This window comes from Amblyomma mixtum, chromosome 1, assembly GCF_055824585.1.
Source record: "Amblyomma mixtum isolate Tamu chromosome 1, ASM5582458v1, whole genome shotgun sequence".
NCBI classification, from domain to species: Eukaryota; Metazoa; Arthropoda; class Arachnida; order Ixodida; family Ixodidae; genus Amblyomma; species Amblyomma mixtum.
The window spans coordinates 106,381,037-106,437,927 of record NC_143012.1 but is presented as its reverse complement, the minus strand read 5'-3'; the positions used below and the strand labels follow the sequence as shown (position 1 = coordinate 106,437,927).

At 48.3% G+C, this 56,891-nt stretch overlaps 1 protein-coding gene across 1 annotated transcript; it reads left to right on the top strand.

Moving 5' to 3' along the window:
• Positions 1–319: 319 nt before the first annotated feature.
• Positions 320–36,512, top strand: LOC149367446 (uncharacterized). The gene is made up of 3 exons (XM_089555652.1): positions 320–567; positions 14,159–14,312; positions 34,417–36,512. The coding sequence occupies exons 1-3, from the start codon at positions 533–535 to the stop codon at positions 34,510–34,512; spliced, it is 285 nt and encodes a 94-aa protein (XP_089411778.1). The 5' UTR covers positions 320–532; the 3' UTR covers positions 34,513–36,512.
• Positions 36,513–56,891: the final 20,379 nt, after the last annotated feature.

The following is a 56,891-nucleotide window of genomic DNA, read 5'->3' as shown; positions in this document are numbered from 1 at the left end:
AGAGCTGCCGTTATGTTTTGGCGTCGCCATGTGCTCTCTACGATACACGGCCGGTTTGTCCAGGCAAACGCCTTTTCATAATGGGCAGTTTATCTTTTGGCTGCGCCAGAAAAAAGAAAACAAACAAACGCAGCCGAAAAAAGAAACACATTGGCTCCGCGCATGATGCGGCCGCGTCCCATTGCAGGCTCTCTCTTCGTTTCGCCCGTAGACACGCGTACACAGGCGGTCACGTAACCGGTTTTTCCTTCTCGGCCGCCGCGAATTTTCGGCCACACTGGCTCATGACCGAGACCCGCTCGCCGAAGTCTCCGTGTTTTACGCCACCACTGCGGCAGCAGACAAGAGCAGCAGAAACCTACCGGAAACACGCGCCGCCGACGCCACCTGCGGCAAAACTCGCCAGCCACGCCTCGAAGCGAAAAGCAAGAGAGAGAATGGCGCCGCCCCGCTGCTGCTGCTGCTGCGTGGCCCTCCTCGTCCTCTGAGCTGTGCGGGGCTCGCGTTTGTTTCGACTCGATCGACGCTACCCATGGAGCTCTACGTGTTCTGCCTGGTGTGCGTGCTGTGAGTAGCTTCCCGATGAGTGTTTTGCAGCAGTGTCCAGGTGCGGGAGTCCGTCTTATGTCCATGCTGTGTGAGCTCAAGTGCAACGCGTGTCTCGCAGAGAGAGGCACAGTGGCGCCTGTTTCGTTGTGCCTTCAGCGGCCGCTAACCCCTCCGCTGGCTGATCGGGGCTGCTTTAACGCTCCCACTGATTGTGCACACGGTTCATACCGTGAGTGATTCCGAACATTTCCGTCCTGAGCTGTTCGATGCATTGCTCTGCGGGGAGGAAGACCTGTGTGGTGTAACCGGTGGTCGTGATTTTTTTGAAAAACTTAATATAAATATTTGAAAGTGTTAACGGAAATTGGCCAAACATATTAATATGTCGTTTTACGGGCCGAAGCTACACCGGGAGTATACATGAGGCACATGTTTTGCTGAAAGACAACGGAGCGGTTGCGGCCGCCTGTTCCTATTCCGCCTGTACCCTGTACGCACTCTTGGAAAATGTCGCCAATGCGAGTGGTTCTCCACCCGTTGTTTGAAAAAGGCATTGACCCTGTCCTTGGTATCCTGGCGCGGGGCCCGCTTCTTTCGATTCATCGGCGGATTTAGGAAGTTTTATGGAGTGAGCTCAACGTCTGGCGACCACAGCGATGCAAAAACTATCTGTCCTTGGCGGTGATCATTTCGCGCCTAGGCGAGCGACACTGAGATTGTTGAAAGCATCGAGTTTACGGCCTCACGATGGTAAAGTGCTGAGTAAAATTCGAAAGAAAATTACTCGCTCCGTAAATTCAGCTTTTGAAAATTCAAAACATCCCGAGCTCAGAAAACAGCATCTAAGCACGCAGTTGATTCGAACACGATTAAGAGTCGATATGCCGATGAGGATTCCTTGGCTTCTTTGAAGCATCCCTCATCCGATGTCTGCCTGATTAGACTCTGTACGATTCGGTATGGCTCATAGGAGCGCCGCCATTGAAGCCCAGTTATAGCGGATATTTTCATGCGTTCTTGGTATTTTTCCTGTATTTTTCCTTGCCAATTTCTTTCGCCTTTAAGGGCTACAGACAGGAAACTTGGAACGCAAACAAACGATAGGATTTATTTCGTGGCCGTAAGGAGAGGCCTTCTAGCAAGGTTCAGTCGAAAGCGTTCAGTGGAAACCTATCTAATATGACTTTGAATGTTCTTCGCGCAATCGCTCGGCATTTACACTCGAATCGAGTCATCTGCCCCGATTCTTGTGAGGTCACTGAACCCACTGGTTTTCCACAGTGCTTACGCTGCCGACGCTGGCATCACCAGAACGTGGAAGCCCAGTGTGGCAGATCGACCTTCACGTCAAGGTGCATTCCAGAGCTGACGCCGACCGGAACTGCCGGCAGAATATTGTCAGTAATTAGTTATTCGCGCTACGTGTTTTCGGCTCATTTTCATGACTACCAGGCCTATTTGAACGCAAAAAAAAAAAACTGGCGTCTAAATTTTTTGTCTGCACACCTTTACGAGGTGCTATCTTTATTCACCATTTTTTTAAACCACAGATTCCACTGATATCAGCGCGTACTGACTTTGAATGCTGGCCACTTCGTTTACGCTTCTAAGGCACCATTCCTCCATCCGCTTCTTACTAACGTCAACATTCACGCTACCTTCGTTATTCCCGAACCGCCTGCCTCGACACTGTTGCAGTCGGGCACAGTAGGGTCTTTTTTTTGTGTGTGTGTGTGTGATTTACCACACACTGCATAATCCAACGTCTCGGGCGAGTTTTTTTTGTTTTGATGCTGCGCGTTCTAGAACACCCTCATCTTGTTTCGAAAAAGAGGTTTTGAATTATGATGGAGCGGTTGTTACGGGACTTGCCTTTCCCATTTTCTATACACGGTTCTTATTCTTTTCTTGTTTATGGGAATTTAACGTCCCAAAGCGACTCAGGCTATGAGGGACGCCGTAGTGAAGGGCTCCGGAAATTTAAACCACCTGGGGTTCTTAAACGTGCACTGACATCGCACAGTACACGGGCCTCTAGAATTCCGCCTCCATCGAAGTTCGGCCGCCGCGGCCGGGATCGAACACGCGTCTGTCGTCATTCTTTTCTGCGGGCCTTTTTTTGACCTCGCGTTGAAAGCTTTTTTCTCTCCGTTTTTTGCTCCTTTTCCTCCACTGTGAGTATTCATGTACCTGCCGGTCGGTTTTCGTCCATTTTCGTCAGCCATTTTACGCACTCCACGCTTCCCTCGCACTGCAAATCCCCTTGCCGTCAGGCCTGATATGCCATTCTCAAAATTAGTATTGCTATTAATTAACTCCAAATTGTTGTGAAGTACACCTCTTATGCCCCCATAGTGCTTCATTATCGCAGCACCTTTCTTGCCTTTCGCCGGCCCCTTGTGTGTGCGCAGCCACGTCTCGAGATATTCACTTGTTCACACTCAGACCAAGGCCACTCATACAAACAACGACTGGGAAAAATGCGCACAAAACTGGACATCAGGTGCGCTACTCTGAGTGAAGCGCAACGCGCTAAAATTGTCAGCAACAAGCACATCATCATGTTTAGCTTCTATTTTTGCGCATTTCTTTCAGGCAGGACCGAAATGTTCCGTGATTAGAGAATGGAAAACGTATTATGGAAGTTTGTTGCTGTGCCGCACTGCATACGGAAAGCGTCGATGTTTGCAGCAGTATTTCGAAAATTTAGCCTCTGTAACGCTGCGCTTATCAACGTTTTTGAAAACGTTGATGCTTATGAAGGGTGATTTGCAGACCATCGCGTATGCAATGGTCTCGTATGTAACCACCACGCGTATGTATCGCGTATGTAATTTACCACGTCTTTTCTGCGACAGCATCAATAGACAAAAAGCGAAGCGCACCGGCGGACTTGTTCAGTTTTCAAAGTTAAAATTTTTTCATGCCGAAGCCATACTTCACATGCGTATTGCAATATGGGATGGACATAGAACTTGTATACATATTTATTTATTTCATTTATTTGTTTGTATACACATACATGCAGTCATGGAGACCAAGCAGGGGGCAACATTCAAAAAGCAAGAAAATAATATCAAACACTATGCAAATCCAGCGTTCCGGAAACAAACAAAGGAAACCAAACAGAGTGCAATGATATCGCTAAGTTTACACATACGGTAAGAAACTCTTTCCGAATGCAGCGGCATCATGAGCCGAAAAGACATTTGCTGGCTGTGAGTTCCATGTTGTGATAGATTACTTTGTCTTAGAGGAGACGTGTTAAGCATTTTCCTGACGTATCCTGATATTTTGTTAGTTTTTCCTGCTACTTCATCAGTGCTGCTACCAACTACTACTACTGACAATAAACGCGAGGCCTAGGTATTTTTACTTAGTTATTCAGTTGTGACGACCCCACATAATGCGCAGGTCCACACGGGACGGAGAGGCAAAAAGACACCGTATGGCTCAGTTTAAACAAAATGATGTAATCAATAATTATACATGGTACATCAGAGGCTGGGGTGTCCGAGCTTACGTGGCGATGCCGTCATGGGGGCGATGGAGGGGCTCCGGAGTTGCGATCCGTCCGTTGCTGGCAGAAGCTGCGCGCCGTCCGGCTTCGGCGCTGAAGGACCCTTTTTGTGTACGATGTCGTCCTGAGCGTGCTTTTCGTCCGCACTGGCCAGCTATATCTGCTCCGCCGGCCACGCCCGATCTCCTGTCTTCCAGGCTGGATTGTTTCCTTCTTCCTCCTTTCCACGGCGGCGCCTGCGGCACCCCCGACCTCCCTCGTTGGGATGTCGTTTGTCTCCCGTCGGAAGCTTTCTTCTCTTGTCGGGTTGTCAGCCTCTCCTGTGTCCTTGTACGGCCAGGCAGCCTAATTGGGCTGGCTTTCCCTCCCGCCGGCGTCTTTGTACCATTGTACCCCTTCAGTGGCTTGCCGCCGCTGGGGGCTCCGTCAACGCGGCGCCGTCGAACGCGGACCGTTTAAGGGGAGAGAAGGGAGTAGGACGGAACGAGCTGCGTCCTTTGCCGGGGTGCCTCCGGGGTTCAGCACAGGGAAGATTCCGCCGAAGATATGGGCCCTGGTAGCTCACGCACGGAACGTCACACTCGCTCACCCTCCAGAAGAATGTTCTCCGAACATTGGAGTTCATGCAGCTCCCCTTCTTTTTCTGAATCGCCTCGCACAGTCCGTCCGACAAAACACTTTTCGCTGCACACAACACCACTGGACAGCACCATATGCCGCAGCTGTCATAACTGGCGTTTCCAGGGGCAGCACTGATCTTCTTTCACAGACAAACATGAAACTCAGCACCCAAGCCTCTCCTTGCTAGTCCAAACTGGACGAAATAAATTTACCACAGTTACAAAGGAGCTCCCACTTCCAGCACAATCACGGCACAGACAAAAAAATATAGATAACGAAAGGAAGTCGGGCATGTTCTGCATCCTGTGTAAAAGTGTTACTTAATGACAGAAAGGCTTAACTAGCAACTCCGATATCTTAACACATAAGCACATAGCAATGTTATGAGCTGCAGCATTACACAGTCTTAACCAGTCCCCAGCTCCGCTCTGTTTACGCCATTAGTCCGACTTAGCTTTCCGATTTCGAAGCGGATATCGGCGTTCATGAGTCGTACCAAGTAATTCTGTGACCCCTTGTCTGCTTTGAGACTCGCGAGGGCTCGTGGCAGGAGCCTCTCTTGGCGTTATTTGCGCGGCAACCTCGCGCGCTTCTTCCTCCAGCAATGCATGAAGTAAATCCGGTGGCATTCATGCCGTAACCTCTGGCGCTTGCCGAACAAATGCAGGAGAGGGCGTTTCTTGCGAACAATCTGCGCGCTCCGCTTCACTTCGGTCCCCATCAAAATCTGCGCTTTCCCCCTCCTCATTTCGTGAATACTGAACCGGTGCCGACTTGAGGCGATTTGCGTGTATCCTTATCAAGCGGCGGTTCACGTCTCGGACCCTGAAGTTTACCGGAGAAAGCTTCTCGACAACCTCGCACGGTCCTCTCCACCTCGTCTGGAACTTACGAGCCAACCCAATCTGTCTTTTGTCGTCCTGAGCGTGCTTTTCGTCCGCACTGGCCAGCTATATCTGCTCCGCTATATCTGTCTTCCAGGCTGGATTGTTTCCTTCTTCCTCCTTTCCACGGCGGCGCCTGCGGCACCCCCGACCTCCCTCGTTGGGATGTCGTTTGTCTCCCGTCGGCAGCTTTCTTCCTTGTCGGGTTGTCAGCCTCTCCTGTGTCCTTGTACGGCCAGGCAGCCTAATTGGGCTGGCTTTCCCTCCCGCCGGCGTCTTTGTACCATTGTACCCCTTCAGTGGCTTGCCGCCGCTGGGGGCTCCGTCAACGCGGCGCCGTCGAACGCGGACCGTTTAAGGGGAGACAAGGGAGTAGGACGGAACGAGCTGCGTCCTTTGCCGGGGTGCCTCCGGGGTTCAGCACAGGGAAGATTCCGCCGAAGATATGGGCCCTGGTAGCTCACGCACGGAACGTCACACAGTTCAGCGTATTTCTATGTAGTTTATATGAAAAGTCCAAGGGCTGACGTTTGCATATTACGAACATAACTGCTGTTTTTTCTGGGTCTAAGGACGTTTGTCATTCGAAAACCATTGATAAATCGCGCACAAACTTTGCCCGGGGTGTCTGGCGTCGACCTCCTCATTAGAGGTACGTCTTCAAAACTGCTCGCATCGCACCCGAGGCAAAGCCTGGCGGGTGTCTCCACAAATGTTTGCAAGGGGCTGTGGGCATATTTGTGACTTCAATGGTCTGAAGAGTGGACGAGGAAGGACATCGGGACGCGCCGTTCGTTCTGTCCACACTGAGCGCATTCAAGTTGGCAATAACTGCAGTACGAACTAGCACCGCTTCTGAGATTGCCGCTGGTACCGCAATTCCCAGTATGCAGTCTGCACCAGGTGTATAGCGCGCAAGGCTAAATTCAAGTTCATGGAATTTTTTTTTTCACTAGATTATCGGCATCCGTTACATGAAGTTGCGTTGGGATTTTGGCAGCATTGGGCGATATTGAGAAACACTTTATGGTCCCCACCAGTGGTTGGGCGCAAAGCCCAAATTTTTAAACTTTGGAAATTTGTAGTCGGCGGACTGTATATCAGAGTATCCGGTAAATCTTCTGGCTATCAGCCAGTGGCGGCGCGAATTAAGCCCGGGAACCGCTGTTCCACGACCGTTGGGCCTAGTTATTCGTGACATTATATCCTACCTTACTTGCAGCCTTGTTTCCGTGTCTGCCATATGTGAAAGAACACGTCAACACCACAGAGGCTGCAAGCCATTTGGTGATTTCACGGCAGGCGGCGCACATGAACGCATGCTTGTTTGCCGATGCAAGGACAGCAGCGCTAAATAACAACAGGCAAGTTGGAAGAGAGTGTGCGCTTAATAAGGCTTTATCAGGTTTCTACACACGCTTCACTACAACCGCTAAGACACGTGCAAGATTCGCCATACATGCTATGATAAAAAGCCCAAAAAGGAATTTTTAGAAAGAAAAACAGAAATTAAATAATCAGTGAAATAGCTAAGACATTGCTGCGTAGCAAATGGCACGTCTGTGATACTTCGGTTCACCATGCAATTCGATACCGAAGCATCTTTTTGCCGTGATTAACAATTTAGAGTGTCATGATACACGCTTTCTAACTGCTAACCATTGTGGCCAACATGTATACGTTCTTCTCTCTCGTCACAAAAACTGTCGACTGCCGTGACTTGCAATGCGAGTGGTAAATGATCAGCAGTAATACAAACCGCCTTGTTTTATACATTCTTCAATCTAGCAAGGTTTCTGAATGTGGGGTACACCATGCTGGGTCTCTGCAAGTTAGGTGGGAAAATTTAAGGCAGAAAGCTAGGCTAGTTGGTGTTTGGATTGAGAGGACATAGTAGTAGCGCTAAAAACAAAGACAAGGGACATCAAATGACCTCAGTCAGTTGATGTCTAGCGCCTGTGTTTTCTACGTCTGCCCTTGTCCCTGTATTTTAGCCCTACTACTATGTCCTCTAAAGGTGAGAAAATAATTTCTATTTTTAAACTAGTATGTTAACCGCCAGGGGAAATGAATGGCGAACAGCATGCCACTAACCTGGAAAGTTTACAGCAAATCTTATTTGGCATCAAGATACCTAGACATGTGTTCTGGTATCTTTATTGATGAAGCTACTTCCACCGGAGGAGGCCTAAGCAGGGGGTTCGTTTGTACGTCCGACTTTATTGTTTGCTCTGAATTTCGCTGGTTGTAAATAACAGCACATGACAAGGGAGAGAGGAAGCAGACAAGACCGGCGCTGAATAACAACTGGGGGTGATTAGAAAGGAACTCATAAAATTTACTCTTTCTTCACAACCAGTAGCGCATGTGCAACACCAAACGACGTACTGATACCTCAATCACATGAATCAGATATTTTAGATCACAATCATGAACAAACACAGAGGGGATGCTTACGCACGAGTCACGGTTCTTGTGAGTATGAAACACTTCACTGATTTCTCTTGTTATCTTTGTGTTGGTCACCGCATCACCATCAGCCTGACTACGCCCACTGCAGGTCAAAGTCCCCTCCCATGTCTCTCCAATTAACCCTATCCTCCGCCACCGCATCCCCGCAAACTTCTTAATCTCATCCGCCCACATAACTTTCTGCCGTCCCCTGCTACGTTTGCCTTCTCTTGGAGTCCACTCCGTTATCCTTAAGGACCAGCGGTTATCTTGCCTTCGCATTACATGCCCTGCCCAAGCCCATTTCTTCACCTTGATTTCGACTAGGATGTCATTAATTAAACCGCATTTGTTCCCTCACCCACTCCGCCCTCTTCCTGTCTCTTCGTGTTGCATCTATCATTTTTGTTTCCATAGCTCCATGCGTTACCACTGAGTTATCATATTTGCAGATGATATCACCTTATCGAACACAACTGGCAGTTATGGTCAGATGAGAGAGTACTGTGTGTCCTTGTTCTTCCAGTCTGACTCAAGGAAGAGTCCCAGAATCCTTATAGTTTGCATCTCCTTTAGAGGGAGCCCTTCCATCCAGATGTTAAGTGGAGACGGAGGTATACAATTTGTGGCTCGACGGCCTTTAGGTGTGTCTCCGGTTACAAATAATTTGCACTTGGTGGGCCAGTAGGTTAGCACTGCTTTATCCGCCACGTTTTCTATTATTTCTACAGCTTCCGCATCAGAAACAACAGAAACAAGCGTTCGAACTAGCGGTGGTGGATATGCAAGGCAGGCTGATAGTCTAGGGGCACCACTAAAACGGTATCCTCAAACGGCAGAGGAGGCGGCTATCGCCCTTGCCATCATTAACACCAAGACTGATACCATACTAAGCGACTATAAATTCGCCGCACGCGAATACGGCGAGGAGCAGAATTTCTCAGGCAGCAATCAACACATTGGGTCAAACAAAAAGCTTAGAACAGTTGAGGTGATATAGGTCCGGGCTCACTCAGAGAACTCTGGTAACGAAGCGGCACACATCAAAGCTCGAGTACTCGTCAGCCGAGCAGGGGGCGTTTCTCGAAGGACGGCCTAGAATCATATCACGACATTAATAATCATTTGAAACTAGGAAGCAGGATCTTTACCCTTCCAGACAAAACCTTGGATAAGGAGCAGGAGACCACCTGGAGGCGACTCTAGACGCGATCCTTCATAATTCCTGACTATCAGAAGTCTATCCCGGTGATTAGGACCCTGTATGTACTCTGTGTGGTGAAATACCCACTTACGATAGCATATTGTAGAACAATGATCTTTCATACAAGTACGTACTCTCAAGCAGTCGGAGCCCGTGTTGGTCAGCTGAGAATTGGGTGTTCAAACCCGGCCGTTGAAAACTGAGAAAAAACCAGTCACACAAGACGACGGACAAGAAGAGAGTACACACCACAACGACTGGCTCTTCTTGTCCGTCGTCTTGTGTGACTGGTTTTTTCTCAGTTTACAATGTACCAACTGGCCCGCATTTCAACCCTCCGGCCGTTGAATGGGCTACTCAGGTCGCTGTCAGCCGTGGACTGATAGACACCTAGCACGGACTGCCTTTTCGGACGAAATAAATGTTTTGCAATCCAGTCTTCCCTCGTTTAAACTTAAGTTTACTGTGAACAGTAAAAAAAAAGGGCTGTGAATTTGTTGAAAAGTGGCTCCGGTATTGAAAGGGACGGATCACGATGTTCAGAAAAGGGAAGAATCGTGTCCAGAAAGGTGCGTGGTATGCGCACGTGAAGAGAAAGCATGGGGAGTAACCGGTGACGTCGAGTTTTCCAGTGTTGTAAGCGTATGTTACAAACGTTACCACGGTGTCCCAGTTCTTATTGTCGGCCCCTACATACATGGACATGTTAGTGAGGGTGCGGTTGATGCGCTCCGTCAGGCCATTCGTTTGCGGATGATAGGGCGTCGTATGAGGGTAGCCACAGTTTCAGAGCCGTAGGAGTTCTTCCACAGCGTCTGCAGTGAACTGGCGCCCACGGTCGCTGATTACGACTCGAGGAGCTCCGTGGCGAAGGATCACCGAGTGTAGCAAAACGGACGAGACGTCTGTTGCTTTGGCGGACACGAGAGCAGCTGTCTCCACGTAACGAGTCAAGTAGTTTTCACCGGAACAGCGCGCACTAAGACACGGACAAGAAGGGAGACACGACACACACGAGCGCTGACTTTCAACTAGTGTTTATTGTTTGGAACGAGGCATATATACACAGTTCCAACAACCAACTTGCCCAAGCATCTGTTTTAACGAGTCAAGTAGTCCACGCAAACAATAATCTCGCGTTGCCCCGTGGGAGACTTCGGAGCGGTCTAAGCAAGTCAACCCCGATCTTCTCAAAAAGGGGTGTGAGGTGGTCTGACCGGTTTCAACAAGCCGGCGAGCGAGGCAGTGCGATGCTTAAAGCGTTGACACTGCAGACAGCCTGCAAACGTACTGCTGAGTTGTGTTGTGAAGTCCAGGCGAGTAAAAGCGCTGTGTGTGCGCTCCGTTGCGGCACTAGCTGTCTGCCTCCCGAGGTGGGACCAGGCCGCCCGTTTTTACTGGAGACGGCAGTTCCCACGGCCGACCTCCACCCCGGATTCGTCTGGAACTCGGGAACAGCCGGCCGCTTCGCCGCCGTCTGCAACGGGACCGCTCCTCGCGGGCGTGCGCGGCCGCTACCACGCCTTACCCTACGGCACATCCCCCCTTCTCGACTTGTGTCGCGATCGCCACCTCGACGAGCGGCAGTGACTCTGCACCTGTGCGCGATCGCGTGTGTGCGCCCCGTGTGTGGCATTAGTTGATCGGCTCCCGAGGTGGGACCAGGTTGCCCGTGCGCGCTAAGGACGGCAGTAAGCACGGCTGACCCCCACCCCGGATACCTCTGGACCACGGGTAGAGCCGACCGCTTCGCCACCGTCTACTACGAGGACGTTTTGCGCCGACGTGCGCAGGTGCCGCCATGCTCTGGCCTTGCTAAGCAGCGCCTGCGACTACCTTTGTGCCGGACTTTCCCGCCTAGTGCCCCACCACGAACCCGACCCGGTTCCACTCCCCTATTCTTTTATTACCCTTCCCAGCAAAGCCCGGTTGCGGTGACCCCCTCAGCGGAGGCAATTACCAGGCTGAGCTCTCCTCCCTTTCCTCCCCCCACACCCAGCGTAATCCTTTCCTGCGTAATCGTTTCCTCCCCGGGCCCCCACACCCAGACCTCGTCTCCAACTCTATAGCGAGGAGCTGGTCTATGTCGGCGGTCATAGTTGCGTTTTTGCGCCTGTTGCGCACGAGACGCTCTTTGCGTGCTTCCGACCTGATGCGCTGACAAGCTGCCTGTCGCGGTACAGGGGTCCCGATGTTGATAGGTGTTTCTAAGTTGCACGTTCCTGCAAGTTGAGGCTGTTGTCCGTAGACAATCTTATAAGGCCGATCGGGTGTCCACCGAGATGGCAGAGAATTACTGCGCCATTTCCTTTCCTCAAAATCTCTGCCTCTCCCGTAGCCGAGAGTAGAGTAAGCATGAAATGTTTACCGGCCTAATGTCATCTCGGTGGACACCCGAACCGCACCGTAATGGAAGGGAGGAACGCCACCACCCGTTCGGCGCGATGCCTTGCCCTTTGAACGCAGCGCTTCTCCCCCGGGCCCCTGTGCGCCTGCGCGGCCTTGCTTCGATGCGCGAAGCCCCTAAGAGATCACGTATGACAACGAAGTGTATCGTGGCATTTATGCGCTTTTTGCACGCGTTATTAGAAATCGGAAATTATAATTCCGTGCATTATCAAACGCACAGCGACTGATATCTTGATAAACATTGAGAAGGCACTGGCAGCAGTTATTTTTTTGTGACTCCTTTGGAGACCAACCGGCGCTTGCATGCCGGTCGCGTAGGAGGGCTTAGAGAGTCTCGTTAAATCTCGTTAAGTCTCGTACGGTGCCCGGATGTTCTCGTTTCAGAGCTCGGATGATGGCTCTCGGTCTCGGCGTGACGTCACCACACTGCCGACAACGGGGGCTAAAAGCATTTCATGCTTAAAAAATAGCATTGCTATTAACGCGGGCACACGATATGTTCGCTGCAGCGCGACCCATGCTAAACACACAATGCAGTGTTTTGAGGGAAGTGGCGACCGTTTCCACCAATTGAAAAGCGTGACATTTCTGTCGACAACGGCTGCTTACAACGATGAGACATTAAAGGCTTCCGCCTTAATAATTGTCTCACATATCTCGGTAGGCCGCCGCGGTGGCTCAGCGGTTATGGTGCTCGGCTGCTGTCCCGAAAGTCGCAGGTTCGATCCCGGCCGCGGCGGCTAGAATTTGCTCTAGAATTCTAGAGGAGAAATTCTAGAGGCCCGTGTACTGTGCCATGTCAGTGCACGTTCAAGAACCCCAGGTGGTCGAAATTTCCGGAGCCCTCCACTACGGCGTCTCTCATAGCCTTAGTCGCTTTGGGACGTTAAACCCCATAAACCAACCAAACCAAACCAAACATATCTCGGTGGACACTAACCATGCCGCGAGGAAGGTGGGTGTGAAAGAAAAAAGAGGGAAAGAGGTGCCGCACTGGAGGGCTTCGGGTTAAGGTCGCCGCTAGCCATTGTACGTGCCTCCGCAACCTGCTCTCGACGCAATAAATGTTTTACAATCCAATCCAATTTCGGCCTCCTGGGGACATCGCACAGTGCACCGGTGCCTTTTGTTTCGCCTCCATCGAAACGCAGCCGCTGTGGCCACCTTATTCTTCCTTTTTGTGCATGTTTTCTACGACTGCTACTTGGACCAGAATAGTGGCATTCCATTTTCTGAAGTAAATATGCAGCTTGTCAAGTGTAAGGAAAAATTCTAGGTTCTTCACCGGTGTTCTGCGCGAAGGAGCAGCGACAGCCGAGGAGCTACGCGTGACTGCACGGAATTACGCAGGCTGTACGCTTTCTCCAGCACTATTCAGAATTTATTAGTGCTAAACACATAGCAGTCTCAATGCAACTGAAATGTGGCACTAAAATTAGAGTAGACATTATGGAGGTCTTTCCGAGACGCCAAGCCCAACCCCGTGTTCGCTCCTTAGTTCTGCGTGAGCGTAGTAGCATGCTGTCAAAACTCGTTGCCGCAGGGGCAGTAGTGTCTTCAACGGCGTTCGCCATCCACTTATTATGCGAAGCATATTATTAGAGGTACTATCGCGCTCAATATGAGTTGCAACGCGCGGTCATCGACCGGGGCTCGTTCTGTGGTATGCCTCCTCCAAACAGTCGCTCGGAATTCTGGGAGAAACTGCTGTCGCAGTAAACAAAAGCACCACAGCTCAGGAAAAAGTTTCTCCCAGAATTCCGAGCGACTGTTTGGAGGAGGCACACCACAGAACGAGCCCCAGTCGATGACCGCGCGTTGCAACTCATATTGAGCGCGATAGTACACTACAGCCCTTCGCCGTGGTTACACGCCGTGCACACCACGTGGTACAGTAACGTCACACCACGTGACATACCACGTGACACATGACGTCACGACAGAGGAAGACGGGGGTCCACCTCGCGCCGTCGCTGTGGTTGCACGCCGTGCAGACCACGTGGTATGGTGACGTCACACCACGTGACACAATGACGTCACGACAGATCGCCGTCACGCGCTGGGAGAGGGAGAACGATGCCATCGCGCAGACGCCGGAATGTCCTCGAGCGGCATTCCCGCGCATTTCGAACGCGCGTTCACACTCGGTGTAGGTGAAACGCTCGCTCCACCGGGCAGGCGGACGCGGCTTCCGTGGCAATCCAGGAGCTCACCCAAAGCGCGTCTCGGGGTTAGTCGGCGTTCCGCTGTAGCCGTGCCGTTGGCTTCCCCCACGACGAAGGCTTCTAGGGGTTGTATTAAAATGACCAAGTATTCAACCAAGGAAAGCCATGTATTACCAAGCCATCTTTTTCCTTCTCTCACGTTGAGGTTGCGTCTGAGACAGCGGCGTGCCTTTCCTCAGTGTTGTTGTCCTTGCTTAAGCGCTCTTCGCGTGTCCCAGTTGTAGTGGCGCTAAGACAGACTTGGAGAGGAACGCCGTTTGCTTGCTCTGGTCAGCTGGCTCGTTTTTCGTTGCAGGGTGCTGTCGACGATCGTGGTGCAGGGAATCTACTGCGCCATGTACTGCTCGTACCCGCTGCCCGGAGGCTACGACCCCTGCCCCATGCTGGCCCGCTTCAGACGCAAGAGGCGCCGGCCCTCCCCCGCACGCTCCAACTCGGCCGAGGTCATGGTGCGTCAGCCTTCATGAACTGCTCTCCCGGTGTAGCCGTGTGGCTGACGTCTTTGAACCGATGCGGAACCAGGGACATACTGGTAGATATTCGTAGCGGCGGCAATGCTGCCCTAGTCCTACTCAAAGATATCCCAATAAGGAAGGCTGAAGCGATGGTACATCCTTTCATGCTGTAGGTGTTTGCAGCGCACACGAAACACGGACGGACAGAAAAGGGAACAAAACACAGCGCTGTTCCCTTTTCTGTCCGTCCGTGTTTCGTGTGCGTTGCAAGCCACAAAAGAGTGTTGTTGCAAGCCACAAAAGAGTGGGCTAAACAGTCTGGCTTTGCATATGTGTGGCATGTCAATGGGAAAATTTTGGTGCGTAGAAAGAGTGGCGATGGCGCTAAGGTTATCAAGAGCGTAAGTGACCTCTCCACACTTGGTAGCTAAATGCCTTTTCGTGTAGACGGAAACCCGTGATCCTTATCTTGAAATGGCGCACCTAGGGCATGTTACCTTAGAAGAACTCTTAAGAGAGCTTGGTGGTCAGACACATGGTTATCTTCGTTGCTTTCACTTAAATGCACAGTCTGTATTCAACAAGGTTGCTGAACTAGAATCCTTGTTAAAAAGGCTTGAGAATTGTTTTGATGTTCTGATGATAACAGAAACATGGCAAACAAGCAGTTCTGACACTTTTGATCTTCCTAATATGACAACTTTTTCTGTTAATAGAACCACTCGTCGCGGTGGTGGTGTCTGCGCTAGTAAGCTCTCTCTTACAACCTGCCTTGCTTTCAGAATTTTCTTGTGTCACAGATAATTTTGAGATTATTTGTCTGCAAATCAAAGACGTTGTAATTGCAACTTGTTATCGTCCTCCGGATGGCTCTCTCCTTGAATTTTTTGTTTTTTTAGATAATCTATTGTCATTTGTTAACCAAAGCAGATACAATGTGATACTTGCTGGTGATTTTAATGTTGATATGAGTAGCAATTGTACGAAGAAAACAGATTTTGAAAATGTATTGCTATCTAATGGTTGTATAAACCATATTGTTTCTCCCACACGTCTAACGTCGTCCACGCAAACAATTCTAGATTTAGTAATAACAAATTATGATGCTAACCTGGTCAGTTCCGGTGTTCTCACTTACCCTATTAGTGATCACCTGCCTGTGTTTTGTAGCATAAAATTTAGTACTCGGGGAAACTTCCACCATAAAGTGTCTAATCTTTTTCAGCCTGTTACACCTACCCTCTTAGAAGCTTTTTATCATGAGTTGGAAACAGTTTGCTGGGACAACATCCTTCAGGAAACAAATGCGAACGTAGCTTATGACGCCTTTTTGAGTTTGTTTCTTTCGGTATACCAACGTCACTTCGTATTCAAACGCCACACGGGTAATAAGAGATGTCGAAAACCGTGGGTGACAAAGTACCTATTGAAGAAGATTGAAAAGAAAGAACGCCTGTTTAAAACATTTATGCGAACTCGTACAGCATCTGATCTCGCTACGTTCAAAAAATTTCGTAATGACTTGACTAAGCAGCTAAGAAAAGCAAGAGAACTATACTATCAGAACATGTTCGGTTCCAACGTAAAGCAGACTGACTTAGTGTGGAATAACTTAAATGCACTGATGGGTCGGAGCGAGAAAAAACAGATAGTTGAAGAAATTTTTTACGAAGGACGGATATTAAAAGGAGAAGAAATAGTAAATATTGTAGCGTGCAACGCCAAAAAGAACACCCGCGCAGAGACGAAAAACCTGCGGCGGTCACCCAGTGGTTCGAGCGCGCGCGAGAGAGCCAACTAACTTCTTCCTCTTCTAGCGCATGCACTACTTCTGTCTCTTCTTCGAATGCATGTATCACTGCCCCCCTCTTCTGCAGCATCGACACGATGCGGCTAGGAGAGAAAAGTCAGCGAAAGGGTAGAACACAGCTGCAGTGGACCGCAGTTCAGTCAGGTAGCCGGTCGTGGTAAGGCTTCATGCGAACAACGTGTACGACTTCAGTTCGGTGCGACCGGCGCGATGAACAAGCTGTCGGGGCGGGAGCAACTGCATAAGTCACATCACTGATGCGGCGCACTACTTCGTAAGGGCCGAAGTATCGGCGCAGCAGCTTTTCAGAGAGCCCGCGGCGACGAACAGGTATCCAAATCCACACAAGGTCGCCGGGAGCATAACTGACGAAACGGCGTCCACAGTTGTACTTAGTGAAGGCAGCCTCCCTTTGACGGTGGATGCGCAGGCGGGCCAGTTGACGCGCTTCCTCAGCACGCTGAACGAAGGTATCTACGTCGATGTCAGCGTCAGAGTCGCAGTAAGGGTCGACGGGCAACATAGCATCCAACGGAGTGGTCACCTGGCGACCGAAGACAAGCTGAAAGGGGGTCAGTCGGGTTGTTTCCTGCAGGGCGGTGTTGTACGGAAACGTTACGTACGGCAGAATGGCGTCCCAAGTTCGATGCTCGACGTCAACGTACATTGATAGCATGTCGGCTAGTGTGCGGTTGAGTCGCTCTACCAACCCGTTTGTCTGCGGGTGATACGCCGTAGCACGCCGGTGGCTAGTGTGCGTCAGAGTCATCACGGACTGGGTTAAGCGGGCCGTGAAAGCAGTTCCCCGGTCAGTAACAACAACGGCGGGTGCTCCATGACGCAAGACAATGTTGTGGACGAAGAACTGCGCCACTTCAGCAGCAGTGCCTTTGGCAAGAGACGTGGTCTCAGCGTACCGTGTGAGGTAGTCAGTCGCAACGACTATCCAACGCTTTCCAGACGAAGGCTTCGGAAATGGGCCAAGGAGGTCCATGCCCACTTGATGGAAAGGGGTCTTCGGTGGATCGACGGGGTGAAGAAATCCGGCCGGTTTCAATGGAGGAGTCTTCCGACGTTGGCATTCACGGCATGTTTTGACGTAGGCCCGCACTGATGGGAGTAACCTGGGCCAATAATACTTTTGTCTAATCCGCGCGAGTGTACGGCTGACTCCAAGGTGGCCGGCGGATGGTGCATCATGACAGGCACTCAAGATCTCAGACCGCAGCTGTGATGGTACGACAAGTAGGAACACTTCTTCGCTGTTGGCAAAGTTGCGCTTGTAGAGAACACCAGACCGTAAAGTGAAGGTGTGCAGCCCTCGAAGAAAAACACGCGGAATGGGAGCTTCATTGCCTTCGAGGTAATCGATGAGCGGCGCCAACTCCGTGTCCGCCCTCTGAAGCTGCGCCATTTGGGTGGTACTAACAGAGCCCAGGAAAGGAAAATCATCGGTAGTTTCTTCGGTATTGATTGGGATAGGCGCGCGCGACAGACAATCCGCATCCTGATGCTTGCGGCCAGACTTGTAAACTACTGTCAAGTCGTATTCTTGCAAGCGTAAGCTCCATCTAGCCAAGCGTCCTGAGGGGTCTTTGAGGCTCGCCAGCCAGCATAAGGAGTGGTGGTCGCTTACCACACGGAAGGGTCGTCCGTAGAGGTACGGTCGGAACTTGCAGATGGCCCATATCACTGCAAGACATTCTTTCTCCGTCGTAGAATAATTGGTCTCGGAGCGCGTAAGTGTCCGACTAGCATAATTGATGACCCGTTCTGCACCGTCTTGCCACTGGATCAGTACTGCACCAAGGCCAACATTGCTGGCGAAAGTGTGGATGTCCGTGGCAGCATGCTCGTCGAAATGGCCGAGTATCGGAGTGCTTTGCAGACGGCTGCGAAGCTCGACAAATGCAGCCTCTTCGTCGGTCCCCCACAGGAAGGGCGTGTCGTCACGGGTCAGTGCGTTCAGCGGTTCCGCGATTTTCGAGAAATCTTGAATAAAGCGCCTATAATAGGAGCACAGGCCTAAAAACCGGCGAACGGCCTTCTTGTCAGTTGGGCGTGGAAAACCTGAGACGGCAGCAGTCTTGTCAACACCTTGTGCGCTGACAACGTGACCAAGAAAGCGAAGTTCCTCAAAGCCAAAATGGCATTTCTCGGCTTTGATGGTGAGTTGCGCGGATTTGAGCGCTTGTAGCACAATGCGCAACCGCTCCAAGTGTTGGTCAAAGGTGGGCGAAAATATAACGACATCGTCCAGGTACACCAGGCAGGACTGCCATTTCAAGCCGGAGAGTACAGTGTCCATCATGCGTTGGAAAGTGGCCGGTGCTGAGCACAGACCAAATGGGAGCACTTTAAACTCATAGAGGCCGTCATGCGTCACGAAAGCCGTCTTCTCCCGGTCTCTCTCGTCCACTTCGATTTGCCAGTACCCGCTTTTAAGATCCAATGACGAGAAGTATCTGGCGTTCCGCAATCGGTCGAGCGCGTCATCTATCCTGGGCAGCGGGTAAACGTCCTTTTTGGTCACGCTGTTAAGTTTCCTGTAGTCCACGCAGAAACGCAGAGTATTGTCCTTCTTTTTGACAAGAACCACAGGCGATGCCCACGGACTGGTGGACGGCTGAATGACATCGTCTGCAAGCATCTCGGCAACCTGATTCTGAATGGCTTCTCTCTCCACCGGGGAAACACGATATGGGCGCTGGCAGACGGGTCGCGTAGTCTCGTCAGTGATGATACGATGCTTGGCGAGTGGAGTTCGGCCGACCTTCGAGCACGTAGCGAAACAGTCCGCAAATTCTGCCAAGAGGGCCGACAGAAGATCCCTCTGAACCGACGGCAAGGCAGGATTTATTCTGACTGACTGAAGAACGTGATGTGGGCCAGCATACTCCGGAGAGGGTCCTCCCACGGTGCACAAACCTGGAACCTCAGCAACGTCGTGGAGGAAGGCAATAGCCATGCCTTTGGCCAGGTGCTGATATTCGTTGGCAAAGTTAGTCAGGAGGACGTGGGTGCGGCCGTCACGTAGTTGGACGAGACCTCTTGCAACGGCAAGTCCCCGCTTAAGCAGCAGTGGACTATGGCTGTCCGCTAGGCCCTCGTAGTCATGAAAGAGGTCGTTCCGCACGAGCACCAGAACACTGCACCGCGGCGGCACCGTGACGTCGTTCTCGACAATGCGCAGAGCGTTGCTGCAGGGATCGCGGGAGTCAAAGCGCGCCACGGCCTGTTTGGTCGAGAACGTGACACGTGCCTCCTGAAAGTCAATCACAGCGCCGTTCGACTGCAGGAAGTCGATCCCCAGAATCAAGTCTCTGGAACACTCGGGGAGTACGACAAATTCACCAACGTACGTAAAACCACTAATCCCAACTCTAGCCGTGCACTTGCCCACAGGGGAAATTAGGTGGCCACCAGCGGTGCGAATGGGGGTCCCCGTCCACGGTGTCAGAACCTTCTTAAGTTCTCCAGCGAAGGCACGGCTCATAACAGAGTAATCAGCACCGGTATCGAGCAGCGCGGTAATGTCAGTGCCATCAATTGTCACACGCAAATCGGATGCAGCGTATCTGATACTGTCGCTGCCTATCTCTGTCCGGGTATCGTCGGCTCGAGGGTTCCGCGATGGAGGATCTTGACACGTCCCGACGTCAGCGGCCTTGCCTCCAGAGGTCGCTGGTGTTAGTTTTCCCGACGCGGACTCAGCGAGCGACGGCCAGCAGAGCTACTCTGGCGGCCAGGGCTGGAAGAGCAATAACGGAGAGGCGAAGGGGAACGGGACTCGCGCCTTCCAGAGTAGGCAGGGTTCTGGCGTGCCCAGAGATGCTGTGCAATCTCATGCGGTCGTTCGCCGTTCTGAGGGCAGGGTGCGTCGGGATGGAAACCGCGAAGGCCCACTTGGCGGTACGGACAGGCGCGGTAGAGGTGACCAGGCTCCCCACAGTGGTAGCAGAGAGGCCTGCGGTCCGGTGTACGCCACAAATCCGACTTGCGAGGGCGTGGCCCAGCTGTAGCAGATGCGGTTGCAGAATACGTGGCGATGTTACTCACGGAGGTCGACGGGGTCACACCGTAGCCAGGCACGCTTGCGTGACATGTGCCGATGTTGCTCACGCCAGGCGTTGGGGCAATGGGACCGTAGCCTGTCGTGCGACGTACAACAGATGCGTACGTGGGTCGGTCATCGAACCGGGATGGCGCTTCGGGGACAGGAGGTGCCTGCGCAGCCTGTCGCACCTCGTCCCTGACAACTTCGGACAGCGCTGCCAGCGGCGCAGGTGCAACCTGAGGCAGATGGATCCGTTGCAGTTCCTCCCGGACAACGGAGCGAATTAGTTCACGCAAGGTGTCTGCACTGCCGCCGAGACACGACGAAAAGCCTTCGGGCACCATGCAGTTGATGTCCCGGTTGTACTGGCGGGCCCGTTGTTGCAGCGTCGTCTCCATCGTGGTCGCCTCGGTTAGAAATTCCGCCACCGTGCGGGGTGGGCTGCGCACGAGGCCCGCGAACAGCTCGTGCTTAACCCCACGCATGAGATGGCGCAGCTTCTTCTCCTCTGTCATGTTGGGGTCGGCGCGCTTGAAAAGACGGGCCATGTCTTCGGTGTACATGCGCACGCTTTCGTTCGTGCGCTGATTTCGGGAGTGCAGCGCAGCTTCAGCCTTCTCCCGGCGGTCAGCGTTGGGGAACGTAGCCAGGAGACTCCGGCAAAACGTCTCCCAGGTGGGAAGTGTAGCCTCGTGGTTTTCAAACCACGTCCGAGCAGACTCTTCCAGGGCAAAGTAGACGTTATTCAGCTTGCGCTCGTCGCACCAGCCGTTGTAGCGTGCGACCCGCTCGAACGTCTCCAGCCAGTCCTCAGCGTCTTCGAACACGTCACCGTGAAAAGATGGCGGTGTTCGCGGTGGGTGGCAAAGGATCGGCGCCAGGGGCCTGGTGTCAGCGGCCATGGCAGTTGGACTCGGCGGTCGAGGCTGCGTCGTCCTTGTTGGCGGGGGAAGGGGCCCAAATTCAGGCGACTCTCCGCGGAGACGGCGGCTGGGTCGCTGGTGAACCGGTGTGAGGTCCGTAGTGGCGCTGTACGGAGTTTGCAGGTCGGGAAGCGTACCCAGCACTGCTCCACCAAACTGTAGCGTGCAACGCCAAAAAGAACACCCGCGCAGAGACGAAAAACCTGCGGCGGTCACCCAGTGGTTCGAGCGCGCGCGAGAGAGCCAACTAACTTCTTCCTCTTCTAGCGCATGCACTACTTCTGTCTCTTCTTCGAATGCATGTATCAATATCTTTAATGACTACTTTGTTAACGGAGATTTTACTAAAAACCCGACAACATCATACAAAACTTCAGGGCAGAAAAACTCTAGCACAATATTTTTTGAACCAACAGATGCAAATGAAGTGTGTTCTCTCTTTTTGAGTTTAAATAATTCTCATAGTGTTGATGCCGATGGTATACAAATAAGACCCGTGAAGTATGTGATACGTATAATCAGAGATTATACGTATCACATACTTGTTAACAGAGATTTTACTAAAAACCCGACAACATAATACAAAACTTCAGGGCAGAAAAACTCTAGCACAATATTTTTTGAACCAACAGATGCAAATGAAGTGTGTTCTCTCTTTTTGAGTTTAAATAATTCTCATAGTGTTGATGCCGATGGTATACAAATAAGACCCGTGAAGTATGTGATACGTATAATCAGCCCCATTCTAGCGCACATTTTTAATCTCTGCATTTCTACCGCTGTTTTTCAAACAAAAATGCAAGTCGCCCGTGTGATAGCCTTATATAAGAAAGGTGATAAAAATGATGTATCTAGCTACAGACCGGCGTCAATTCTTCCTGCCTTCTCGAAAGGTCTAGAGAAAATCATCCTAGATAGAATATCGCGCTTCTGCAGCAAGCATAATGTTATAACTACTTCGCAATATGGTTTTAGAAGGGACAGGTCTACAGAGCTGGCGCTGTTGGACCATAAGGAATATATTCTGTTGTGTCCCCTTATTGCTTTTGTGTGTGTGCGCCCCCGCATCCTCCTCCTAACGACCACTCAATCCTCCTCCTAACGACGACTTGCCCCTCGTCGCACGCTGTCGCCAGATGCCCCCCCATGGTGCGCCCCCGCACCCTCCTCCTGTTCTGGGAAGCCACTCCCTCCCGTGGACGCTTCTCCCCTCCCTCCTTTCTTCGGGCGGCCAGTTCGGCTCCTACCTCGGTCGACGCTGGTCGCACCCTCATCGGCTTTAAATAAACGAAGTCTTAAAGTACCGTGTGCGTCTTTCGCTGCATTCAACACAGCGACCGGACACTACAGTGGCGACGAGAAAGTGGATTCGACCCGCGCTACGCAACGCTATTGACAAGCCATGGCTACGCGAGGGTTTCCCAATCAGATACCAGAATTCAACGGCTCATCGTGGTCATCGTGGGTTGGACGCCTTCAGTTCTACTTTGAAGCTAACAACATCACAGACCCAGCCTTGAAGAGGGCCAACCTGCTGACGCTGTGCGGGGAGCAGACCTACGATACTGTCTGCGCCCTTATTCAGCCAAGCACACCAGCGGCAGTGTCTTACGACGACATCGTAAAAGCGCTGCAAAAGCACTACGACCCAAGGCCATCCGAGGTCTACAGCCGGGCTCGCTTCCAACGACGAGATCAACTGGGAGGAGAAACTGTGAGCGCCTACGTAGCCGCGCTCAAGAAGCTTGCTGCCGACTGCAATTTTGGAACGCTGTCGACAACAGCTACCGGGCAGGAGGGAGACGCAGCTTCTTCTGCTAACACCACCATGCTTCCCTTGGACGTGATGTTACGCGACAGATTTGTGTGCGGACTGAGTGACGAGTCACTGCAGCAGCGCCTGTTCGCTGAGAAGGACCTCACATTCAGCAAAGCTTACGACATCGCCGTTCGAGCGGAGAGCGCCGGTCACCAGCAGAGAGGGATTCGCCGGAACACCGAGCCGGTACACCAGACAAGCAACCAGGTGCGCAAGCCTTCTGTTGTTGTAAAATCGGTCAAAAAGGCACAACGCTGCTGGCGGTGTGACGACCAACACAACCCCCAGGGATGTCGATTCCAGTCAGCCACGTGTAATTTTTGCCACAAGCGAGGGCATATCGAAAGAGCATGCATTACGAAACGGAGACTTGCCAAGATAAAGTCACCTTCCCAGCCTAATCACAGCGTCAACGCCTCAGAGAATACGCCGCTATCTGATCTCCATGGAACAACATCAGCAACACCATCTGTGTTGTACGACCTGAACACCATGAATCTCGGCACGCGACCGAAGATTTTTACAGAAGTAAGCGTACATCACCAGCTGATTAAGTTCGAGGTGGACTCCGGCGCAGCCTGTACTCTGATCAGTGAGGACACGTTCCGAACTTCATGGCCATCTGACGCACCCGCCCTGCAACAAGACGACACGCACCTGCGAACGTGGTCAGGACAGAATCTGCCACTATTGGGCTCTGCCAACGTGCAGGTTAACTACAACGGCCAGACCCATACGCTACCTCTGCTTGTTGTGAAGGGCACAGGATCAAGCCTTCTAGGGAGAAACTGGTTTTCTCCACTAGGCGTGATGATATGCAGTAAACATCAAAACGCCGATGCGCTAAGCCGTCTGCCACTAGACGCAACTGTTGACGAACCATTTCCACCAGGAGACGTTCTGATGTTCGAAGCACTGCCAGAACCTCCGCTTACAGCAGGCACAGTTGCAGCATCTACGCAGAAGTGCGCAGCTCTCCGGCTAGTTTACACAGCTGTTCAACAAGGCAACGTGCATAAACTCAAAGGGGACAACTTCGACGCTTACCGCAGGCGAGCTACAGAGTTGAGCACCCATCGCGGCTGCATCATATTTGGGTCCCGAGTTGTGATGCCGAGAGAACTACGCGCACAAGCTATGTCTCTCATCCACGCCGGACATCGGGGCATCGTTGCAATGAAAAAGTGTGCCAGAAGCTACATGTGGTGGCCTGGCATTGACAACGACATCGAAACAGTGGTGCGAGAATGCAAGCCTTGCCAGAGCAGCCGGAGCGCCCCGCCGAAAGCTCCTGTCCCAGAATGGGAAAAGCCAGACACACCATGGCACACACTGCACATTGATTTTGCAGGACCAATTGAGGGCTGCACTTTCCTTGTGGTCGTAGATGCCTACACAAAGTGGCTTGAGATAAGGCAAATGGGACAGACGACTTCGGCAGCAGTCATTGACAACCTCCGATCACTATTTGCAACGTTCGGCCTGCCGCGCAAGGTAGTGTCGGACAACGGAACACCGTTTGTGTCTGCGGAGATCCTCAAGTTTTATCGCGACAACGGGATCTCATCAGTTACATCGGCCCCCTACCACCCAGCGACAAACGGACAAGCCGAGCGCTACGTAGCCGAGCTAAAACGCGCCCTTGAAAGAGATCAGACAGGCTCGCTGCAGCGCCGCCTTGCGCGCTTTCTCTTCAAGCAGCACACGACGGTTCAGAGCACAACAGGCGAGACCCCCTCGAAAATGATGTTCGAGCGTGAAATGCGAACCCAGCTCACAGCCATCCTCCCCGAGCCAAAGGCAGAGACGTTCCGGGAAGAAAAAGCAATTCCGCGCTGCGGCACGCTTAATGAGGGGCAGCGCGTCCTCGCCCGACAGTTTCTGAAAAAGCCACGCTGGGAGGAAGCTACAATTGTCAGACGCATAGGCCTGCGCTCTTGGCTCGTCAACATACATGGCACAGTAGCACGCCGACATCTCAACCAGCTGCGTAGATTTACGACGCCGTCTGAGAGCTGTCCGCCAGCGGAGAGAACACGTGCACCATCTTCCCACATAGCCTGGCACCTCTTCCCGGAAGAAGAGACTTCGCCCAGGACAGACCTAGGAGACACAGCGAACAACAGCCAGCCTACAAGTGTTTCTCCCCCGAGCGCACAAAGCCAGCGCGCCTCCACGCGTGAGCGCCGACCCCCTGCACGATACCAGGCAACTTTCTAAGGGGGAAGGAAGTGTTGTGTCCCCTTATTGCTTTTGTGTGTGTGCGCCCCCGCATCCTCCTCCTAACGACCACTCAATCCTCCTCCTAACGACGACTTGCCCCTCGTCGCACGCTGTCGCCAGATGCCCCCCCATGGTGCGCCCCCGCACCCTCCTCCTGTTCTGGGAAGCCACTCCCTCCCGTGGACGCTTCTCCCCTCCCTCCTTTCTTCGGGCGGCCAGTTCGGCTCCTACCTCGGTCGACGCTGGTCGCACCCTCATCGGCTTTAAATAAACGAAGTCTTAAAGTACCGTGTGCGTCTTTCGCTGCATTCAACACAGCGACCGGACACGACATATTCTAAAACAGTTTGAAGAGAAATGTATTGTTATGGGTATTTTTGTTGAGTTTAGCCAAGCCTTCGATTATATTAGTCACACTATCCTTTTTGAAAAATTGCATCATTATGGTATACGGGGACATGTTTTGGCTCTGCTCAAAAGTTACCTATCAAATAGATTTGAATATGTCGACAAAAATGGTCTCATTTCTCACAGCAAAAAAATAATTTCAGGAGTCCCACAGGGTAGCATTTTAGGCCCTGTCCTATTTAATTTGTACATTAATGATATTGTACACATCTGCTCAGATACCAAGTTCGTTATATATGCCGCCGATACGAGTGCTTTGGTGCCATCACGTTCTGAAGCTGAAGGAATTACTAAAGCAAATAATGTTCTGCGCAAATTGGACTCGTGGACTTCCAGCAATAATTTAAAACTGAACGCAAACAAAACAAAGGTGGTAATTTTTCGACCAAAAAGTAAACAAATTTCGTTACAAGGAACCGTAATGTTTAGATCCGCAGCCATTGATGTGGTAGATACTGTCAAGGTGTTAGGGGTATATTTTAATTCAACTTTACAATGGAATAATCATGTAAATAGTATAATCAGCAAACTGAGCTGCATAACTGGAATTTTAAATCGCAACCGCTATACTCTTCCAAAAAAAGTTAAACTAATGGTCTATAACGCTCTCTTTGTCTCCCACCTAAACTACTCTCATTTAGTTTGGGGAACAACAACGAAAACTAATCTGTTAAAGCTTGAAAGGCTACAGAAAAAAATAGTACGAATAATTGAAAACGTTGAATACACAGCACCTTCTTCACATATCTTTGCTTCGCTTAATTTATTAAAAGTAAGAAATATATACGAATACAAATTATGCAGGCAGTACCGTTTAAGCGTCCAACGAAAGAGTACAGTTTTTACTGAAATGGCAGAATTAAGGCCCAATTATCCCACCTACAGCACCAGAACTCCAGAACGATGGAAAATTCCAAAATGTCGCACTGCCTATGGACAACAAACACTCCGGTATAATCTTCCGCGATTATTGAATGCTGCAGAAAAAGAAGCCGCTGATGTATCCAATATGTCTCTTCCAAATATGTACAAATATTTTGCTACTCATTTTCTTTTTTTTGTGTGAATGAACGCACAGATCTATCCTTATGTTCAATTGTTTATGTTCGACTGTTTATTGTTCGACTGTTTATTGCCCCACTCTGCTGATGTATACACTGTAAGGGGGCGGAGGATTTTGCAAGCCGCAAATGTACGGCTTTTCCCTCCGCCTCCTTCCACTTCTTTGTGGAGAATAAAACCACTTCTTTGTGGAGAATAAAACTTGTATGTATGTATGTATGTATGTATGTATGTATGTATGTATGTATGTATGTATGTATGTATGTATGTATGTATGTATGTATGTATGTATGTGTGTGTGTGTGTGTATGTATGTATGTATGTATGTATGTATGTATGTATGTATGTATGTATGTATGTATGTATGTATGTAAACACCTACAGCATCAAAAACCAACTAGCCCAAGAAAAGACGATTCTGACATCCTTTACCTCGCTTGCAAAATGACAGGGGTCCTAGTCCTAGTGCCGCGCAATTCCCCACCGGATAAATAAATGAAACTGCGTAACCAGCGCTGGGGTGCGGCCTGCTCTCGGTATTTTGGCCACCCTGGTGTAGTCCACAACCTTCTGCAAACTAGTTAACCGTCGGCCCTCAGTCCCCAGCGACTTCGGAGCAACTGATCAAAACCTCTGGCTAAGCGGAGGGTGCTAGGAATCTCTGGCGCCGGACAGGCTGCCATTGGAAACTGAACCTGGCCACGTTTAACACTAGAACCGCATCTAGTGAGGCTAGTCTACTCGTAGTAGTGCTTTTAGAAGAACTAACGAGTATTAAAGGGGATACCATAGGGCTTAGTGAGGGGAAGAGGACGGATGAGGCGTATACAGTACTAACGAGCACGTACTATCGTAATTAAGCTTAATAAGAGGTACGAACTGAAGATGTTGCTGCCTACGCGCCTACATCTAGGCGTGGTGGCAAGATCAGCGAAGTCTCCCGTGAAGCCGAGAAATCGGCTATGAGTTGAGCGAAAACACAGTACACTGTACTGATGGACGTCTTGAATGCCAAGAGAGGAAAGAAGCAGGCTGGAGAACAGGCGGTAGTCGACTATGGCATAGGCTCCAGGAATAGCGGGGGGTTAGTAGAGTTCACACAGGGAAATAGTTTACGAATCATGAATGCCTACTTTGGCAGCAGGAGGAGCGGGTAGTGGACGGAGAAGAGCCCCGATGGTAAGACTGAAAATGAAATAGACTTCATACTGCGCGCTCACTCTGGCAACGTGTAGGGTGCGGAGGTCTTCGCAAAGGTGCATTGTCTCAGGATGGCAGGGTCCCGCATAGACTTGAAGAGGGCACGGAAGAAACTAGTGAAGCGGAAGGCTAGGGGAAAAGTAGAGGAATTCAGGATTTGGCTGCTGAACAGATATTCAGTTTTAACTTAGGACGCCGGCCCTCATTGTCAAGCAATAAACATTAATCTCGCAGCTATCTTTACGGAGGGCGCAGTAGAAGTAGGCGGTACGGTGTTAAAGAGGATACCGCGAAGCTCTCTCTGGATATACGGTTGAAGCGCACTGAAAATGAAATAGACACATCGGGCAGCGGTGGCGGTGGCACGTTGCTGCACAAGAGTGCTCAAACAACTGTTTTGAATTTGCAGTTCCTTCGCTGCTGTCCGTCTGCAAGAATTTCCGTATCAAGCGCGATCTGCATTCTGCTGGCTTCGTTGACGCACCGTGTGCGGCTGCCTATCGTGCTGTCATCACGTGAAGATACGCCCCTTCCTTCTGGCTATAAAGCTGCGCAAGTCGTCGAGAGCCTTCACACATCGGGCAGCGGTGGCGGTGGCACGTTGCTGCACAAGAGTGCTCAAACAACTGTTTTGAATTTGCAGTTCCTTCGCTGCTGTCCGTCTGCAAGAATTTCCGTATCAAGCGCGATCTGCATTCTGCTGGCTTCGTTGACGCACCGTGTGCGGCTGCCTATCGTGCTGTCATCACGTGAAGATACGCCCCTTCCTTCTGGCTATAAAGCTGCGCAAGTCGTCGAGAGCCTTCACACATCGGGCAGCGGTGGCGGTGGCACGTTGCTGCACAAGAGTGCTCAAACAACTGTTTTGAATTTGCAGTTCCTTCGCTGCTGTCCGTCTGCAAGAATTTCCGTATCAAGCGCGATCTGCATTCTGCTGGCTTCGTTGACGCACCGTGTGCGGCTGCCTATCGTGCTGTCATCACGTGAAGATACGCCCCTTCCTTCTGGCTATAAAGCTGCGCAAGTCGTCGAGAGCCTTCACACATCGGGCAGCGGTGGCGGTGGCACGTTGCTGCACAAGAGTGCTCAAACAACTGTTTTGAATTTGCAGGTCAGTTGTCTTTTCTTACTGTTGTTAAGCTGCCAGTGCATACTGCCGCCACTGCTGCCACTGCTGCCCATGGTCTAGTGTCTTGCTTGCAATGTCATCTGAAAATTTTGATCCTTGTTCTGCATGCTACGAAGACATTATAGATGGTGAAGAATTTATGACTTGTGCGGATTGCTGTCAAAGGTTTCATATAGGGAAGTGTGCAGGGGTTGGGGAGCGGAGTTTCAAAGCAAAAAATGCTGAATTAAGAAAAGCCCTGAAATGCTTGACATGTCGATCTTCGGCGTCTCGCAGTCATGATAGCAGCAGTAATGCATCTTCTGCTGTCTTATGCAAACAGCTTGCTGAGATTAGTAGGTCTTTGGCAAATCTCACAGCCAAAGTGGATGATCTGACATCTTTGAAGGAAACCGTTTCAAGCATTGAAATGTCTGTACAACATATGTCTGACACGTATGACAAATTGCTCGAAGTATCTAATTTTTTACTTGTATCTAATAGGCATGACAAGGAAATCGAGCTCCTACGTAAGAGAGTTGACGACATTGAGGCAAACCAGGACGAGCAGCAAATTCGAAAACTGCGTCAGGAATTGAACGACCTGAGCCAGTACAGTAGGCGGCAAAACATGGAAATACATGGAATGCCTGTGGCAGATGGTGAAGATTTACTGAGCAAAGTAAACAGCCTTGCTGTGAAGCTTGACTTGCCCACACTTGTAGCAAAGGACATTGAAGGGCTACACCGCCTTCCATCTCAACCTGACAAGGTGCCTGTGGTTTTGATCCGTTTTGCCAAGCGATCCACAAAAACAGACTGGATTTCAAAGCGCAAAGAATTCGAAGATGACATTCGATTCTTTGATAACCTGACGGCTTCTAGCAGGAATTTACTGTGGCTCGCTAAAATGAAGGCTAAGGAAATGAAGTACGCTTTCGTCTGGTCAAAGGAAGGAAAGATCTACGCTCGAAAGCAGGCTGGTGCACGAGCCATCAGGATAGCTTGTGAGGAGGACATTGATAAGATGGTTTAATCACTGTTGCTGCGAGACTGCGCAGTACACCTGCTCAACAATGGCTTATTTTACTGCCGAGTCATTCACCGACTTTCTAAAGGACGGTGCTTACGATCCTCGCAACACACTATCTCTTTACCACTTGAATTGTCAAAGCCTAAAAAATAAATCAGAAGAAGTAGAAGCTGAATTAACTAAACTGAACTTTAATTTTGACCTTATTGCCTTCACTGAAACATGGTTTACCTCAAATGCAGATGTCAGCGAGTTTCCTGGTTACAAACCTATTTCAGTATTTCGAGATGGAAAGCGTGGTGGTGGTGTATCTTTATATGTGCAAAATTATTTGTGCTTTGAGGTCTTGTCGGATTATTCACTTGTTTGTACTGATTTTGAAACTGTCTGCATTGCTTTTCATAGAGTTGCTATTATGGTTGTGTATCGCCCCCCTCAAGGAAATTCTGACAATTTTTTTCGCTTCATTGATTGTTTTCTGAAGTTTGCAAACCAAAACAACTGGCGTATCATTGTGCTAGGTGACTTCAATATCAACTTTTTGGAGGATAACGCTCTGAAGATTAATTTAAATGAAATAATGCTGTCGAATGGTTGTGACAATACTATTGAATTGCCTACTCGCATATCCTTGCACTCTGAAACATTAATTGATTTGTGCTTCACTAATTTCCCACCTCAGAGTTGCATATCCGGTGTTTTTTCTTCTGGGATTAGTGATCACTTGCCTTTCTTTTCACTTTTTCCTGATACGACCAAATTGAACAAACCCGTTCACGCTCGTAGAGTTAATGATGAGAAGAGCATCTCCACATTTTGTCACTTGTTGTCTACAATTAATTGGGTAGATGTATATGGTGAAAATGACTCGTCCCGTGCTTATGATATATTTATTCAGAAGCTGCTTGAATGCTATTACGCTGCGTTCCCAACTCAAACTATAAAAAAACATAGAAAGGCTAGAAAAGAATGGATGACAGGAGCACTTTTGAAACAAATTAAAGAAAAGAACAAAATGTTCTCTCGTTTTTTGGAAACGCGATGCCCGGATGATTTAGTTAAGTTTAAGAAGTTTCGAAATAAATTAAACTCAAATCTAAAGAAAGCTAAATCTTTTTTCTATATTAATAAGTTTTCGTCAATCTTACACAATCCTAAATTACTTTGGCAAGGTATTAACGTTATTATAGGGAACAGGAAGAATTGTCTTCCCTCTGAGCTGAAAGTCAATGGGGTGAATTATGCTGGAGTTTCACTTGCCAATATGCTGAATGAACACTTTTTAGCTGCCGGAGCATACCGACCCTCTGCTAGCTGTCATTCAACTCGGACTGTAGACTCATACTTACCCTCTTGCAGTACTGAATCTATATTTTTGTCCCCTACTTCAGAGGATGAAGTTATTTCTATCATTAATTCTTTTAGGAACACCTGCTCACCTGGAGATGACGAAGTTGCTGCTTTTCCTATCAAATGTGCTGTAAATATTATTGCTGGCCCTCTTACGCATATTTGTAACAGAATGCTACTTTCTGGTGTATTCCCTAGCAAATTAAAAGTCGCACGAGTTACCGTTTTATTCAAAGGAGGCAACAAAAATGACCCAAATAATTACCGTCCTATTTCGGTATTGCCTTTGTTTTCGAAGTTAGCTGAGCGTGTACTTTATAGGCGACTAAACAATTTCTTACAAGCTAAACATCTTATCTGCCCCCAACAGTATGGCTTTCAGGCCGGTAAATCAACAGAATCTGCTCTGTTAGATATTAAGAACTCTATAATTAACAATTTAGAAACTAAGCTTTTTTCAGTTGGAATTTTTCTTGATCTGCGCAAAGCTTTCGATTCTGTGCAACATACAATACTGCTCCATAAATTAAAGACTTACGGGATCCGTGGAGTGGCAAATTCACTTTTGGAAAGTTATCTAACTGCACGGATACAGTACACTCAGATTCATGATGTAAAATCCAGTTTTGGTATGATAAAATTCGGTGTCCCTCAGGGTTCAATTTTGGGACCACTTTTATTTATTCTCTATATTAATGACATTGTAAACATTCCATTAACTCCTAATATCATGATGTATGCCGACGATACTAATGTCTTTTTTTCCGGCTCCAGTCTCCAAGTAATTGAACACCAATGTAATGCCTGGCTTGAGGAGTTAGCGGTTTGGCTCTATGTTAATCAACTTCAATTAAACGTAAACAAAACAAAGTTTATGCTCTTCCATCCAAAAAACAAACCATTAGATCATCACATCAAACTATTTTTTAATGACTTTAACATCGAGCAAGTTCATAGTTGCCGGTTCCTTGGTGTGTTTTTTCGTAGCGATTTGGGTTGGACTGATCATATAAACTACATTAGACTAAAAATGGCCAGATCTATTTATGTTATTTATCGTGTTAGACATCTCCTCCCACTACAAGTTAAAAAACAGCTATATTTTGCCCTTGTTCATTCTCACCTGGTGTATTGCAACCTAGTGTGGGGTACATGCAACAAAACTGATTCATACAAATTGCTTTCTCTCCAGAAAAGAGCTCTACGTTTATTAAGTTCAAGTTCATCTGTTGAAACAAATCTTTTCGAAACATTTCATGTTCGCAATTTCTTTCATTCATACAATTTTAGTTTGGCTCTTCATATTTTTTATAAAGTCAAGCATGACTTTAGCTCTTTTTCTAACACTTATAATTCAAGAAACGTTGCGTATGGTCTACGTTCCGTTGCCCTATCTACTGCAAGACCCAGAACAAATTATGGTAAACAAACAACCGATTATCAAATTATAACATTGTGTAATACCTACCAGTCTCTTATTCAGATTGCTTTAGAAAGTTATAGTGTGTCTGTATTCAAGAAAAAACTGACGATTCTTTTCTCGCCCGGTTAAATTTCAGCTAATTCTGTATACTTAGTTGTTTTTTTTAGTGTGTGTTTGTGTTCTGCTTTTTTTTTTAAATGTGCATATTATGAAATGTTTTGTTTATTGTTAATTGATATTTATTATTGTCTATCATTAACTATTTTCTATTGTGATCATGTTTGCTCATTGTCTTTTTTTCTCATGTCCATTCGGCCCCCGTTTCCATGATGTGTGATCGGGGTGTAGGCCTTGTCAGGAGGCATGCTTGGTCTACCTCCTTTAGCCTCACCTCGAGGGCATATTGTATATAATATGGCCAAATAAACCTACTACCTACCTACTACCTACTAAGACGAGGGCGGTGATAGAGACGAGAGACAAACGAGCGCCTCGTCACCGTCGTCGTCTTGCTGTGTGCTTCAACTGTATACCACGTCTCACCAACACGCCCAAACAGCCAGTTTTCTCTCTCAGGAGGCCAAAGGTCTGGTTAACAAACGCGAAAGCATGAAGGCCTCTAACCCACAGACTGAATAGAACTGGCAGAGCTGTGAAAGCTAATCGACAAGCACAAGGTAAACGACATAAGATAGTTTAATATGGGTAAAATCAAATTGTCTATCGTCAACCAGCCCACAACAAATACCAGAACACTAAAAAAGAACTATGGACAAGAGCGCACCCCGCGAGGTGAGAACGGAGCAAGGGCCTACTTGCCGAATGTTGATTTTAAGACCTAGCTCTCTGCTGTACCTGTCTAACTCATTTGTAATGCTGTGCAGCTCATCTCCTGAGTAACACAGCAAGGCAATGTCATCAGCGAATCGCAGATTACTGAGATATTCTCTATTAACTCTTATCCCCAACTGTTCCCGATCCAAACCTCGGAATACCTCCTGTAAACAGGCACTGAATAGCATTGACGAGATCGTGTCTCCCTGCGGGACTGCAATTTTATTGCGTTCTTTATGCAGGGCTATGGCAGCTGTGCTGTTGTTGCAGATATTTTCCAGTATTTCGACATGCGACACTTCTACGGCCCGATTCCGCAATGCCGGCGTGGCTGCTGAGGTTTCCATTCAGTCGAATAATTTCTCGTAATCACTGAATGCTATATATAATGGCTGGTTAAATTCTGCGCATTTAGCTGTCACCTGACTGACAGTGTGAAAGGTGAAAGGGGTCTATTTTGGAATATCCTTTAAGACGGTGTCATCCTAAAGAATACTACGTGGTCGAAACTACTTGGTACTATACGGCGCGCAGCCACTTGTAAGAAAAGAACTGTAGCGCAACCAAGACGAACACAAGAGAGGACCACACAGGACTAGCGCTAAACATCATCTAACTTTATTCACTAACAGCGCAGAAAGTATAAGGAAAACGAGGAAACGTGCATGGAGATACCAGTTTCCACACAACACTATCTACAGAACCGTTCAAGATACGCCATTTCTGATTTGAAGAGGCTCACCGACGTATCGCTAACACAAAATACACCTCTCTTTCTTATATGAAATGCTTCGAATTCGAATGCTTCGTAGCCAGTCTATCCCTCAAGCCTATTTCGTTTTTCGCAGATTTCCATGGAGGATGTGAAAGTGCGGGAACCGGAGACGCCGTCGCCCGTGCCTACGCCCGAGTACAAGCCGCACCGGGGACAGACCGATGTTTGAAGGCCCCCATCGGAGTCCGATGGACTGCACCGTGTCGTGCTTGTTGCGCACGCTGTTAGCAGGCATGCTTTAGTGTTCTTATATGTGTTCCCGTAGGGAGCAGAGTTGGGTGACTGTTTTCCCCGCGTCGCTCGTAACACTATTGGCGGCGTGGCGATCGCATGATACCCCTGACATCAGACATTCCAATTCGTGTCGGGTCATACCCAGCCAGAGCAGTCAGTATTGCTGTCCGACTGAGGGGTTATTGTACACTTGTACAGACACAACCAGGAGGAGGAGCGGTGCCTCCAAACTGCCTTCTCGCCACTCGAGAAGCGGCTTTCCCGCAGAGCTTGCAACATAATGGCGATCTTCGCACAACTCTGCTCTCTGGGGGAGCACATGCATGGAGACTAGCGTGTTTTAGAGCCACTGGAAAGTTTTCAGAGTGCCGCATTTCTTGTTTTATTCGGGGCTGCCGCAGTCCAAGTTGCCAGAACAGCACCAGCCAGCTTTTGCAAACAATCTGCTAAGAGCAGCTGCACCTAAGATGGGAATTTGTCTCCCGCTTCTTCTTAGTGTCCACGATATCGCTCAAGTCGGCTGTACCAGCCATGTAATGATTTTAAAGTGATCACGCAATTGTAATGACGTTGCGACTGCACAAACACAGAGCATCACACAGGTGTTTATTGTCCTGCGATAGTTGCGGCAGCGATAGCCAGATTAGTTCCAAACACGCCGGCGTGGAGGATGAAAAACATTTTATTCAATAAAGAACTTTCCGCGGGGGGGAATGAACTAGCTGTCCTTCAGGCCTGACAGTGCGGCCCCCCACCTGGAATGTTCGCGGCTGCCTGCATTCTTCGGCGATCCTATGTAGTCTGATAGAGTAGGAATGTGGTGCTCCGAAAACATTTCCAGTCCCGCTAAGGTGGTTCGAGCATCGACACCGTTTCATTCCGACGCCCACGTGGGACACCCCGGAGGGCCTTATCTGTGACACAAGAGCGGCTGTGCTCGGTGAGACTGCGCTGCTTCAAAGAGGAGTCACATTCCGCGCAACTTCATCGGCAGCCTTGTGTCGAAGCGTGTGGCACCGTTCACACGCTGCATACGGAAAGGACCCGTCCACTGCCTTGCGTCCGCAGCTCTAAGTCACAACGCTGCCTTAGCGCTGATATTCCGGTGATTTTTTCTTTTTTTACACGCGCCGCTGGTCTTGTGAAGGGCATAATCCTCCAGCCAGTATCCGTCCAGGAAGCTTACAGGAGGGCCACAAATGACTCGTAACACTGCCAAACGTGGTTTCCTGAGTGCTTCCGCCACATCGTATATAGCACTGTGGAAACAAAAGCTTTTACTGTATCCTTTCGGGTGCATTTTTTAATATTAATAATAATAATAATACACTCCTTATTGGTGCGAAGTCATGGTACATATACGTGCCTGCTCAAACCAACAGAGGCCTTGTGGGGCAATGCCCTCCAGCATGCGTCCAGTCGGAGCATACGGCATTTTCATTGCGCATAACAATACAAGTAGAGTGAAACTAAGGAGTAGGCAGTAAGGAAAAGGAGAGAGAATGAGGGAAAGAAAGAAAAACTGCGCATTTTTTTTTAAAATCAAGCATACCAATCTAAGATAAGAGTCTTCTGTCTGACTTCTGTAGCAGTTCTGTCCGACATTTTGGTTCCCACCGATACCCTCTCCCGCGAATTTGTGCAGACAGCCGTTTCAAGAGATCTGAGCAAGTTCTCACCGTGCCATTATACAGTCGTTAGCTTCCCTGAACTGAGGCAAGCGATGAGAAGGACAGCGTCACGACACCACGAAAGTGAAGATGATATAACCAAGGCTCTGCCGCCTTCCATCGGAGAGGGTGATTTCACTGTTGGGGTTAGAATGTACCACAAACCGTGGATGGCACTTGCAGGCGGTTGAACCTATTCTTCCGAGATCGCCAGTGCGCTTTGTAACCATACGCTACGGAATAAACAAATGCGTGTTTGGCTGCGGCTGTGTTCCTGTTTTCTCGCGGCCGACGTCTGAGCTGGTTTGGAAGCGCTGCTCGTTTCGATGGCATCGCATTGACGGTTCACAACGGGCTTGACCTCATCGTCGGTCACTGACCCAATCTGGGAAGCATCCTCCAGGGCATCCTTGAAGGCTGCAGCAGTGAAAAAGCCAACAATTCTAGGCCACGGGAGTTATGGGAATTCTTTTTATTGTGGATTTTATTGATGAGATGCAATGAATTCAGATATCATTTTAGAAAGGGCATAGTTCAAGTAGAAAGAACAACTGGTGGGATCCGAATCCATGACCACGTCGCGTGCGATGCTATACCACCGGCGGCGGCTGTCTCGCTTTCACCCAGCAAACCACAAACCTCCCAGAGATGTTCAGATTAAGTCTAAACGTCTACGTACCGAGGCATAATTTCTGAGACGTCTTATTTAACATTTTTTCGTGGTAAAGCTGAAGATGTGGCCACGACATTATATCTGCCTTAACCTAGACTCCTCGTAGATATTACTTGTCACGTCCTGAGAATGTGAGATATAATTTAAGAAGTCCACATTTTCAATCATTCGATATTTCGTGTTGCCTTACTGCACTTCATTTTGGCAATTACTGTTGGCAAAAAATGGAAGGCATGACCAGCGCTGCATGTATTTTTGTGTGTGTTTTCGTGCTCGCTTCATGGCAACATCATCCTACCTAAAAAGAAGAAAAAATATTGGAAGTAGTAAAGACGCATCTGAATGCACACCAGTCAGGTTTCTGACTCAACTGTACGTAGTTGGTTTAAAATGCCAGTCACTTTGGTCAGGATTCGCATTGTTATTTCATTACTATTCTTACTTTCAATTTATACCTTGCGCTACAGCCAACTCAAGCTATCTCAGCTTAAGGTGTGAGGCCGCACTGAAAAACGTTTTTTTAAAATCAGCAGCCAGGACTATAATAACCATTTTTTTTCTGCTTAGGCATGTTTTGCTCAACTTATCGAGCTATTTAAAGTACAAATATTTGTTCAATTCAATTTTTGGTAGTTAATTGTTCTGAAAAATATCTTAAATCTTCTATTTATTTATTTTTTTATACATGTAGACATTCGCTCGCAGGGACATTACAGTAGGGCGGTGTACCACAGTATTCTTCATACATTAGCGCCGAGGAAACAAATCTATAAATAATCAAGAACAACAATTGAGGAAATGAAAGCACTCCGATAGGACATAGCAAGAGCATGCGACAAAAATCAGCTTAAATGAACACTGGAAATTGAATGGAAATACATGGTAATGTCGCCGCGCACACTAAAAATTTGCTAAGTTTAAAACACGGTAAAGAGAACAAGCACAGAACAAGTCGACATACAGACCATGGAAATCAGCGTGCTAGCAATGATAACTAACCACTGGAATGCTGAACTGAGCGGATATCTGTCCGGTGGTCGACGGTCTCTAGTCGGGTAGCGTCTCGCACCCGCCGTCTGGATCTCTTGCGAAGCGGCAGGAGCACTGGTGGTAGGGGCGGAGGATGTCACTAGGTCGACGCTGGTGGAAACGCCAGGAACTCGTATCCCTCCTGGTTAGATGCCTCGCGGTCCGGATCCGTGGTCCGCGTGAGCAGCTGGTCTTTGTGACGACGCCACGTGAAACTGCGTCTGGGTGTGGCCGGTAGCACGAGCGGTAAAAGACAAAGGGCCGGACTGCCCCACAACACCAGGGAACCAGTTTGGTCTGCCTTGATAATAGCGAGCTATCACTTGGTAACCGACTGCTCGACGTGGGCAAGCCACGGATTGCTTGAACTGATTATATGCAACCCCTCCTCCCACCGCTGGCTTGACAACATCGAGTCCACTTCACAGCCGTCGTCCTAGTAGCAAGTTTGCTGGTGACTCCGGTGTTCTCGCATGGGGCGAGTTGCGATAGGTAAGTAAAAACTTGTGAAGCCTCTGATGTAATGTGTCCGCTCCGCTAGATTTACGAAGAGCGTTTTTAAGTGTCCGAATAAAACGCTCTGCAAGCCGGTTTGAGATGGGATCATACGGTGCTGTAAGCACGTGACGACAGCCCCAATTCTTTTACAGACGGATTGAACTCTTTGGAAAAACTTCGGGCCGTTATCAGTGACAGTGGTTTCTGGGAAACCAAACAGCACATACAGCTCTCTGAATTTGTGAACTGTAGCATCCGACGTAGTCGAGTGCATAACAAACACTTCCGACCGCTTGGAGTACGCGTCCACGACTACAAGAAACATTGCGTGCAAAAAGAGGCCCGCAAATTCTATATACGCGCTGCCATGGTGCTGTTGGCCAGGACCAAGGATGCAGGGGAGCTTTGCACGGCTCGGAACGTTATTCTTGACAACCTACGCATGCCCTGACACAATGCTCGAGGTCCGCCTTGATGGACGGCCACCATACGTAGCTGCGCGCCAGTTGCTTGCTGCGCACGATGCTTGGGTGCCCTTCGTGGAGTTCGTCCAGCAGCAAGTTGCGCAACTTTGCCGGCGCGATGACTCGCATCCCGAACATGATGGTGAACTGGTGCTTGGTGAACTGTGAGCTCGTTGCGTCTGTCCAAACAAAGGCTTCAAATCTTTTTCAGTCACAAACGCCGGCCACCTCACTTTTATTAAATCTATCACTTAACAAAGCAAGGGGTCCCGAGCATTGTCCTGGCTTGAAACTGGTATTAATTGCAACCGCAATAAATAAAAAGCTTCCCCTCTTTCTTGCGTTTCATCTTTCACCACTGATAGCGGCAGGCGCGAACAGAAATCGACTTCAGCGTTCTCGCTTGATTTTCTGAAAGTAAGCGAATACCGGTAAGCTGACAGTGTCACAGCCCAGCACTGCAAACGCGCTGCTGCGATAGTTGGAATGCCGGTTGTTGGGCCCAAGATTGTTTGAAGCGGTTTATGGTCGATGACTAATGTGAACCACCGACCGAAAACGTAGAAGTGAAACTTCTTAACGCCAAATATTAATGCAAGGGCCTCTTTCTCAAGCCGACTGTATTTCTTTTCGGCCTCGGCCAAGGCACGCGATGCGAAAGCGATGGGCTTTGTGCTGCCATCACCGAAAACATGAGAAAGAACTGCGCCTAAACCATACTGCGATGCGTCGCATGATTGCTGCGACGGTTTGCACGGGTCGTAGTGCGCCAAATTCGGTGGAGAGGCTAGCAAGCTCTTCTTGGTGAACGCTTCCTGGCAACGCTCATCCCAGCACAACGGGGCGTTTTTTACGCAGCGACCTGAAGAATGGTTGCGCCACCGTTGCTAGGTTAGGAATGAACTTGCACTAAAAATTGACGACTCCCAGGAACGACTAAAACTGCTGCCTGTCTTTAAAGGCTCGAGCCTTGAGGAATGCGTCAACCTTCTCCGTCGCTGCCGAGATGCTTTGCGCGCTGATTCTGTGTCCGAGGTAGCGAAGTCCTGTTTGGAAAAACGAACACTTCTCTTTCTTGACACGAACGCCTCTTTCATGAAGTCGTTTGAACACAGCTTCCAGATTGGCGAAATGCTCTTCGTCATTTTTACCAGTCGCCAGAATGTCGTCTAGGTAGCAGAAATACCCCGTGCAAGCCCTCCAGCATTGATTTTCTTAAAAATCTCAGATGTGGAAGAAATTCCAAACGCGAGTCGATTAACAGCAAACAATCCTTTCTGCGTATTTAACGTGAGGTAATGTTTTAACGAATCAGACATGACCACTTGCTGATAGGCCCGGTTGAGATCAATCTTCGAGAAATGCTTACCCCCCGACAAGACTGTGAACAGGTCGTTCACCTCGGTAAACGGTAGCGGTCGACATCAAGGCTAGGTTAACGGTCGTCTTGTAGTCGCCGAAAAACCGTATGCTACCATCTTGCTTGATTACAGGTACCGCAGGCCTAGCGTATTCTCACGTCATAACCGGCAATATAATTTACAGATGTTCCATTTTAGCCAATTCATCGTTGAAAGCTTTTTGCAACGCGAACGGAACATTCCTGGCTTTTAGGAATCTCGGCTTCATATCTGGTTTAAGAAAAAGTTCGGCGCGCTCTTCCGTTATCGTGCCCAACTCGTCTTTGAAAATGGAGTGGTACTTCGCAAGCAACGCGTCAAGCCTCTCTTTTAAGCTCATATGAGTAAGAGTGTATGACCCTGTAATATTGTTCAGGTTCCAGATTTTCGCCCACTCCAGCCGGACGGCGCGGAGCCACTCCCGGCCCAGTAGAGGTGGTGCCTTGTGGTCTACGACGTAGAGTGGAAGAATTGCAGAATGGTCGCCGAGCTGCACGCTGACCGAAGAGATCCCCTGGGGTCGCACTAGTGCTGTGTACGCACGAAGTTTAACTGTAGCAGGCTCGAGTACAGCTGAAGGAAAGAGCTGACGGAACTGCGTCTTCACGAAGACGCCGTCGATGGTCATCTGTGCGGTGACAGGGTCGCGCTAAACTGCCGACACGCCTTTAAGACTGAGGGTCGAGGCTTTCCGCGGCACAACCGTTAGCATCTTCACATCCTTTTTCATCTGCTTTTTCTTAGAAAAGGTCTTACCACTGCTTCTGCAGGCTCTCTAGATATGCCCTTTTTTGTTGCAACTAAAACACGTTGCGTCCAAGGGAGGGCATACTTCACTCGTGTGCTTTGGCGAACCACAGCGAAAACAGCATTTGTGTGTTTTCTGCGCCTCAGCCTGCACCTTGTGCCCATCGCTAACTGCGGCGTCGGTGCCGCGTGCCTCAGCAGCACTCTTCTTAGCCGCTTCCATTGCAAGAGCCCGCTCCACCGCTTTCTGGAACGTAAGCTTACTATCTTCCATGAAAAGCACTCGCTGAATGTCATCTCGTAGCAGGCCGCACACGAAGCGGTCCCGAAGGGACTCGTCAAGGGTGCTTCCAAACTCGCAAGTTAGCGACAGTTTACGAAGCTCGACAACATAACTAGATAAGGACTCGCCTTATCGTTCACACCTCCGGTGAAACTTGGCCCGTTCTCCCATGACGTACGGCTTCGGGGACAGGTAGTTGCTCAGAACTTTCTTGAGGTCTTCGAAACTGTTCGTAGAAGGCTATTCTGGAGCAGTTAATGACTTAAACAATCCGTAGGTCTTCGCATAGATAATGTCCAAGAAGGCGTGTGCCTTGTCGCCGTCGGGTACTCGGTTGACAATCAGGAACGACGTAAGCCGCTCTAGATCTGCGCAAGAAGCCCAATAACTGGCGGACTCGTCGAAGGGTTCCAGCTGGCCCAGTCGCCCAGCGAAGTGCGTCACTGCTGCCCCAGTCATGACGGCACTCACAGGCTCCGCACACTGCAAGAAGACAGTCTTCTTCACCGAGTGAATTTCGGAAACACTTGCCTTCCAAAACTGAAGAACGACGCCTTATATCCCATCCTCGTCGCCAGTTGCTGTGTTGCACTGTTCATGCGAAGGAGCAGACAAGTTTCCAGTTGCGAAGCGACGTTTATTCCCACATGATCGTCGGTGCGTGGCTGGTCGAGATAAGCCCGCGCGCAGGTTGCGGCGCACGCCTTTCATTCGTTTTGCGCGCCTGAGCATTAATGACTGCGGGGATAAGCCGGACGCCACAGGCGGCCGAACTCGTCTTCGGTGCACCCCTGCGGCTTCCCGGAGACTTGTTCGCTCCTTCGGCTCCCTCGCACCAGACCCTACAGTGCCTTCAATGCCTTCAGGACTGCACTGAACACCTGCGCCCAGTCCCGCCTCGATCATCCGACCGTCAGGTCTCTTTTGCACCCAGACCTTGCGTCCTCGACGCATGTTTTTCTACGGCGATACGCTATAAAGGCGCCTCTTACCCCTCATAGGACGGGCCGTGCCGCGTCCTCAACGAGGCGACAAGGTATGGTACTATCCTGCTGGATGGTCGTGAGAAGATAGTCTCCTTGGACCGCCTCAAACCCGCATACATGGAGACACCTCCACAGGAGCTTCCCTCGGATGTTGCTGGCTTATCTGCAGACCTGCCTGCCGCCGAAACACACTCATCCCTGGCCCGTCGGCACGTATACATTGCTAGCGCTTTGTGTCTCGTCCTTGTCTTTTCGCGGTTTGCAAGCTCTGGCGCTATTTTCTTCAAATCAAGTACGCACCAACTCGCCCAAAAAGAAGTGTTAATACATTTCTTCGTTCCGTCTGAGAAGGGGGCCCAGGGCGATCGCTGGCAACGATCGCCGCGAAAACCGTGAAAGGATGGCTGCAGCGTGTGCGAGTACTGCAGGAGTAAGAGCCGAAGTACCGAACGAGTGCTGTGAAATATCCGTCTCTTAGTACTGTGGGAGGGTCGGGGTGGCGGAACCTGGCTTGGGGGAGGGGATCCTAGCCAAGCCCCTGTTAGGATTTTCCCTGTCTCGGACGGTCGGAGATCGCCGGCAAAACGTTCTCTGTGGTGTGGGAGTACGTCCAACGCCGAGGGCCCACAATTGGTGCACTGAGTGCTCGCCCTTCAAGGAGGCCTGAAAAGGAACTCAGGATCAAATCAAGCCAAATCTGGTCAAAATACCTGCTGTCCCCAATCCCACCTAATTCCCACAACCCAAACCAATTTCCAATTTCCCATTTCCAAACGCCCATCCCATCCCTCTACGTCCCAGGGGAGATCAGGGGAGTCTCCCCGGGCCCGCTTCCTCGGCGGTGGGTCGCCGAAGTAGAGATTTCCCTATTGATTTCTTTCCACCTTCGGGTGGCAAAATCACAATTGCCCTCGGGCCAAATCTTTTATTTTGCTATTGGGCTTATACCCGCGATACATTAGTGGTGCGGGAGAGGCAAATTTTCTTATTCATTTTTTGTCGCCTCAACTATCATTTGTAGCGCGCAGGGACGCTCTGAAGCGGAGGCGCTAAGATCGGCGTTCCCAGCCGGCGAAAGGAGAAAGCAAAGTTGGATGGCGCGTGCTTGGTGCGCAAGCACGATACGGGCTGTTCGTTTCGAGAAGCCTGCCACGCTGGACTTCGGGTTCTTGTGCTCCGGGCGACCCCATAAATTCTCGACAACCTTTTCGGCTGCAAAAAGTCATGTGTTTACTTGCATACAGGGCCTCTTATCTTGCAGTACCAAAAGTCGATATTTGTTGCATACAAAAAGCTAGCTTGAAGAAATTCAGTTAAGAATGAGACGTCCATCTTGGTAACACTCTTGTTAACGTTCGCTTTAGCAGGGATCACCTCCGCCTTCTTGCTCCGCAGCCAACAGGCATCTCAAGGAAAAAGTGGCACAAGAGGACGACATAATTATTGTTTCAGCAAGTCCTTTCGTAGTTTGCCCAAGAAGGAGCCGGCGTGCAGGAACCCCGTGCACCTCGGGGGAGGCGTCTCCTTGCCTGACAACGTCCGACGCCTGCTCGGCCATGGTCCAAAGTTTGCCACTGAACCAAGGGTGACCGCTCCAGAACTACTGACTTCGCTGAGGCAAGTCTCAAAACTTGTTCCAAGTTCTGAAGCTGATAGGTCCATTTCAGAGGGAGTAGATATGCTCACAAATTATGAAGGTGCGAACAGGAAATTCCCAGTAGAAAAAACTCCGTTTTTCAATGAAAACGATTTAATGGTGCTCACAGCAGAAAAGGAAGGTGGTTATAGGGTTTTAACGCGACGGGTGTACTTTTCAAAAGCATCATAGGCCATGCAATCGTCTTTTCAGCTACGCAGGGATGTTTCACTTTTTAAAGCAAAACAAAAAGTAGAAAAAAGGTGCGAAAAGATGAACCTGCTTTAACTGTCTAACACTATAAAAGGTAGCGAGAAATAGATCCTTCAAATGTTCGTGGCAAAGACGCACAAACCAGCATGCCCTCTCTGTGTTATTGCGTCAGAAACTGGAACTTAGCAAAAATGTAATTTTTTTACCGCAACATCTGAACAAACTACAGGTCCAAGATTCTTTCTTAGTAAAAAATTCGAATGATGTCATTCAGTTTCTGAAAACCCAGCAGACAAAACCGCTGTTAAGTTTTTTGATAGATATTAAAGACATATTAAATCCTCAAAACGATACTCAGATATTAGAATATTAGAAGATTAGATACTCAGAAGAAACATATATTAGGCTTCTTGAAAGAGCACAAAGTACTTACCGATTTTCAGCATGGTTTCAAGCGTGGGTTTTCTAGAAGTACACAGTTAGTTGAAACTGTGCATGGCTTTGTTCAGCCGATTAACCAAGGAAAGCAAACAGACGCAATATTCATGGATTTCCGCAAAGCATTTGATAAGGTGTTACATAGCAAACTAATTTTAAAATTAAGCTATTACATTAAAAACGACAGGTTACTTGCATGGATTACAGCCTACCTCTGGAACAAATGTCAATTCGTCACTCCACACAATATTTATTCTAACAGTGTCCGGGTTATGTCTGGCGTCCCCCAGGGATCTGTTTTGGGACCGCTCTTATTTCTTTTGTTTATTAATGACACTGTGGCAGATCTTTCAGTCCGCGTGAAGCTGTACAGCCGGGGTCAAAAGTCTCCGGACCACGTGTTCCTCTAACGAAGCCGATAGCTCTGCTATTATTCGGCGGATGGAGACCAGACTTGTGGAGGTAAAAGTTAAATTTTTGCTCTTTCATCTCCACAAGTGCGGTCTCCAGCCGCTGTCTGATAGTAGAGCTATAAGCTTCGTTTGAGGAACACGTGGTCTGGAGACTTTTGTCCCCGACTGTACGCGGATGACTGTATTCTGTATCAACTGGTGTCTTCAGTTTCCGACCAGGCGCGTCTAAATAATGGCCTAGCTCAGGTGGTTGCGTGGTGCAACAAATGGCAGATGTGTATTATTTTTAAAAAACCGTCTTCATGTAAATTACACACAAGAAAATGCCTCTTCATTTTGTGTACGGTACTAACAGCATATTATTGTTAGAGGAGACAGAGTATAAATATTTGGGCCTATGGATTACTAACAACCTTTCGTGGTCAAAAGACATAGAAGCTGTAGTAGCAAATTCAATGCGGAAACTCTTTTTCCTGAGGCACTCACTAATGTCATCCCCACCTGGTGTTCGTCTATTGGCGTAAAATTCCCCCATCCGTCCGTTACTACAATATGCCGTATTCATTTTTGACCCTTTCACGTTAACAAACATTCACAAATTAGAGCGAATACAGCTAGATTTGTTTTTAACTCATATGGCCATGCATCTGTAAGTGAGCTCGTCAGGCGAAGTGGGTTACCCCCCGTAATTGAGCGCAATCGTGTTTGTCGATTAAAGTTTTTCTTCCAGCTTGTAAAAGGACATTATAAAGTTGATACTTCTAATTATTTTTCTTACACCTCAGCTTATAACACGATAGAGGCATGCAGTAACAATAACCCCTTTGAACGCTCGAAAAAACTGCTTTAAATATTCTTTCTTTGCGGGGACAATTACTGATTGGAACAAACTTCATAGCGAGACTGTTAATCATAACTCTTCACTGCTGTTTGACAAGTGCCTGCAAATGTCATGAATTTGAGTGTGTTTATATGCTTGTATTTTGTTTTGTCCCACCCTGCTGTGATCTCTAGAAGATCGAAGTATCTATAAATAAATAAATAAATAAATAAATAAAAGATGTGTCAATGGTAGTATAGATAAGTAGTGGTGCTGTCGCCTTTCAAAACGAATGTGACATCCCAATTCATGAATCTGTTATCGGCGTACCTGAACTCAACTTTTGCTGTGTGGAATGTCTTTTTCTGCAGAAGCAAGACATTTATATTGGTTTTGTTATAGCCCCGGTGTTAAGCGATCTGTATCTAGCTAAACTGGACAACATTAGCTAACAACAAAAGTGTTCAGATAAGTTGATGATTTGCTTGTACTTAATTGCTAGAAGAAGGCCTCCTACAATTCCTTGAGCTCAGTCAAGGCGGACCGTATTTGCTGGACGTTCAAACCTAGAGGCAACAAGGCGTTTCTTCCGTTTGACTCGAGCCATTCAAAGCTGGTAAAAAGAAACACATGGTCTGTTCTGAAAGTAGTAGGACTCATTTTTTTAAACAAAATTTATTCATGAAAATAGTACAAACGATTAGAATTTTTCAAGGTAGCACCCTTCCGCACCTACACGCTGCTGCCAATGAGCTTCACAGTTTTCGCACGCCTCCAGGAACGCCTGGACCGGAATGCTGTTCAGCTCCCTCGTCACGGCCTGTTGAACCGCCTCTACCGATCCGTGATGCTTCCCCTCGAGCGTCGATTTTATTCTCGGGAATAGAAAAAAGTGTGGCGGGGCCAAGTCGAGGCTATAGGGGGGCTGAGGCAGCGTTGCCGCCTTGTGCTGGGCAAAAAATCGGGGTCCTCATTCAGATGATGAAGATCCTACCGGTTGGCCTTTTCCTCCTCTGACAACACTCCCGGCACCAACTTCGCGCACGCTTTCCTCATGTTTCCTCAAGTTTTCTGTCACGATCTCAAACACTTGGGTTTGAGGAATGCTCAAGTCATCAGCAATCATTCTGATACTCATTCTACGATCACTGTTAAGTAAATGTTTCCCTCGCTACACATTTTCGTTGGTCTTGCTGGTCGAAGGGCGTCTGGAGCGGTCGTCTTCCTCCACTCTTTCCTGACCATCTCGGAAAAGCTTGTGCCACTCAAAAAACACCTGATCTACCCATGGAAGCGTCACCGTAGGCCTCCTTAATCATGCTGTGAGTCTCTTTCCCCGTTTTACCAAGATTTACTCAAAATTTGATCGCGTATCGCTGATCCAGTAAACTCTCGACGATTCTGCGTGACCAGACGTTTCGACAGGGGTTCACAGTACAAGCGACCTCCTCTGTTCAACGGCCGAGAGCCTACTGCCGATTTTCCCCAGCATTCCCAATATCCCCCTTCAACGATCCTGCACGCGCAGACCACCTCTCGTCCGCCCGTTCGCCCAGGAAAAAATCAATCCCTTGAAAAGTCCTGTAGTCACAAACTAGAAAGCAGTTTCATTTTCCAGACGAACAGATTGAAAAAGGCAGGCTACCCTCCTAAACACCCGGCTTCGATCGCCGAAACTATGGTGAAGAGGTCGTAACGACCTGAAAAAGAAAGTCAAAAGAATGGAAGGAAATTGGTGGTTATGCCTTACAAGCATAAGATTGCCCATAACCTTAGAAAAATTGGCAAAAAGGTAGGCGTCGAGGTTGTTTTCAGTGCTCCCGAGCGGTTATCTCGTCTGTGCAACCGTGTGAATGAAAAGAGACAAGAGAAGAGTACCTGCACCACTCGCCACCAACAGGCGTTTGTCCAGTGTTCAGAGTCAGTGATCTCCTCGATTCCTGTGTCATGTGGCAAAATGTGGGTTGGTCAGACGGGTCGATGTTTAAATCGCAGGCTGAAAGAACACTGCTACAATGTGAAGCAAAAGGTCCGACATCTTGGTATTCACTGCCGCGACTGTGAAGTCCTGGATTCGGGTTGCTTGCCTCTCCTCGAAAAGACCATCGCCATACGTAAACACGGCAGTAAGCTGACACGTCATATAATAGAAGCTGCCATCATAATCCGTTCGAATGATCAGTGTGTCACTAAACCTTCACTTTCTTTGACGGAAAAAGAGTTAGCCTTTTTAGATATACTTTAAGTTTCTTGCTTTTTTATTTTTCTTCACATGAAGGTGTTTAATTTCTTTGGCGATTTTTATATTTTTCCGGGTTGTTTGTTGGCTTTTTCATGTTCACCGTCATGATTTTAGAGTTTTTTTGTAGTTTCCTTTCTTGATGTGTTTATTATTGGCTTTTCCAGTGTTTTTAGCGTTTTCACTTTCCCTTCCTTGCTTTCATGTTTTTTTGCCATGTTGTTGTTGGCTTTTCATTATTCATCAAGTTTTTCTTCATGCGTAAGGTCATAGTTTTAGCGATTTGTTTTCCTTTCAGGTGGCTCTAGGTTTGGTTTTTTGTGCTCTGTTGACCTTGTATAATTTTCGGCTGCGCAAGATTTCTACCTGAGTTTGTTTCCTTTGTAGAAAGATAACTTATATTTTGCCTTGTTCTGATTCGGCATTTTTCTTTTTAGTCATGTGAGGTCTTGCCCTCGCTTCTTCCTACCTGAAGTTTTTGTCAAATTTCGTTTGGTTTTCGACTTTTTTTTCGTCGTCATGTAACTTGATAGGGCACATCTTAAATACTGGCCTGCCTGGCCTTTCAAAATAAAATAAAAGTTGATAACTTTGTTTATGAAAGCATTTTGTTGCAAAGTCATCAGATTGCGCCAGAGTGCAAACGTGATTATGAGAGCATTTTGTTTTAAAACCAACAGATTGTGCCACAATGCATTAAAATGATGATGATGATGTTTACAGAATTCCAACTTTTTGAATTTTTTCATAACAAAGCGCCGAATTTTTTCTCGGAACGTTTAAATGCTTAAACTAGGCGTACCCATATGTGCACGCCTCGCCTGAACGGCTATGCACAGGTATGAACGGGCAGATTGTAACAAGTGCATTCCATGGCGTACATAGGATCAAAATACACGTCAACATAAATTGATTTTCAGCATAATGCTTCCCTCAAGGTATCATATTTGGTAATATTAAGCTAGCAGCTGGACACACCAGGTCCTGTCTTGTGCACATGACCGTCCAACCAGCCTCAATAAAAAAGTTTAACTGACTGACGCAGCCATGTATTGCGAAATTAGGATCACACAGCACTGAGCAGTGCTTTCAATTAAGTGATCACAGCGAAATTGCTGTTTTCATAAAGTCACTATCAACAAGTGCAGCAGTTTCTCGCCGTTCATTGGGCTTTGCAGCTGCAGGCTAAAGTGCAGTGTGCAGATAAGTAAAAATAATGGTAACCATTTGCAGCGTATAGTGCTGTATACGAAGCATTGCACTGCTATCCTTTTTAGCACCACATTTCTGGACGTATGCTCCGGTTTCAGTCACAAGTCACACAGTAATGGGCTTTTGGTAATGTATTTAACAGCAGCGCCCAAGTTAACTTTTCACACTCTTACAAGCAAGTAAAACCGAGTCCTTTTCCACAACAGCTTTGAGAAACACAAAGCAGCCTTTGTCTGTAGTTGCTCGCAGCTAGCACACTGCAGTGGCGGAACACTGATGATTCTACAAAGAATCTCAAGGTCAGAACTATTTATTTTCCAACTCCATGTTGTTCGGTTCCCCAGTAGACAGCAGTCAGTAGCTGAAGGGAACCAGTAGGATTGCATGAAAATCAGCACAAAGCACTGCCAGGACCTTGAGCATATGGTCAATGGATATCATTACAAATGATTGCACCACAGCAGACAGCAGAAGAGTAAAAAAAAACTGAACCAAAACATGCGACTAAGAGTAAACTAGAATGAAAGGTATCTGGCGATCGTACTGGGAGATGTGTAGTCATGCAAAAGTCACCAAGGAGCACAGCTTCGCAATGCCACGCCATAGTAATAATTTCTACACCACTTCCCCATATTGACATTTTCCACATATCTACCTTTCAGATTCGTTAAAGTAGAACCGTTAAAGCAGAAGGGCACATTGAACATGCCATTTTGGCGCTCAATTTTCATGCACAATAAAACAATAAAGACTATGTAATGCAGCACTAGAATGCAGTTACAGACATGGAATCATACTGTCACGTACCAATTAGTGTTGCAATTGACATCCACCCAAGCGCAGCCATACGGCTACAAAGCAAAGCTATAAAGCTTTCTCAGAAACTTCGTAGTTAAAGAAAAATTCGTCCTGGTCCGGGGTTCGAACCCGGGACCACCGCTTCACCGGAGAAGGCGCTCTACCAGTTGAGCTAAACGGGACGGCAATAATAGGGCGGGAGCGAATTGATCAATAACTCGAAGTAGGAACAGTGTTAGTGAAATGTTTAGGGGAATCCCCCAAGGTGGAATAGATTTGTTTGCCGTCCCGGTCAGCTCAATTGGTAGAGCGACTGCTCCGGTGAAGCGGTGGTTCCGGGTTTGGAACCCCGGACCAGAAGGAATTTTTCTTTAACTACGAAGTTTCTGAGAAAGCTGTATAGCTTTCCTTTGTAGCCGTAGGCTGCGCTTGGGTGGATGTCAATTAATAATTACTCGCTTTTTACAAATCTGCTCCACCTTGGAGGATTCATTAAACATTTGACGAATTCTTGTTGCCTAGAAGGCAAAGAAACGCCAGCACCGAAAAGCCCTGCTGCAACACCCCAGAGAGGTGGCCGAAGTGCGTTACTTTACCCTAAACACCAGCATGGCGCACGAGCTGCGTTCCGAGCAGCCGCCTAGCGGCCATTGTTGCAGACGTGGCATGAGCCACAAATAAATCTACAAATTGACTAGTAAATTCAAGAACACAGTCACAAACGTCGAGGATGTTCAGTGGGAGGGATATGAATTCTGGGAGCCAAAGGGGAAAACACTGCAGCCATGCACGAAGAAAATAAATGCTATCTTGAGGTGGATGAAATGAGATAATAAGTAAACTGCTCCAGCCTATATTACACAATATGCAATGGAAAAGAGAGTAGATGAGTGAATTAGAGGAGGACTCCCCGCTCCACATAAGTACCGCGGGCAAATAGTATATAATCAAGAGTACGACAAAGGACAACCACCACATCCCTGTTTTCAAAAGCACTGGAAAAAAATAATTCTTCTGAGGACTCCCACATTATTTCATTGCCGCTTACTTATTACAGCTTCACAACATGGTTTTAGGCCCAATGTGTCCACAGAATGTACTTTAATCCATCAAAAAGAATTAATCCTGAAAAATACTGAGAACAACAAAATAACCCAGGGGACTCTCATTCACCTTTCAGCGGCCTTCAATAGGCTAAATCATGCTACAATCTGAAAAAAGCTACTCTTTTATTTGTTGACAGGCATTACAGGCAAATAAACAGCTATTGTAGGGATCAACACCATCCTGTCTGCACTGATCGAGATCGAGAACAGCAGTTAATGTTCCGGTGAATACAACTTATTGAAATTATATAGCAGTGGTAATTTCGCCCTCGCGGTGCCTCAGTGGTTAAGGCGCTCGTCTACCGAGCCGAAGTACCCGGGTTCAAACCCGACCGCGGCGGCCGCGTTTCGATGGAGGCGAAACGAAAAATGCGACCGTGTGCTGTGCGATTTCAGTGCACGCAAAAGATCACCAGGCCGTCGAAATTTTTGCGGAGACCTCCACTGTGGCACCTCTGTCTTTCTTCTTTCACTTCAACCTTCCTCCCTTCTCTTACGACGCGGCTCAGGTGTCCGCCGAGATATGGGAGACAGATACTGCGCAGTTTCCTTTCCTCAAAAACCAATTTACTAGGGATAATTTCCTTCCTCGAAGACGGTAATTGTGTGTGCCCCTTGCATAAACTATATCCAAGGAGTGGCGCCGCAGATCCTGACACATCATATTTTTTCTAGTGTTCGACCAGAGATAGAATGGCGAACATTCGTGAAGCAAAACCTCCAGTCCCGCGCACAGCGGTGAGCGATATGGCAGACAAACGGCCTCCTTCCTTGCTTTCATCTCCATGACGCATCAATAGAAGCGCCCGTTTCGCTAGTCGACGCTAGCGTAGAACAATCGCCCCTTCGATGATCGGAGGTGGTCAGTCCAACTCCACTCCCGCTCTTGGTTAGTGGCGCAGCAAGGAGGTTTCTTCCCCTCGTCCGCATTGTGCCTTCCACACCCCTTGGACGTTTAGGTAAGAAATTCTCCATGCAGTTTCACCCCAGCCCAATTTTCAATCAATCAATGATGGATGAGATGGTCTGATGAAGAGTTGCCCCGGAGCTTCAGGGCAAGCGGTCGGTCGCCCAGGGCCGGAAGTCAAGGTTTATAGACTCGCCGTGCAGCTTGGGCGGCGGTGCTGCCTTGGTTCTTGCCGTCGTGTCATAACGAATCTGGTCCTGGCCGCCGTGTCTTATGCTCGGGGCGGGGGCGGGGTGTGGGGGGAAAGCGGCTGGTCAGTTCTGGTCAAGTAGAGCTGGGGAGAGCCGGGCGGCGGAGTCCATGTCCCCTAGGCCGACAACCAAGGCTAGCAGAAGGCGGCGATGCTCCAGGGACAGGATGACGATGTACAGCCTTTGTCAAAAGTTTAGAGCACAGGGGGTCTTGCTTCAAAGCACAATGGTGGCGCTCCTGTAGCATTAATGGAAGTCCTACGCATCGGAGGGAGCGGACTAAAAATCTTCTTACCTTCAGGAGATTTGGGACGCTGAGGACGCATTACGAGCAAAGCAATGTTGCCCAGCAGCAAACCCCCTGGGCTATAAACTTTTGACAAAAGCTGTACCCCGCACTTCACACCAAATGATACGTGGCGGCAAGCCAAGGAACCGAACGACATGATGACCGATGAAATATGATTTTAATGGCTGCGTGCCTAGCGCGAGCGCTCCGTCCCGCGCCACAGCCCGCTTCTTCGATGTCTACTTCTTCACAATATGAATATTTGTAAAGACCCACGTCTTTACATAGGCCGCTGGTTAGCATTCCAGCCTCGAGCTAGGCGTGCCTGGGAGAACGAGAGGCGAACAATGGTTGCCCGCCGTCGGTTCTAGTACGGCCTTTCGCCGCCACGCGCCGCCACCGGAGTAGGATCACTGCCGCGCCGTCGCTCATAGAAACGCAGACCGTTCGCAGCTGTTCTGTCGTTGAGTTTTCGGCAGCATTCATGTTGTTTCAAGTACAATCAAAACTTTTTAAGCATGAAATGCTTTTAGCCCCCGTTGTCGGCAGTGTGGTGACGTCACGCCGAGACCTAGAGCCATCATCCGGGCACTGAAATCCACTCATCCGGGAACTGAAATCCACTCATCCGGGCACTGAATTCCCGTCATCCGGGCACTGAATTCCAGTCATCCGGGCTCTAAAACGAGAACATCCGGGCACCGTACGAGACTTAACGAGATTTAACGAGACTCTCTAAGCCCTCCTACGCGACCGGCATGCAAGCACTGGTTGGTCTCCAAACGAGACAAAAAATAACTGCTGCCAGTGCCTTCTCAATGTTTATCAAGATATCAGTGGAGCTGTGGGTTTGATAATGCACGGAATTATAATTTCCGATTTCTAATAAGGCGTGCAAAAAGCACATAAATGCCACGTTACACTTCGTTGTCATACGTGATCCGGGGGAGAAGCGCTGCGTTCAAAGGGCAAGGCATCGCGCCGAACGGGTGGTGGCGTTCCTCCCTTCCTTTACGGTGCGGTTCGGGTGTCCACCGAGATGGCAGAGAATTACTGCGCCATTTCCTTTCCTCAAAAAACCTTGCGTTCAAATGGCAAGGCATCGCGCTGAACGGGTGGTGGCGTTCCTCCCTTCCTGCACGGTGCGGTTCGGTTGTCCACCGAGATGACATTAGGCCCGTAAACATTTCATGCTTACTCTACTCTCGTTTACGGGAGAGGCAGAGATTTTTTTAAAAGAGAGCTCGGAAGCACTTGTCGCTAGGGTAACCGGACCATTTTTATTTATTTATTTATTTATTTATTTATTTAATATACCCTCAGGGCCATTACGGCATTACAGAGGGGAGTGGTTACAAAAAAAATGAAATTTAACAAACAGGAGTTAATTAAACAGGCAAAGTACAAACATGACTACTACACATACATTGTTGGCTAAGGAATTCAGGGAAAGAAGAAAAAAAACAATAACAGTATAAAATACATCCTAGTTAAACAATGTTAGCTATGACATTCTTGAATAAATGATGATCGGTGATGGTGGCCGTCGAAGAAGGAAGGTGATTCCACTCATTCGATGCGCGTGGTACGAATGACTGAAAAAAAGTTTTTGTTCAGCAGAAAGGGATGCCAACCATATGAATGTGATCTAGTCTTGATGATACGTACTGAGGGGGTGAGATAAGTTCGGTATGAAACTGCGGGCGATAGAATAACTTGTGAAAAAGGGAAAGGCGAAAAATTTTGCGACGTGATGATAAGGCTGGTAAGTTAAGGCTAGATTTCATGGCACTGATGCTTGCTGTTCTGGTATAGTTAGAAAGAATGAAGCGAGTAGAGTTATTCTGAACCATTTCCAAAGCTTGTGTTAGGTTTGTTAGGCCGGGATCCCAAATTGACGCGGCGTATTCGAGTTTGGGCCGTATTAGAGTTTTGTAAAGGAGTAATTTTAAAGAGGATGGTGCTTTAGAAAAATTGCGTCGTAAGTAGCCAAGCATTCGATTAGCATTGGATATTATATGCGCGATGTGAACGGCCCACGTTAGATCAGAGGTGATGTGAAGGCCAAGATACTTGTAAGTTGTTACCGGATCTAAAGGTGCGTTATTAAGAGAATACACAGGAAGTTCATTAGCATTTCTTGACACACGCATAAATTTACACTTGTTAACATTTAATTCCATTAACCATAACTTACACCATGCAGAAACAGCGTTAAGGTCTCATTGTAGTCTGGTTACATCGTCATCACAAGTTATTTCAGTGAAAATTACACAGTCATCAGCAAAAAGGTGAATGTGGGAGGAAACGCAGGAAGGTAAGTCGTTAATATAAATGAGAAATAAAAGGGGCCCAAGCACAAAGCCTTCAGGTACACCCGAGTGAACTGGACAGTGCTCCGAGGTTACGTCATTAACTGAGACAAACTGTGAGCGGTTAGTCAGGAAAACCTCAAGCCAGTACAGAATTTTGGTATCAAGGTTTAGTTGATGCAATTTATAGATTAATAAACTATGACACACCTTATCAAATGCTTTGGAAAAATCTAAAAATATTAAGTCAGCTGCTGAACAGTGATCAAGTATTAGGTGCAGTTTATGCGTGAAGGAGACTAGTTGGGTTTCACATGAATATGTTTTGCGAAAGCCGTGCTGAAATTGTGAAAAAAATGACTTCGCTTCTAAAAAGTTGGCAATCTGGGAAAAGAGGATATGTTCAAAAATTTTGCATGGTATACTGGTTAAGGAAATGGGTCGATAGTTAAGTGGACAATGTTTCGTACCTGATTTGTGGAGTGGAATCACCTTCCCAACTTTCCATTCAGCAGGCAGTGAACCTTTGTCAAGTGATTGCTGAAAAATCTTTGAAAGTATAACGGAACAATATGAGTTAGTGTTTTTCAGAAACTTTGGATTAATTAGGTCACAGCCAGGAGCAGATGAAAGTTTCAGTGATGTGATTACTTTTTCTACGCCGACTGGTTCAATGGTTAAAGGGTACATTACAGCAAAGTCGTAAGAGTGTGTAGTTGGATGAGTGGCATGGGTGGGTTTCGAAAAGTTGCGTGTAAAAACCTCATTAAAGATGGATGCAGAATCGGTAGGTGAGATGGCATTTTCAGCGTCAACAAGGGTTATTATGTCGTCATTTTTGGGTTAATGGTGCGCCAAAACTTTTTCGTGTCAGTAGATAGCATAGATGGCAATGTGATTTTTAAAAAGTGATCTCTTGCAGCCCTAAGGGCTGTGCTGTAGTCGTTAGATGCACGTTTGTAAGCTGCCCATTTTGCAGTGTTAGCAGACGTTTTAGCTGATCTATATAAGTGTTTTTTTTGTTAGATAAGCGTTTTATGTGAGTGTTGTACCAGGGAGCGTGACCGTCGGAGGAGACAGTGTACGTAGGGATAAACTTTTCTGTTAAGTCAGTGGTTTTATCCATAAACATATCCCAGTTCGCTTGCACACTGCGGTCGTCGAAATCTGTGAGGAAGGTATCAAGAAATGTGCAGAGCTCTTTGTTAATGGAATCAAAATTTGCTTTCTTGTAGTCGCGAATGATATTTGTTTTCTTTCTGATTTTTGGCCGTGAAATGTTGATGTTGAAATTAATCAGTGAATGGTCGCTCAGGGGAGGTAAATAACAAATGTTCGAAATAAATTCGGGCCGAGTAGTTAGCAGTAGGTCAAGAGTACTAGCAACGTGTGGTGAGGTTCTGGTAGGCTGTGTTATTAGTTGACTGAAAGTGAATAATGCACCCAAGTCAAGAAAATCTTTTGCTAACGCGGAAAAAGGGCGTATGATAATGGGTTCGTTATTCCATGCAATGTTTGGAATATTGAAATCGCCAAGCAAAAACAGGGGCAAGAAAGGGTGGCGTGTTATGCCGATGTTGATGGCATCTTGTAATTCGTCAACAAAAGGAGGCAGAGTGAGTAGGAGAACGATAGCATGCGCCAATTATAATTTTTTGGAAGTTTATTTCAATAATTGCCCAGACTATCTCCAAGTTCGTAGTAATACTAATATGCTTAGAGGGTAAGTTTTTGTTAGTAGCCAGAAGAACACCGCCCCCTTCTTTTATCGTGCGGTCGCAGCGATAAACAGAGAAGTTATGAGCGGTTAAGAAAATTTCGTGGTCACGAACATGCGCATGCAGCCAAGTTTCAGTAAGTACAATGATATCTGGGTTACAGGTGTCTACTGCAGAAGTGAACGAGTTATGTTTGTTTTTAATGCTTCGAA

Bases quoted from the DNA above. Each gene is read 5' to 3' on its own strand.
- LOC149367446 (XM_089555652.1), top strand. From the start codon at position 533: ATGGAGCTCTACGTGTTCTGCCTGGTGTGCGTGCT. The intron at 568-14,158 runs GTGAGTAGCTTC...TTTTCGTTGCAG, and splicing joins TTCTGCCTGGTGTGCGTGCT to GGTGCTGTCGACGATCGTGG. The intron at 14,313-34,416 runs GTGCGTCAGCCT...CGTTTTTCGCAG, and splicing joins CCAACTCGGCCGAGGTCATG to ATTTCCATGGAGGATGTGAA.